Source organism: Trichosurus vulpecula, chromosome 2 (assembly GCF_011100635.1).
Source record: "Trichosurus vulpecula isolate mTriVul1 chromosome 2, mTriVul1.pri, whole genome shotgun sequence".
Taxonomy (NCBI): Eukaryota; Metazoa; Chordata; class Mammalia; order Diprotodontia; family Phalangeridae; genus Trichosurus; species Trichosurus vulpecula.
This window is the reverse complement of record NC_050574.1, coordinates 121,325,068-121,397,156: the sequence shown is the minus strand read 5'-3', so window position 1 is coordinate 121,397,156 and position 72,089 is coordinate 121,325,068. Positions and strand designations below refer to the sequence as shown.

Genomic DNA, 72,089 nt, shown 5'->3' with positions numbered 1-72,089 from the left:
TCCATATCCCAAGCAACTAAGTAAATGAGTTTTCAGGCTTGCCATCTGATAGTTATATATTCATGTACAAGATTAGGTTCTTGAAGTATCTCATTCTTTCAGGATGAGATGAAGACAAAATATATCCTCAAAAGAGAAGTTTTGGGTGAATTATAAGTTCCTAATTTGATGTTCTATTTATAGATCTGTTGTTAATAGGATTAGATTCACAAGTTCTGGGATATCGATGTATTTTATCTTGTTTTTACATCACAAACGTTTTAATCTTTTTTGAATTTTCATTATTTTTCCCAATTACATGTAAAAACAATTTTTAACATTCTCAAACTGATTCTGCATAAGTGGATGACTTTACACAATCTCCTCTTTGGTGGTAATCATATTCATGTTGCAGTAGCACAATCAGACCTATATCGCCCATCTACCATCATCTTAATCACTGCTGCTTATAATTTGGGAATCCCTTGGGAATCAGTTCGTTGCACCAAGGGAGACATTGTAAACACAAGTAACATACAGTCCCCAAGAGGACACACAAGAGAAATCCACAAATATTCTTCAGCCATGAGGGATTTGGGAACCCAGAGGTTAGCCATTCTCATGGGAACCAGGGTTCCTTCCCATCTTCCGGGAACCCATTCCAAGCTTTCTAAATCAATATGGGTATGAATGTAACTGAAATTATCAGGAACCTTGGTGCAGCAGTGCTCCTGACCTCTAAGAAGGGCATACCCCTCCCTTCTCCGCCAGGAGGAAGTCCAGAGCCTGCCTATTTTTAAGGCCACAGGACTGTGTCTAGACTTCAGTATGAAGGTCCTGCACTGTGCCTATGGTTTCATTAACAAATACATGGAAAAAATTTGTTCATGTTATTCAAGAGCACCAAATTGCATCTGGTCCCATACATGGGCAATAGAATGGAAAATGTTCAGTTTCATGGAAGCATTCGGTTTCACTCACTAAAGGGGCAAATGTAGCAGAAACTTGGGATGATTGAACCCTAAAAACTTAGAATTCCAAATTCTCTCCCTCTCCTCCCCCCTTCCCTGAGACAGTAAGCAATTTGATATAGGTTATATATGTTGCAAGTATGCAAAACATATTTACATATTAGTCATGTTGTAAAACATTTATGAATTATTCCTACTTTGGGAGAGGTCTCTTGTAACAAAGTAAAACAGTTACATAAAACTTATAATACAGTGACCTCATCTGCAAGTCCATGCAACAGTTTATATCTGTTTTATTTTTTTACCTTCCATGCCCCATCCTATTTTAAAAAAAAAGTGGTCATATGATTAGTAACTGTTTGAACTAGGACCAAATTTAATAGACTAGCTGTGGCATAGTGGATAGACGAGTTCAAAATCCTGCCTTAGACACTTTGACATGTGACACTGTCTCAGCCTTACCCTCTCCCTCTCTAAACCGGGGATAACATCACCTACATCACAGAGTGGTTGTGAAAATCAATGAGAAAATATATAAAATGCTTTGCAGACCTTAAAGCACTATGTAAATTTCTAGCAATGATTACTTATTCAGCGTCATTCTATGTGTCAGGCACTATGCTGGCTGTTGGGGATCCAAAGAGAAAAACTAAGTCATCGAAGACTTCAAAGACTACATGCTCCTAGTGGGGTGGGGGTGGAGGGGAGGAGGAAATACAAGATAAGTATATACAGGATATATAGACTAAGGAAATTTGAAAGTAGTGGGAGGGGGGCACCAAAAAGAGGCTAGCTTAGTAAAGCTTCCTGCAAAAGGTAGCACCAGATTTATGTTTTGGAGCCAAATCTTCTAAATTCAAGTCCAATGCTCCAACTATAAAAAATCTTACCTAAACCCCTATTACATACAAAACCTTATGCCTGGCATTGGGGACACAGAGCTGAAATGAGATTCAGACCAGGTCTTTGGGGAAATTACAATCTAGAATTAAACTGCTACGGATGACTCAAAAAAAAAATAGGAAGTGAGGTAATCTGACTGGGGGAAGGGGGCCAGGGTGAACTTGAGGGTTGTGGCGAAAATAGGAAAGGTTTGCAACAGATGAAGTGGATTCTGCTGGCCTGGCAGAATAGGGAGAGCTGGAGGAACTAAAATGAAGAACAGAGTGTGGATGCAGGAGAGCTAAAAGGTTGAGAGGTGGTGACTAGAGGGAGGAATTTTAGAGTTCAAGATTCTGGAGATCCAGGTTATAAAAATTATTGCCAAGATTAATTCCTCCGCGTCTCTCACCTCTATCCATTTCCACTCTTTGAGATACTTACTGCATCCCTACCACTTCCCCGGAATCTTCAGTATTTCCTTCCGGAATGATTTCTTCAATTCAGATTCAATAAACATTTCTAGGTGCATATGACGTACCAGACCCCGTGAGGGACACTGGTGACACAAAGCTATCCCTGCCTACAAGGAGCTTAAGTTCTATTGAGGACTGCAACATTTACATAGATGAACAATCTTAAAATAATCTGAGTCAGAACTCCTCAAATAGCCAAGCTGGGGATACCAGAAAGCTTCTCCTTACAAGCGTGGGCGTAGAAGCCTTTTGGGAAGCTAAGGATTGTAAAATGCAGAAAGGAGGATTTCGGGGATGCGTTTCAGGAATGTGAGTCTGGCAGTGCAAATACGCTCAAGGTAAGAGCAGAAATTCGGATATTAGGAAGCAGCTGGGCGGCAAATTAAAGTATACAAAGCAGGCAAGATCAAACCCTCAATTTGGCTTTTAAAGCCTTTGGTGATCTGCCCCCACCCCTAATTTTTACATCTTCCCTGGGGCACGAATTCTCAACTCCACCCATTTTTTACTTCAAATTTACAGTCTTCCTTACTCGACCCTAATGGATGAGAATCCTAGCCCTCATCTTCCTCAGCCCCGCCCCCAAGGTTAGCCACGTGACTCAGTCCCAGGTGGGCTGTTCCGCCACGCTTCCTCCACCTACCCTCACCCAAAAACCAGGAGTGGCAAAGCCGGTTCACACCGTCCATGTCCCTCCTGGCTGCCTCAGTCCCACCCCTTCCTGGAGAGTTTCGGTCCTGCCAGCTTCCATACGGGAGCAGACGCCCCTTCCTCCCCCCACCCCGTTAGCTCCCTCTCTCCGCACCGTGCAAGCTCCGGAACCCCCACTCTGCCTCCCTCCCTCTTCGTTCTTCTCCAAGGTGGCGCCCCAATTTCCCCTCTTCTATGATGCCCCCGCCCTTGGGTTTCTGTCTTCCCCACCCGTGGGAACGACTCTCTGCAAACCAACCTCTTAGTGGCCGCCACCTGGGACCTTTTTCACTGGCTCCTCTCCACTTATTTGTTAGGAAAGAGGGCTTAGCTTTTTTTTTTTTTTTTGGGCGGGGGATGAGATAAAGTTAAGGCGGAAGTTGGGGGGGGGGGGTGAGGTAGTGACAGTGATAACCAAAAAGAAAAGCCTTCTCATTGAAATATTTAAAAACACCCGAAAGAGTAGAAGGAAGTTCAGAAGGGGATACAGACAAGCAGGACCGTGTTGGAACAACCTTGTGAAATGGGATATATGCTTTTTAAAAAGACAAACTGCTAATGATAGAAATTTATGGCGTCATATACAATCCTCTTTTTTCCTTTTTTTGTATAGGAAACATTTGTATTGATGTTCGTCAGTTTCATAATTAAAGGAAATTAGAAAAACTTCAAGCTTCTGGCATGTAATTACTAAATCACTCTAGGCAAGTCATTTAACCTCTGTCCCTCAGCGCCCATTTGTAAAATGAAGTTGGACTCAGTGGCTTCTAAGGTCCAAATCTATGACCCCACTATCCTATGAACCAATATTTTTCATCTACCTGCAGGACATCTCCACTTGGATAGTCTGTTGGCAGCTGAAATCCAACATGTCCAGAAATGAATCTGGCATCTTCTCCCCTAAACCTCCTCCATATCTCTATATCTGTTGGTGGCTCAGTATCCTCCCAGTCTTTGCTTGCTCCCCACTACCTCTAGGATAAATTACAAGCTGCTTATCCTGGTATTCCAGGCCCAACAGTATGGAACCAACTCCTTTTTTTTGCAGCTCTGTCTCACACTCCTCCTCCTCAAATGCCTTATGGTGCACCTAAACCAGGCTGCTTCCTCCGTTATGGCATTGGCATCTAGTCAATACCCATGACATGCCAGTGATTCATCAAATAGTTATTGAGCAAAATGAAATGCCATGAGGGCACAATACCTGTACAAAAATGTACTTCAGTGACTTTACAATGTCTTGTCACACACAGGGAGTAGCCTCTTGGGGCATCGGAAAGCTTGAATAAATGATCCCCCCTACAACATATCTTACAAATGACTATCCAGCCTCCACTTGAAGACCTAGCAGTGGTGAGAAACCTGTAGCCCTGAGGCCACATGTGTCCCTCTAGGTACCAAACTTGGATCTAGTCAAAGGGCCGCACTTGAGGACCTAGAGGGCCACATGTGGCCGAAGGTTACACACACACACACACACACACACACACGGAGGATTTACTGCTTAACAAAGCAGACCATTCCAGTTTTGGAAGGAACCAAGGGTTGGGAAGTTTTTCCTCACTAAAGAGCTTAAAATCTGCCTCTTCAATTTCTACCCATTGGTCCTAAGTCTGCCCTCTGAGAGTGAGCAGTATTATGTCCAATGACTCTTCCATATGACAGCCCTTGGAAGACTTGGAAATAGTGAAAATGGTTCCTTTCATTCTCTTAAACTTCTACATATGAAAACACTACGTACCCTTCAAAGCCCAGCTTAGGTACCAACTCCTTCCAGAAGCCTTCCTTGATTATCTCCAGGCAGAAAGGAACAGAACTGTTCTTATTAAACATTCTACCCATTGGTATAGGTGGAGTTTTTTGAGTCTCCTTAATGAAATGTTAATGCTTTGACAAGGTTGACACTCTGCTGATTTACAGGGATGAAGCCCTCTAATTTTGAGGCTCTCTTTGACAAGGTATGATAGGACTAATTACAATGTTTCTATTACCCTGACTTCTTTTACTCCACCCAATGGGAATGCCCATGATCTTCCTTCTTCCTTAATCCTTAGGGATTAATTTTCCCTAAAAGGAGACAAAGATGTCTCTGGGACCAGATTGGGTGGCTTCCATTATGCAACTTCTTTGTCATCAAAAGGCATGAAAAGTCCCAGTCGTGAACAGGTCATGTCCCTTAAATTGGGTGGATTTCAGATGAATATGGTAGTTATCATGTCTTTCTCCATATGCTGCCCTGATAATCAGATACATTTCCATATGAAGATTAAGGAACAGCTAATCGAGATAGTCACAAGCACTTGTGAAGAGATCTCTCAGTTCTTTTTATTTTTTTCTTTAATTCTTCTGGAAATTCTTGTTGGGGATGTGTCTAATCTGCAATTTTTTTTTAGTCATTGCCTTCTGATTTTGTGTCTTGAGCTTCCCTGTCACCACAGTAGACTTTTATGGTCAGGTTCTTTTTTTTTTCTTTTTCCCCCTAGCCTACTTATTGACTCTATGTTGGATTTTATGTTGTGTTGAGCTCTGCTCACCTCTGGGGGGAATGTCTGGCCTGAGCTTATGTCTTTTAAATCCTTATGCTGTTTTCACAGCTTAATTTGGGGCCTTGTAAGTTTTTGGTGCTTCCAAAGTGGTAGAATCCAGGGAAAAGTCTGGGTAATGGGCAATAGAGCTCCCACGTGGTACCTGTTACTTCACCAAGTTCTAGCACAAGGGTCCCTTGGGATCTCTTTCTGTCCAAGTGGTCAGTTCACTTACTTTGTGGATACTGGGCTGCTCCCTGACACTGCCAACACAACTTGCTACCTCTTTTGCCTCTTATGGCACTGCTACTGCTTCTGCTGCTGCATTGTACTCCTGGCCAGCTCCCATACCAACGTCCACAGACCTCTCTGTCTTCCTAAAATGCCCTGATCTGGGAAAAAAAAAGGGACTCACTGTGACTTTTTCTTGGCTTTCCTGATTCAAATTCAGTTTGGCATTTTTTTAGGTTATAGTGTTTAGGTTGGAGTATTTTGGGAGATCTGGGCAAAAATGCTGACTCTCATGCCACCATCTTGACTCTATCCAAAGGGATCTCTCTGGATGGGAGTGAAGACTGAGAAGTCCTAAGCTAGGTATCAACACTGAGGCCTCTGACCCAGAGATTCCAATTCTTGCTGAGATCCTAGTCATGAGACCAGAGAAGAAGAAAAGACTTGGGGTAGAGATTTGGGAACTTTGACTGGTGATAAGAAAACTCTAAGCTTATCTTACCACTTCTTTTGGGAGGAGTAAGACTCCTTGCTCTGAGGTAGCAGACAATTAGGCAAACTATTAGAGAGCTTGGCTGGTTGCTGAAGTTCAAACAAAAACCCAAGGGAGGAGTCCCAGTAACAATAATTCCTGAGGACTATATTAGGAAGGCAGAATTTATGATTTCAAAGAGAATCTCATATGTGCCTAAAAGGTCCGGAACTGCAGGATATAAGGAATTCTCTAGGCAGAAGGCAGGAGAACTAAAGCATGTATTTACACTCCACAGTAACAAGCCCACAAACCAGCATCCCCATTTTGATATTTTCATCAAAAGCTTCCAGGCCCAATAAGTCCGCCTCACAAAGGTAACCAGGAGGCCACAGAGAAGCGAGATGGTATAAGGCAAAATCGTATACATGCTTCCCCTCTACGGTAAGAAGATTACCCACTAGCCTCCAGTCAGCTCTGCTACCGGCAGCTCAGCTTCGGCTGTAGGCGTCTCTGGCTCCAACCGGAAAAGGAAGAGAGATCTTCAAGCTGTCCTCTCCCCTCTAATAGAGTTTTTGACATCATCAAGCGCCGCCTGAACGACCAGGGCTGATTGGTTCTTGACTTGGCCCCTCCCCCTAGCATAGACCAGGTTACCTAACACACCTCCCCTCAGCCAGCCCCATGACTCATCACACAGGAAGTTCTCTGATTTCTGGCATGGTCGCTGGGCTTCCTGCCCCGGAAGAGCAAGCCCCAGTGTCCAGGGAAGCTCAATGAGGTAAGCTGAGTCATTCCAAGAAAACAAAGTCCATTCTGGTTACAAGGACATAGTCGATGGAGCCAAAGGTGAGCATTTCCAAAGACTACTACTGACCTCCTGCTGGCTTCTAAAATCCCATCTTTTTTTGGAAGCCTCTCCTAACTCCTCTTAATTCTAGTGCCCTCCCTCTGTTAATTATTTCTTATTTATCCTGTATATAGTTTGCTTTGTGTAGATTTGTTTGCTTGTTGTCTCCCTGAATTAGATTGTAAACTCCTTGAGGGCAGGGATTATCTTTTGCCTTTTTTTTGTATCCTCTTTTTATACCAGCACAGTGCCTGGCACATAGTAGTACTTAATAAATGTTTATTGATTGATTGATTGATAGCCCGGAGGAGTTCTCTTGAAAAATTTTTTCACAGTTACTAGTGCCAACTGTATTTCATCCCATTCACCTCACCCCTGTATTCTATTTGCTCTTCTTTCACCTTGTCTCTCCTTAAAAGTGTTCAGAGGAGTTCTCTGAGGACAAACTTTATAGAGTCAACTAAATTTATTAGAACCTCTAGGTGGGGGGAAATGTTCTTTATCTCTTTTTAGGTGACAGCACTGGGAAATTATTCACATTTGTCCTATTGAATTATTATTTTATGAAATGAGGGCAGGCATGCTTAGTTCTTTGGATACTCTCCAGAAAAAACCACAATAACAGTGGGAAACAGGATTGTAAACATGCATTAATAACCACAGAGGATGTGCCCAGAAAATACCAAGACAAGCAGTGAAAGAGGTACAGGGGCAGACAGAAGGGGGCAGGGGATGGTGAGAGGAGGCAGGCATTGTAGGGGAAGAGGATGGAGAGGGGGAAAGGCCGAGAGTATTACTCGTGTAACCATGGATTGGAGTCTGGAGCACTAAGCAGCATGGATCCAAGAGAAGAGTGCTGGGGGGAGGAGAGTGGGACAGGAGTTTGAGCCCTCATTTTTATAGATTCTGGGGGGGGGCAGACTAAATCTTATCTGTTCTACCTTGGGATTAGTTTGTTAACATATCCAAATCATTTCTGTCAGTAAAACTTTAAAGGTAACTAGTCCATATCATCTCAAAATTATCAACATCATTTGGTCATCTGCAAGTCTTTGCTGCAGAGGTCTGGAATGTGGGATTTACATTTCATAGGACCCAAGGGCTCTGACAACAGCACCTGGATGGCTTCTGCTGATTTATTACACATTATGTGGTGATGAATGTGAATTCAGGATGTGAATTTTGGTTAATATATGATACAATTTGTAAATTGTGCTCCTTTGATTTGGGGAATGATTTGTATGAGACCTCCAGTATCCCCTTTGCATTCCTATTTCCTGCTATTGCTCCTTCATACTGCCTACTTATAAACTTATTTACTATACTGACTAGAAGGGGACCAGAACATGGCACAATATTAACACATCTATAAAGATGAATCCTCACCCCCTCCTAACAACCCTTTGCAGCTAGCTCCTGATAGAGATCTGCAAGGGAAGCGGGGAGGGGTGAAGTTCTTAAAGGAAATGGGTTTGAAAAATTGGACTTATGTGGCAGCTCCCAAGGTCTGCCATGTGCTATGCCTATTCTATCTTAGGGGCAATTAGGCCATGATTTCTGGGTAGATCTCACCCAAATGGCTTCAGACTTTAACTATGGGTCTGTCCCTCTACATACAGATGTGTGTATAAAGGTGTGGGCTGAATAATTGCTGGACTTTGAGCAAGAGGTGGGACATTTGTCACTTGGGTCAATATTGCTGTCATTAGGAACAAACATTCTGAAAACAGGGAGAATTCAGATAGCAATGATGTCTTTTTCCAGAGGGAGCTTTGGGTGTGGCTTCACAGACACAGAGTTGATGAGAAAGCAATTGGTGGCCGGCCCATGGAGGTGCTAGTAAAAATGTACAGAGAATTCAGCACCAGGACGCTAGGGCTGTTCAGCCCTATCCAAGCATGAGGTATCCTCTAAAGCCCCTGCCCCATCTGAGTCATTTAGAGAAGGCTACAGAAGGCAGACCATGGAGGGAAGAAGTATTATGGGCTCAGAATGTGTGTGGGAGGGTCCTTTCAGCAACCTCTAGGCATGTTACAAAATGAAAATACTTAGAGTTACCTATACCAAGAAGGAAAAATGGTACCTGGAATTTACGATAGAATACAGGGAGCTGAATAAAGTCATCTTGCTCATCAGTATAGCTGATGATAACCTACTAGTTTGAATGGTATGGTATAGGGCTATCAACCTTGCCAATGTTTTTTTTTTTTCCCTGTGGCTGAAACTAGTCAGGAGCAGTTTGCTTTCACCTAAAAAAAAGTCCTCCAGAGCTACCTGAATACTCCATCCTGCTACATTAGGAAGGGCCTGAAAGAGGCCTCCCTTCCTGAGGGCATCAATGCCATGCATTGATGGCACAATGTCAACAGGTCCAGATGAAAGCAGAGGGACAGAGGCCTTGGATCAGATGGCCTACATGAGGACAAGGGGTGGGAAATCAACTCTAAGAAAATCCAAGGTCCATCCCACTCAGTCAAGTATTAGGGAATAGAGTAGATGGAGAAAACCCAGAGGATTTCAATCACAATCTGGAATAAGTTACTGACACTAGCTTCTCTATAATCTAAGAAGAAATCCTAGAAATTGGTTTCTTCAGGTTTTAAAGAATCCACGTTCTCTACCTGAGTATCCTTATGGCCACCATTTACAGAATCTTCTGTAAGTCTGCATCTTTCTTTTACTTTATTTTATTTTCATTTTTTATTTTTTTAAATTTTATTATTTATTTAATATTTTAGTTTTCAACATTGATTTTCGCAAGATTTTCAGTTACAAGTCTTCCTTTGAAGGCATTCTTCTCCTCATTGGCTTTTTGGAGCTCTGTTGCAATTTGGGCTGGTCTATTTTTAAGGTGTTATTTTCTTCAGTATTTCTTTGGGTCTCCTTTAGCAAGTTGTTGACTTGTTTTTTATGGTTTTCTTGCATCTCTTTCATTTCTCTTCCGAATTTTTCCTCTGCTTCTCTTACTTGCTTTTCCAAATCCTTTTTGAGCTCTTCCATGGCCTGAGACCAATTCATATTTTTCTTGGAGGCTTTTGATGTAGGATCTTTGACTTTGTTGACTTCTTCTGGCTGCATGTTTTGATCTTCTTTGTCACCAAAAACAGATTCTAGAGTCTGAGTCTGAGTCTGCATCCTTTTTCACTGCCTGGCCATGTTCCTAGCCAACTACTTGACCCCTGAGCTTTTTGTCAGGGTATGACTGCTTGTAGAGTAGCGAGTGCCTTGTCCCTAGCTTTAGGGGCCTTGAGCTGCTGTTTTCAGAGCTACTGCTTCTCCACTGTCACTGCAAGCTCTGCCACAGCAGCACTCCTCCTCCCCCAAGAACTGCCAACCAGGACTGCGACCCAGATCCAAGCAGGGCAAAGCAAGCCCTGCATTCTTGCTCTGGTCTGCCGCTTGATTCCTCCCACCATGTGAGCCAGGGACTCAGGAAGCAGCTGACGCTGGAGCTCTGGAAACAGGTGCAGGAGCTTCCTGTTGCTGCTGCCCCCACCATTGCACCACCTCTGCCACCCCCAGGGCTGGGGCCTGACACTTTCTAGCCTGATCTAGCAGTTTTCCCACTAACCTGCTCTGTGGTCTTTGGCGTTTGTGGGTTGAGAAGTCTGGTAACTGCCACAGCACAATGATTCAGGGCCCTAATGCCTGCTCCAGCTGACTCTCAGTCTGGTCTGTCCTGGTGCGGCCCATGCTGGGCTGTGCTCCGTTCGTAGCACTGTGCGATAGACCCTTCCCAGTGACCATCCAGGGCATCCTGGGCTGGGGACCTGCTTCCCTCTGCTATTTCGTGGGTTCTTTAGCTTTAGAACTTGTTCAGAGCCATTTTTTTCTGGTGTTTGGAGGGATTTGGGGGAGAGCTTAAGCGAGTCCCTGCTTTCCAGCCACCATCTTGGCTCTGCCTAAGTCTGCATCTTTCTAAAGAAGTCCAAAACAAGATACAGACTTGGAAGATATAAAAGCAGTCTATCCAGCAGCCTCTGCCTTAAGGGCTTTATGATCCTGCAAAGCCCTTGTTTTTGGAAATCTCTGTCCATAAAAGACAAGTGGAGGCTGAGTGGACCCTTTGGCAGGCACCAAGAAATGGTCAGAATAAGCTAGGGACCTAGCACATTAAGAATGGTTGGTTGATGGCTAACTGCCTTGGCCTTTGAAAAGAAGACACAAACACAGAGTAGACCACTAAAAAGACTGCAGTTTAGATTCATAAAAACTTAGTGCCCTGGGGGAACACCCCTCAGAAGGCTACAAGGCTTAATTCACTCACCTCCAGAACTTTCACCCTGGGGATTAGCTGTCTTGACTGGATAGTTGCAATCTTACCAAGCCCAGAACATCCAGATGGCTCCAGGCCCCAAAACATGTTTCACCTTGGCATCTCATCCAACTATCCACCTAGACTATCTCTCGTCTTCTCTATGTATTGTCTTCCTGATTAGAATGTAGACTCCCAAGAGGTTAGGACTATTTTACCTCTTATGTATATAGCCATAGAACATAGCAGTGTCTGGCACATAGTAAATACTTAGTAAATTATTTTCACATTCATTCATTCATAAATTCATTAAAGTTCTTGCAACTTTGCAGACTCTCAAAGAATCAAGAAGCCATACGATCCCAAAAGAGGAAGGAACCATGAGACCGTAGAAATCAAAGTTGTTGTAGGTCAGACTTAACTCATGTTGGCCCAAAAGTTCAATTTGAGAAGTGGAATGAAGTGAGATACATATAGAACATCTAGCGATTAAGCGAAGGAGGTTTAGTAAACCATAGCATGGAAAGGATATTCTAGGAAGATACAATATTCATTCATTTCAGTTAAACTTCCCTGCCTCCACATTTACCATGGTAGCTTGATAGTCAAGTATGTGTCAAGTCAGAAGAATTGCCATTCCACTTTTGCTTGGTATTATACTTTGACAATCTGGAATCAACCTCAATGGACCTAATCTTAGACCTCTAGGCCAATTAAGAATTGAGAAAGGTTTCATTATCTTTTAACACTAGCCTAGTTTACAAGGGAGAGATGTTTCTCCTGTGACATACTACCTCTTGGTGTCAAGGTCCTAAAGAGCAACAATGTCAAACTCAAATAGAAATGGGCCCCACTAATCTGTATATAAGGATCCTGAAGGGCCACATAGTTACTTGGTTTTAAAATTAATGTTATCTATATTTTTATTTCATTTTTTGTTCATTTTGTTAAATAATTCCCAACTACATTTTTTATCTGGTTTAGGCTGTACTCACACTTTAGGCTGCAACTGCTCCTGACTAGTTTCAGCCACAGGAAAAAAAGCATTGGGAAGGTTGATAGCCCTATACCATACCACTCATACTATGCCTGGGTTACCTGGTCTACAACATTAGTGAGGTTATGATCAGCTATTGTGAACTTCAGGTCATATGTTTGACATCTCTTTTGGAGGACTTTTTGCCACAAAAATGTCCTTATGGCTATTACTGCACAATCCTGACCTCAGGGATGCATGATGCCTGGTGTAAGTAGCACTAGAGGAGGAGCTTAATACAGATAAGAGAAAAACAAAAACAGAAAGACACCAAAAATGATAACAACCAATCCAATGGCCTCCTAAAGGAAGGACTGGATATAGCAAAGATTGACAACCAGAAATCTTAGTATCAGCCCTCCCTGTGTCATAAAGATGAAATACTAGGTTTTAATGATCTATTCGATATAGTGGTTGATATAATTCTTTTAAAAATAGATCTTTATTCATATTTTTTATTTTTATATCATCTACATTTCTCCCTTTATTACCTTTACTCCCATTTCCTAGAGAGTCATCCTTTATAACAAAGAAAAAAATGAAGTGAAAAAATCACTAGCAAAACCAATCAACACACTGAAAATAATCTTATGTTTTATATATAATACTCTACACCAGTACTGGGCCTATAAACGGTAGTGGAATTGCTAGACAAAAGGTTACACCCAATTTAATTATCCATTATCACTTTGGGGCATAGTTCTAAATTCCTTTCCAGAATGATGGCATCAATGCACAGTTTGACCAACAGTGCAACTAATTTTATTTATGCAAAAACTTTCAATTGATGTAATAAAATTTCTCCATTTTATCTCCTGTGATGTCCTCTTTCACCTTTATTTTGTCAAGAATACTTCCTCTTTCCATAGTTGTGAAATTTATTTTCTTTGCTGAATCTCGATGAGTCTCTAAGTTGTTTATGATGTGATCTTTTTATATCTGGGTCGGAAATTCTTAATCTTTTTTGTAACATGGACTCCTTTGGCAGTGTGGTGAAGCCCATGTACCCTTTCTCAGATGATTGTTTTTAAATGCATAAAATAAAACCATATATGTTGAAATAGAGTTACCAAAGTATTAAAAGAAAAAGATCAAGGACCTGTAAGGTTAATGAGGAATAAAATCTTCCCTGCCCATCAATAGGCCTCATGTGGATCCCATTAAGGGAAGCTTGCAGGAAGGCTTACACACCTTTTGTTAATTTCTTATTAGGCACTGAGCCTATTAGCTGAAAGAGTATGTATTCTGAGAGGTGAGCTTTTGCTTTAGGGGCTCACTTGTGAGAAAGATGTTGTGATTCCCTGGTCGAGACTCTGAGTGGCTGTATGTTCAGAGCTCCCTGACTCCTCAGAGGTAAAGGCTCTCCCCATTCAGTGGTGGATGTAAAGCTTTGATTCAGGTCTTATCTATTGGTCTTTATTTCTCTCCTCTGTATTTTTTTCTGTTTAATTAAAGAAGATTGTTGACCCCTGAAACAGCTGTCTTTCCTAGTAAAGCACATAAAAGAAGCTGCGCTAGCAGCCATCCTTGGTATGGCAGTGTGGTTGCTATTATAGCACCCCAGGTTGAGAACCCCTGATCTGGGTCATGTATTTATTTTTAGCTTATGGTGTGAGCTGCTGATCGAACATTTTAAACAGACATTTTAAATATTCTGTATATATATATACACACATACACACATATAGGGCCAACTCACCCTTGAATGATTAATGCTGGTATAGGTAGGGATTTGGTGAAAGGCTTAGGTCCTTGAAGAAGCAGACACATTTTCTTTTAAAAATTCATTTTATTTTGTTTTTAATTTATGGAATAAAACAAGCATTTCTATAACATAATACAATAAGAAAGATGATTGCACATGAAACTGCAAATCTGCTATGCACAATTTGCTATTCCTTTCAAACATGCAATAAAATTATCATGTAAATTTATTTTTTTCCTTTTTTTTTCTTCCTCCTTGACCTTAGAGATGGCTACCATTAGACACAAATACACACACATATGATTATTCTATGCGTCCATTTATCAGTTCTTTCTCTGGATGCAGATAACATCTTTCTTCATATGTCCTTTATTGTTAATTTGAGTAGGTTTCACATTCCCTTTTTCAGATCTACTGAGGCGCAGTGGAGGAGGAGGAAACAATGACTCCCATTCAGAAGTCACAATCACAAAGATGGTATGTTGAGATTGTTCTCCCAAACAAGCACAAGTTTCCAAAAATGGTACAGTCTTCCACGAGCAAAAATAGATTTAGAACAAAAATGCAAATGTATCCCTTGACCAGAGGTTCCCAATCTCTTTTGCTTGGCTTTTAGTAAACCTTCCTATACCCCTTATCTAGGATGAAAGGACCGTGCATGGGGCTTTTCCATATTCCTAGTTAAAAGATCACTGTCTCTGGAGTCAGAGGATCTAGGTTTGCATCTGACATTATTTGTATGAACCTGGCAAGTCATTTAACCTCACTGGGCCTCAATTTCCCGATTTGTAAAAGAGGGAACTGGACTAGATCTCTCCTCTGAACACTCTTCTAACCTTTAGAATTATGATCCTAGTAATCTTAGAATTTGCCAGGTATATGCACATAAGTAATAAAATAAGACAGTTAATTCACATCAGATAATATTTAACAAATATTCCCCATACTCCCTTAACATGGTTATTCTTGTCCCATTTTAGAAACCCTGGCCTAGGCCTAGAGGCAAACGAAGGGAGAGGAAATTTATACTATCCCTTAAAATGAGGTTCTCACCCTTTAAACCAGTGAGTTTCATGGAACAATGCTTAAAACAGGGGTTCTTAAACTTTTTTGTGTCATAGACCCCTTTGGTATAAAATATACTGGATTACAAATGAAACTAATTATATTGAAATAGTTATTTTTTTAATTAAAGTTACTGACCCCAGCTTAAGAACCCAAGCCTCAAACAGAAATGCACCGCCCCACCCCCCCAATTTGTTACACAGGAAAAAAAGTTCCAACTTGTAACTACCTGGGTTAGGCCTTAAAAATGAAGATTTCCATACTGATGTCACAGGTGGGCATCCTGATATATATTCATCTAGAATATATGTAAAGGTCAACTATTACCAAGACCCTCATTTTATAAGTGAGTTGAGGCCCAGAGAAATTAACTGACTTGGTGAAGATGACTCAAGTAGGATTTGAACCCAGTCTTCTGACTGCAGATGCACTGCTTTTCCCACTTAGCACACAGTGCTCCCTGTTCCTGTGTATGTCGCCAATTTGCTGTGTTACTTTGGACGCACCATTTCCCCTCAACCTCAGTTTCTGCTCTGCCAAACAACCTGGAAATTAACAGGAATGTCTCCTCATTCCTTTTATTTGATTTATGTGAGTATGAGATGGCAGCTTGGGAGGGATCCCAGGCCAAAGCAAAGATTGGCCAGCTCAGCCTGGGCAGAGCCCTAGTCAGGCTCCTTAGAATGAGCGCCTTGCTCCTAAGGTCTCCTCACTGGTCAGACAGCACAGAGGAGCACTTGGGACAGCTCCCAGCTCAGCGCCTTCTGCACAGCTGGAGCGGTTGCTGCAGACGTTGGCTGTGATTCTATGGATCTTGGGTTTCCTAGTCTTGAGTACGGAAGGCCTGTCGGGACTTTCTCTGTCTGTCTGTCTGTCTCCCTCTGTGTGTGTGTGTATGTGTGTGTCCGTGATTTCCTACCTTCCTAACCTTGGGTAGCCCACCCCTTTCTCTTCCAGGGTCACAAGGGAAAAGAAAGGACATGGAGAGGGGAGGAGGAGCAAAGGAGGAATCAGTATTGGAAATCAACATGAGGGTCCTTCTGCCTAGAGCCCCTTCGCCCTCCCTCCTTCCTAGTGCTAGTTGGGAAGTAAAGGAGAAGAGGAAAGCCTGGGGCAGTAGAAGGATCAAGGGATGTGTAGTCCTAGCGTTGTCACTTTCTATTTGTGTGATCTTGGACAAGGCACCTATCCCCTCCTGGCCTCAGTTTTGTCCTCAGTAAAATCAGGCAGCTGGACTAGATGATCCATAAGGTACCTTCTAACCCTGAAAGTTGAAGGGGTTCAGTGGAAGCCCTGAAAGTCAATTAAAGGTTGGAGCAAAGGTGTGAAGCCTGATCATGAAAGAGAGGAGAGGACAGTCTGGTACAGTGGAAGTCTGGGAGATCCTCCTCCCAGTTAATTTCTTCTTCCAGGTTCTGGTGGTGATGAAGGTGAGGAGGAGGGAAAGGAAAGAAGAGAAAGAAAGGAAAGTCCATTTAGTGCAGTACTCTGGGGATGTGTCCTTGACCCTTGTGGGGTTCAACATTTTTATCAGTGACTTGGATAGAGACAGAAGTGGCTTGCTTGTCCAATTTGATAGTGGCTTAAAACCAGAAGGGAGAACTAGGAAGCTGGCTGATAGGATCTAAAAAATCACGATAGGCTATAATAATGGACTGAATCCTATAAGAAAAAAAATCAGAAAAAGAAAGTATAAAATTCTCCACCTGATAGAAAGAATACAGGATAGGGGAAACAGAGCTAGACAGAATCTTGAAAAAGTTCTGAGGGCTTTCTTGAGACAACCAGGTCAATAGGAGTGAATCGTGTGACACGGTTAGAAAAACAGCTAATATAAATCTTCAGCTACATTGAGGGAGCCACAGTGCCTAGTGTTGGTGCTTGTCCCACTTTACCCTTCTCTGGTCAGACTACATTTGGAGTATATTAGGTTCACTTCTAGGCATCACGTTTTAGGAAAGACATTCATAAGCTGAAGCATTCAGAGGAGAATGGTCAAATTGGTAGAAATAATGCCCTAGAAGGATTGGTGAAGGAACAAGATATATTTATCCTGAAGAGAAGACTTAGGAGGCATGTAAAGGCAGTCTTCAAGTAAAGTATTTGAAGAGTTGTCAAAGAAAAGAGGAATTTGTTTTGTTCTGTTTGGCTCTGGAGAGCAAAAATAGGATCAGAAAGTGAGAGTGCCCAAAAGGCAGATTTAGAATTGCACCATAGTGAAACACTCAGCTCTGGGAAGGTTGTGGCTTCCCTGTCATTGGAGGTCTTCAGTTGGAGGCTGAATGACCACCTCTTGGCGATACTCTTTAGCTATAGGTTGGACTAGCTGACTTCATTTTCAGTATTGAGATTCTGCATTCTATGAGTTCCTTTACCCAGGCCATCTCTATTTGTTAAGAGTTAGTAGGGATCCAGAGAGCATCCAGTCCAACCCTTGCTCGAAGAGAAATCTCTTCTATAACTTTCCTGACAAGTGGTCATCCAGCCCATACTTGAATACCTCTAGTGAGGGGGAGCTCACTATCTTCCATGTCAGCTCTTTCCATCCAGAGATAGGTCAAATCCTGCCTTTGGTACCCAGTTATGAGACTATAATGAAGTCATTCTACCTCTCTAAATCTCAGTTTTCTTGTCTGTACAATCAGGATGTTGATATAAATGCCTAGAGCACTTGCCGTACAGGATTGTTGTGAGAATCAAATGAAACAAGGTGTGTAACTTTGTGAGCTTTAAAACATCATATAAATGTCAACTCTTATTTTTCTGGTGGCACTGTGACCTAGGGGATAGAAGGTTGGACTTAGGATAAAAATGACCTGATTTTGAGTCCTATTTCTTCCACTCATTTTGCAACCTTTGGCAAGTCATTTTTAACCTCTCTGAGCCTGTTTTCTCATCTGTAAAATGGCATAATAATCCTGTAGAGTTTAACTCATTAGGCTGTCATGAGCCTCAAATGAGATAATGTGCATGACCTCAATTCTTATTACTATTATATACAAGCTAGTTTTTTTTATCTTAAACTGAAATCGGCCTGTCACCAAGGACTCTGTGACCTCTTTTCCTTTTCTTTTCCGTATTTCATTCTTCCAGCCTTCTGCCTCCTGACATAGGAACTTAAGCTTCTTTTTATTCTTTGTTTTTTTTTCTTCTTTTCCTTCATTATTTCAAGGTTCACTTCATTCTCTCTGATAAGGATATCTTTTAAGGTGTTCCTCCAGCAACTTGATCCCTCTTTTCTAGGTGGGAGACCAGCCTAGAATTTGGGATACAATGTTATTCCTTGGCACTTGGAGGAGGAGGAATAAAGGGAGAAGGGAGAAAGGAGAAATGAATGAGGGAATGGAGGAGAAAAAAGAGAAGAAAGGGAGAAGGGGGAGAAAGGAGGAGGAAATGAAGGAGGAGCAAGAAAAAGGGATGAAGATGAAGAAAAAGGAAGCAATGGAGAAGGAAGAGAAAGAAAAGGAGAGGGAGGAAAAAGAAAGAGAAGAAGAGGAGGAAATGGAGGAAGAAGAGATGGAGAAGTAGGAAGAGGAAAGAAAGGGATAAGGAGAATAAAAAAGAAAAGACAAGAATAAGAAAGGGAGAAAGAAGGGAAGGAAGAAGTAGAGAAGGAAGAGGAGGAGAAGGGAGGGAAGAAGAGGAGGAAGTGGAGGAAGCAGGAGGAAAGGAGAGTACAGCATGTAAAAGAGAAGATGTGCCTGACACTAGCAGACATTTAAATACTTATTGATTGATTAATGGGCTCAAGTTTCCCCAGTTCAGTCTTCATCCCTCCCAGAGGCCCCAGAATTGTTGGAGAAAGGACAAAGAAGAGGGAAAAGAGGAGAAGGACATGAGAGTCCCATAATGGGGCTCTGCAGTGGGGAAAGAGGGGGCATCAGAGATCAGGCTGCTTGAGGTATGAGGAGAAAGGGCCTTGAAGGGACGATTAACAGAGGAGTACTTGCCAGTTTGGAGAGGAGTGTTGTAGAGGAGACAGAACAGGAGTTTGTGGGATTAAAAGGAAAGATTTTTCTGCTCAAAAATTTTCAGTGGCCCCCTATTACCTAATGAGGAAAGTTCAAATTCCTTTGCCTACCAGGTGCTCCACGCTCCAGTGTCACCTACCTTTCCAGTCCTGTCTTTTTTTTTTTTGAGGCAATAGAGGTTAAGTGATTTGCCCAAGATCACACAGCTAGTAAATGTCAAGTATCTGAGGTTGGATGTGAACTCAGGTCCTCCTGACTCCAGGGCCAGCACTCTATCCACTGTGCCACCTAGCTGCCCCCTCCTCTCAATCTGTGTTCTGGCAAATCTGGACAAATTCTCTGCCAGTCCTTCCCTTTGTTTCTCCTTCTTTATAGCATCCCCATTCCATTCCCTATGTCTGGAATGTTTTCTCCCTCTTTTTCTTTATTCATCTTTAAGAGCACAATTCAGATTTGACCTCCTTCATGAAATCTTCTATGATTTCCTTCTGATGAAACATCAACAATCTTCCTTCCTTCTAGGCTTTATATGTTTTTTCTTTTTTTTATTTCCCCCTTCCTCCCCCCACCTCCACTTGCCACCCCAAGGCTACAATTGAGGATGGATATATTTATATATAGGTATTGGTATATACATATATACACATACATATATAAACATACACTTTCCCTAAGAGATTCTACTCCTAATCTTGTTTTTATGTTTTGCATGTCTCTTTTTTCCCATCTCTCTTAACTCCTTTACTTTACTTCTGCCTGCTACCTTGCCTTCTGTTATGGCAAGCAAAGTGGGAATTTTTGTTTTGCTCTTTTTTCTTTTGGAGTTCTAGTTATCCTCAGCACTAAGGAAATCAAGTGCCTTTGACTGAGACTTGCTTTTGTTTGATTCAAGAGTCTTTGGCCTTCTTAAGTCACAAGAAAGCCTAGGTCACATGAGTTCAAGTCACATGGTTATGATGCCCTCTGTGGGCTGACTCTGAAGAAGTGTATATATACTCTGAGGTTAGCATTTTGCTTTGGGGGCTCACTCATTGGAAAAGTGTGAGATTTGGCCAGACGAGACTCTGGGTAGCTGTTAAGGAAGTCCCCTGGCTTTGAAAACCCAGATGTTGGTGCTTCTCTCTCTCTGGTAACTATGTATAATATTGCTATGAACAGACAGAAGCCCTGTCTACCGATTTGTGTTATTTGATGTTTATATAATTTCCACTTGTAATTTCTGTTTGTGTTTTCTCTAAAGTTTAAGGTGCTAACTTTTTTCCCCTGAACTAAGTGAATTTTATATATATATATATGTTTAATTAAAGTGAGATTGTAAACCCCTTAAAGTTGCTTTCCTTAGAAAAGCAGATCAAAGAACCTGTGCTAGTGGCCCTCCTGTGTGCTGGTGTTTTGGTCTTATACCTCCACAGCAGCTGCAAGCAGCATTGTTGTTACACCCTCCTATTACTTAACCTACCCCCACATCAGCAATCCCTCCCTTATCCTCCCATTCCCCTAAATCTAAACACCCTTCTATACCACCTTTTAACCTATTTCCTCACCCTCCCCTCTAAAGATCCCTCCTTTATCCTCTACCCCCTCCCTATCTCCTTAGAATTTTATTTCTTTTTAAATTTAGAAGACTTTTATACTCTTCTAAGTGTATATATATATATATATATATATATATATATATATATATATTTCCCCTCTTAAACCGATTTCTGATATAAGTAGGTTTCCAGAACAGTCCTCCTCCCCCATCTAATTCCTCTGTATTGATTCTTCCTCTTGCACCTCATTTGTATAATATAATATTCCCTAGCTGTTCTTGAATGGTTTTATTTTTTAAAGTCATATCATGCTCAGTTTTACCCCAATCTTTCTTATGAGCTACCTAATTTTTGGTAACAATCTTAGACATAGGTTTTACAGGTAAATATTCTATCTTTATTTAGTCCCTTGTAATTGGTCATTGATATGTACCTTATAGTTCTCTTGGCTCTTGTATATCAAATCTTCTATTGAGTTCAGGGTTTGTTTCTTTTTTTCACAGAGTCTGGAAAGTCTGACAGTTGATCAAATATCCATTTTTTTTTTCATTCAGAATTATGCTTAGCTTTGCTGGACATGAAATTTTTGGCTGGAGGCCGAGGTTCTTTTGCTCTTTGATATACACACATACATACATATATATACATACATACATACATATACATACATACATACACACATACATACATACATATATATGTTCCAAGACCTGCAATCTTTTAGTGTTGCCAATGCTAGGTCTTGTGTGATTCTAATTTTGGTACCATCTTATGTAAATTGTTTTTTCTTGTTGCTTGTGATATTTTGTCCTTGATCTGGGGGTTTCAGAATTTAACTATAATATTCCTGTGAGTTTTCCTTGTGAGATCTCTTTCAGGTGGTGATGGGTGGATTTTTTCTGTTTTTCCTTTCCTCATCTTCTAATGCTTCAGGACAATTTTCTTTAATTATTTCTTGCATTATTGTATCAAGATTTTTTTTTGATCAAAACTTTCAGGTAGTCCAATTATTCTTATGTTTTCTCTTCTTCATCTGTTCTCTAGATCCTTTGTTTTTTTCTTATATTTCATATTCTCTTCTATTTTTTCATTCTTTATATTTTGGTTTTTTTATTTCTTCATCTCTTATTGCTGGCTTTCCCTTGCCCAATTCTGATTTTCAAGGAGTCATTTTCTTCCTTAAGATTCTGGACCTCCTTTTCTAATTGGTTGACTTTTTTGTCATAATCTTCAGGTTTTTCTTGTATTATTCTAATTTTTCTTTTTAATTTTTCCTCAGTCTCCTTCATTTCATTTTTAAAGTCTTTTTAAATGTTCTTCAATGAGTTCCTTTTGGGCAGGTGACCATTTGACATTACTCTTTGAGGTAGATGAGGGTTTCTTTGCTTCAGTATCCTCCTCTGAAGATAAACTCCAGTCTTCTCTATTCCCATAGTAGCTGTCTATGGCTGGATTCTTTATCACCTCCAGTCCTGGGGTATGGGGGATGGTGCCTCTAGCCTCTGATCCTCTTCAATTCTTCCCCCTGACCTCCAGCCTCCTGTAAGTGCTCATAGCCAGTGGTATCCTCAACCCACAGCTTCTGCACTCACTGGGCATGCACTGGTTCTTTCTCATCCCCCCAGCTCTCCATAGCACAGCTGGGTCTGCTGTTCCTTGTCAGCAGAGGTTCCCTAGATCTTCCCCATGTCAGATGCCCAGCTCCTCTCACTTGTCCTGGGGGTAAAAGTTCCTGTGGCAAGGTGGAGGCAGCCTTCCAACCCAGCAAACCCCTAGGGCTTACCACTTGTTCTTTAAGCAGCTTTTGGCCATTTGTGAAAGCAGACCCTAGCTTGGAGGTGTTTGCTCTTTACCAGGAGGAAATCTAGTCTCAGAGTTTTTCCTCAGGTCTTCACTGATTGTCCCCTACTCACATATGTTTTTTGTTGAGGGAGAAAAAACCAGGGATTTAGGAATCCCAAAACTAAAGTTCCCAGGACTGGAGTTCCCGGTTGAGGGGGAGCATCCCTCAAGGACCCCAATACTGGAGAGGGTCAGGGCCATCCAGAATGAATTCACAATCTCAAGCATTCTTTAAGTCAAGGTGGCAAAGATTTATTATGCTTTACAGCAGGCAAGAGTTCTTAGGGAACCTGAAACCTTAGAGGGGTGCAGGGAGAGCTTTTATAAGAGATTTAGGAGTGAAACATGTCAATTAGGTGTTTTGTGGTGGAGTTAGGGAGTGGTTAAGGTGTGGTCAGTTCTTAAAGGAACATGTACTTTTTGTCTCTACTGTGCAGGTATTTACCCAAAGTTCACTGGGAAATAGCCCAAGGAGGAGGGCTACTTTGGGGTGTGGTTTTGACTGTGAAACATCACTAAGTTAACTAGTGGTCAGGGCTGATTGGGAATATCTAGGTGGCTTTCATCAAATGTCTTGTTAGACAAAGTAAATGTAAGAGAGCATACATTTGACTATATCTAGGATACATATCAGTAAGGTCAGTAAGTAGTAAATATGGTCATGACCCAGTTCACAGCCAATTATCAGTACACAGGGCTGCCTACTGTGAAAGGAGTAGAGATAAGTGTGTTGCTTGGGCATGCTGCCCTTGAACTAGAGAGACAGTATTTTGAGGCTAGGGAGAGATGTGATTTTAGAACTGGATGTGGTTTTGGAATTGGGGTTCAGGCACAGGCACCCCAGCACTCCATCATTCCCCCTTAAATAGATGGGACCCAGAATCATTTGGGGTAAGGGATAAAGGTCTCAGCTTCTGGAGCTGCTTCATGCTGAGAGAGGACATAGAGCTGTCCCTGCCTCCCAGGAGCCCTCGTTCAAGGTGTTAGGTCTGTAGCCAGTGTCAGGAACTTGGTCAATGCCAGGTCCAGGGGGTGATGAGACAGAAGGGGCCTTGGACAGAGGTTGGTATCCAACTTGAGCTGTCATCTGCAAATAGAGTGCACTGAGCCTAGAGGAGATAAATCTGACAAGGAGATTAAACAAAGAAGGACCAAAAAAGAGTAGGAGGAAAATGACCAGAAGTGGGGTGAGTATAGGCTAGTAGAAATTTGATTGAACTATCAACTTTCAAATCAGGCTACATAATTTTCCTTTCTTAATCCATTACTCAAACCATTTCACTTTCCGTTATATTTCTACCATAGACAAGGTAGCTCATAAGTTATTACTCTTCACTAACATAACTGTACTGCCTTAAACAAAAGAGGTTCCTGACTTGAACCTTACAACTGAATAGATATACATTGTTGTTTCACAATCTTGTTTATCTTTTCTGATTATATTTACTCTGGAAGAAAGAGATACTTCAGAAATCGAATCTTTTACATATAATAAGTTCAAACATTAATTTAACTGTTGCTTAGGCCATGGAATGACTACAAATTCAGGTCAAAACAGCAAGATCTATCCTGCTTTACAACTCACTACATTAATTTAGCAATTAATTATCTTGCAAATGAAAGTTTAATAGGCCTTCTAAAATCACAAAAAAGATTTTGTAAACATTTCTTCTAAAAGCGTTTTCCCTTTTAAGACAGTTTTAAGATTTATCCTGATGTTAAGAAATAATCTCTAAACTTTTCTGAAGAAAATTGGTTGAAAACTTTTAAAAAGACAGCTTTCTTTTTCATCTTAAAGCAAAAAATAAACCTCTAAAATTGAAATTCATTATAACGAAGTTGGTGTAAAATGTCCTTAAGTAACAAATTCCCAAAGTATTATAACAAATACAATTTCTAGTTATTGAAGAATTCCTAGATATCACTAAGTTTCTTAGTCAAAAAGGTGTTGTAATGGAATCTCACATTAGTAGCAGTAAGAGTCTGATCACAGGAAAAATGCTACTGTTTTTAGAATCTTTTTAAACCAAGAGAACATCTTGAGGTGAGTCTTAAGCAGTTTGCATAAATTTCTGTGCATGTTCTACTTCTAGATAAAAAATAATATTAGATTTTCCAGTAACACAACACAAAAGAGCTCATATCTTATACTGACTACTTGTTCCAATCACATAAATTTGCTATAGAAGGAAAAAAGCAGGGACATGAGACATACCAAATATGACAGGATAAAACATCCTTGGCTTTGCTTAAACTCAGATATAGTTACAGTTCTCCAATCATGCAATATCTGTTCCACCTCATAACTAAACTCAGAAGTAGTCAGGTGGGAAACATTCCTTTCAAAAGGAACACAGTGGGGAAACTGAGCCAAGAGGATCCCATCCTAGATTGAGGCTAAGATTGTCCCCTCAGCTTTTTCCCAAATGTAGACCTCCACCTGTTAACAGTACAGAATCACATTCCCTCTGAGGAGCTTGTGACATTTCTCTCAGATGCTGATTTAATGTAGACAACTATACCTAAATTCAAACTCAAAACAAAATTGGTTATAGTCCCAAGTGCCTTTTGCCTTAAACAGCAAGTTTCACCAATGACAGCTTAGAGCCAGATACAGTTGCTTTTACTCCCATGGAGTTGCAATAAGCATTAAAGATTTACCAGGTCTCACATACATAAGGAATTTCATTAAACAGCTTTCCCTCTCAAATTTAAACTTGTCCTGGTGTAAAAGCCAATCATTAGAATCCTTTCTATTTATTGTACATAAACTTGCGACTTCTCAGCAAGCTAAGTTCATTGTTTAGGACCTACATAAATCAAACAAGTTCTTTTCCTCGGGCTAATGAACTAGCCCATACAGATAGTTTCCAGGGGCCCTGGCAATTTGCAAAATGAGGAGAATTAACATGGACCCCAGGAAGGGGTTAATACTGGTGCCCTTGCCTGCTGACCTCCATTTGGATTTGGGAAAGGGGAGAGAGAGGGACTAAGGACTGGGGAGTGCTGGGAGGCTGTAGAGTCCAGCATCTGAATTAAAGCTCTGATCAGCCATTGAGGAAGGGGATTTGGTGGATAAGGAGGAGGGTCCCTGAGGAAGCTTTGCTTCCTAATAGGGGTTGCTAGGCTTTGGGGAACTTGGAGCAAAAGCTCTAGGTTCTGGTGGTGTGGGAGCAAGGACTTGGGGGCTTGAGAGGAGAGGTTCCTCTGCTTGCCTAGAGGTGTAGGCTTCAGGGTGCCCAGGGGTCCAGGGCTGTTGCCAGTGCTATTTTATCTCTTTCATGGAGGAAAATCTTGAGAGCTTGAAATTTTCTGACCTATTCCACCATCTTCCCAGAATCCTCTCCATTATGCCTTATATACCAAATTGTTCTGCACCTCCCTGGTGCATCTATGTACCTTATCACCTAATGTAGGGGTGTGTGTGTGTGTGTGTGTGTGTGTGTGTATGTGAGAGAGAGAGAGAGAGAGAGAGAGAGAGAGAGAGAGAGAGAGTGTGATATCTCCTATTGACTGAGCTCCATAGGACAAAAGGACCATGTCTCACTCAAAATTTGCATCTCCCCTAGAACAGTACTCTGCATACAGTAGGTGCTTAATAAATGTTTGTTCATTGGTTGGCTTATTATAGAACTCTCAAGAACAGCCAAATTTGTTGTGTGTCTCACCCCAACATCAAAATCATTCTGCTGTGAAATCGACTGAGGAAAGCGACAAAGGAAAGTACACTTGGGAAGGAGAGACCAAATGTATGGGAAAGAGATGAGAAATAACCAGTCTCAGTGAACCACAAAATAAATCTTTGATTTTACAATTTGAGGGCCAAGATTGAGTCTACAAAGTTTCATATATGCGTGTATATGTATAGCTATCTATCTATGTATGTTTATTATACACACATATCTAGCTACATGTAGATGTCATAGGAATACATACATCTAGATATATATGTTGTAAGTATGTCTATAACTATATACATGTACAATTTGACAGGTACATATACTATATGTAGATAAATCTATAGATATAGTTATATCTAGATAGTGATCTAGCTATAAATATATCTACATCTATATATTTCATTGTTGCTGTTCAGTCTTTTCAGTCATGTCTGACTCTTCATGACCCTATTTCGAGTTTTCTTAAGAAAGATACTGGAGTGGTTTGCCATTTCCTTCTCTAACATCTCTACATAGATATATGCATATGTTTTGTACATATACATATATACATGTACACATATGTATATATGTATATATGTATATATATCTATATCTTTAGAATGTAGAATGTCAGAGCTAGGAGGGACCTTAGAACATAGAATGTCAAAGGTGAGAAGGATTTTAGAACAGAGAATCTCAGAGCTAGAAGGGATCTTAGAACACAAAATGTCAGAGTTTGTGACCTTATTCTATTATACCCTACCATCCAATGTAGGGATCTCCCTGATGGGATCATCCAGTCTCTTCATAAAGCTCTCCACAAAGATCATTATCCAAAAAAGGCAGTCTGACCCATGGTTGGACGCATATTTGGAGCTGGGCACTCAACCCTGAGTCTCCATGCTGATTACATTGCGTGTCTTCTTCTCCCAGGCCCAGTCTGCACCGTCATCTTCATCAGCCTCTTCTTCACCTGCTTTTGGCTCCTTAGCATCCTCTACTCAGCCTGGTGAGCCAAGGAAAGGTGGGAGGCAGACCAAGATCATGAAGCAATGGCATGTGTGGAAAGTACCTGGCAGACTTCTTTCCTATCTCGGTAAGTGGCTGTAGAGTTAATGGAATATAAGATCTTCCCCGTCCATGAATAGGCATATGTGACCACGTGTCCCCTTTTTTCCTTGAAACAGGGACTGTGTTACCAGGCCTAAAGGTACACAGGTATTTCAACTATGGATGTCCTGCTGCTTTGAGCTCCAGCCCAGCTCACGGCTGTGATACATTCTGAGTCACATAGAGCTCACTGGGGGAGGAACTTGCCTAAGGCAAAGCTTACTTAGGGGAAGCTTGGAGTCTGGGTGCTGTCTTTCTCTTATTTTCCACTCTCATCCCATGACTGACCAGCCTGCCTTCTTTCCTAGTTCTATCTGGCTCACATGACATTCTTTATGTTATTCACCTTGTCCAGTTCTTGTCTGGTAATGTGGCATAACCTCCTCATTCCCAAGGTATTCCTTTCCACTGGCTTTTGGGTGAACCTCAGCTTCGGTGCTTTGGAGATAGAGGCAATCTGTGTAGTATCAACATAAAAACATGCTGTTACTAAAAAGATGGCCCTTGTTTGGGGGAGGAGCTTAGATTATAAAAAGAACCAAATAATTTCACAAATTAAATAAAATTCTCTCCTAGTGTTTAATTCTGAACCCATCTTATTATCTCTCTTTAATAATATGTGAAGAGCTCTATGGGTTGTCCATCCAAACTGCTGTGTGCCAGACACGGGGAATACAAATATAATAGTGAGACCTTCCCTGACTTCAAGACACTTACGTTTCCCTAGATACAAGATGTGAACAGATCAGTAAATACAGCATGTTTTCAAAATAAATATACCATACCACAATGGGGGTGGGGGTGGAGACTACTCATTGAGGGAATCAGGAAAGAATTCTTGAAGAAGGTGGCATTTGAGCTAAGTCTTGGAAGGAAAAGGGAATATTAGGAGACAGAACTGAGGTAGGAATACTCCCAGGCATGGGAGTAGCCTGTGCAAATTTACTAAGGAGATTGGAGAATAAACCTTTATATAGGGCCCATTATGTTCACTATGTTAAGTGCTTTTTACAAATATTATCTTCTCACAACAACCCTAGGAAGTAAGTGCTATTATCCATATATTACAGATGAAGAAACGGAGGCAAACAGAAGTTAAATGACTTGCCCAGGATCACACAGCTAAGTGTCTGAGGCTGGGTTTGAACCCTGGTCTTCACTCCAGGCCCAGCACTCTATCCACTGCACCAATAGCTACCCCTAAAATATAACAGCAGGAGATGGAATGTTTTGTATAAGTAAAAGCAAGAAGACTGGCTATGAAGAACTTTAAATGCCAAAGGATTTAGAGTTAGTTGGAAAGGGCTTTGGAGATCATCTGACCTAACACCACCCCCACCCCATTTTGCAGATGTGTAACTGAGGCTCCAAGAACTAAAATGACCCCCTGTGTTAAGCTACATAGCCCAGATTTGAAGGCAGATCTCTGATACTAAGTTCAGTGCCCTTTCTCTACTCCTACCCTGCCTCTGTCAGAAAAGCTGATGTACCCCAGGGTTCAATCCAGCCACCTCTGTCCAAATGATGATCTGGCCTGTTTCAATTTCTCCTAGCCTGGAGACTTTGAGGGAAGCTGGTGTGATACTAGGACACTTCTGAAGTTTGGGAACCATACTTAGATTCCCAGGAGGCCTAATTACAAATCCAGCAGGGCTCTCTCTTTTAGGGGAGGAACCAGGTCTCCCTTCTCAGACCAGGACAGGAACCATGTCTGGGGACCCCTACTTATTGAAGGATGTCCAAAAATAAAGATCTCCCTCTGAATTGATCCTGAAAGCCTTCGGGATACAAAGTTCTGGGACGTCCTCAGAGCAGCCAGTGAGTGTCCCAACAAAATCTTCATCCTGGGAGCAGTGAGGGCAGTACTACAGAATGCCCAGCAGAGGGCGGATAGATACTGCATTTAGCTTAACTGGGATTCCAGTCTCTGGGAGAGCCCTTTGGTATTGTAGGGGTGCATTTAGGTTGGTAGAAAATCTGGCAAAAAACTGGTTCTTTTACTTGATTCCTCTCATCAGTACAAGGTTCAAAGACAGCTCCAAAAGACTCATGATGGAAAAAGCTATGCACATCCAGAGAAAGAATTATGGAGTGTGAATGTAGATCGAGGCAAACTATTTGCTCCCTTCCCCCCCCCTTTTTTTGGGGTTCGTTTCTCCTTTCTCATGATTCATTCCATTGGTTATGATTCTTCTTTACAACTGAACTATTATGTAAATAAGTTCAATGAGAAGGTATCTGTAGAACATACATTGGATTACGTGCCATCTGTGGGGAGAAGGGGGAGGAGAGGGAGGGAGAGAATTTGGAACCCCAAAACTTGTGGAACTGAATGTTGTAAACTAAAAATAAAAAATAAATTTAAAAATAAGGGAAAAAAACTGGTTCTTTTGATTTTCTTCTGCTGACCTTCGGGGAGAATCAATGAGAAAGAGATGTGAGAGGGAGTAGGTGGGGGATGGCATTTCTCTCCATTTGCTTTCCATCTTGGTGCAAGGTCAAGAGCCCTGGGCTGATTCATCAGAACTGGATTCTAATCCCTGCTGTGTCACTGATTCTGTGTGACCTTTTACTGTTAAAAAAAAAAGCCCAGCTATGAATGATAGCTACTTGTGACAGTGGATAGAGTGCTGGACTTGGGAAATGAAAATTCAAATCCTGCCCCAGCTGTGTGATGCTGGGCAAATCACTCCATCTCTGCCTCAGTTTCCTCAACTGTAAAATGGGGATTATAATACCACCTACTTCCCAGGGTTGTTGGGAGGATCAAATATTTGAAAAGCACTTTGCAAACCTTAAAACACCCCACAAATGCTAGCTGCTGCTGTTGTTGCTATGACACAGTCCTTGAGTGTTCACAAAGCATTTTGTATAGGATCATAGATTTAAAGCTGGCAGGTACCTCAGAGATCCTCAGACTCTTTCATTCGATTTTCACATTTATCCCATGAGTTGTACATTCTAGAGGCGAGGAAACTGAGAGACTGAGAAGATGGCGTTGCCCTCTACAGTAATAGAGGAGATGGGAGGCGGGGAGGGCTCAGGGAGAAAGAGAAATGAGTCAGAGAAAGGACATTCTACAAACAGGGGTGGGATAGGAACAGGTCCTGAGCTTTCCTAAGGGATCTTTAGGGATATGTCTGAACTTGTTTCCTTAAAGAATATATTATTTCATTCCTGTCTGTGGTTTCTAGTGAGTATAGAATAATCCTGTGTTATTTGAATTTCCTTTCCTTTATATTTGAAGACCTTTCCTCTGGCTCTTTGCAGAATTTATTGTTTAACATTTATTGTTAAATTTAACCACTATGTACTTTAGAGCTTAAACTATAGAGTTTGGGGTAGAGTTTTTTGGTTTATTTTGTGCAAGCAATCTGTATATATTTTTAAAATTAGGGCCTTGTTTTCTGTATTCAAATGTTTTGGGCAGTCGAATTGCTCTCTTGGAATCCCCCTGAGTTCTATGTTACATCAGGGATTGTTTCTATATCCAAAAACTAAGAAAAGGCTAGATCCAGCCAAGATTGAAATATCAAAGAGTGTCCTGGCATCTGACCATGAAGGGTTCAGAGTAACCAATGACACTGATTTTGGGTGCTCTCAGAGAGTGGGACCCAAGTAATAAGTCTAGGATCACCTAGCTTAAAAATCAGGCAAAGAAAGTGCTTGCAACTTTATGAGCAAATAATGGTGCAGGATGCTGTTAGGTGAAACAAGGATAGGTATATTAAGTACATCATGGGAATGAAACAATGTGGGGATTGAACATATAGCTATAAATATAAATACAATAAATACAAATTTAATCCTATTTATAATACCGAGGTTTTAATTCTCTTAACTGAAAAATTTGCATTTTCCAAGGATGTTGTGGATATTGTTTTATTCCTTGGCATTTTGTTCATGACTGATAATAAATTTATGAAAGTTAAACAGGCTTTTTTGTATTTTTAATTTTATTGTACTTTTGTAGAATTTGAATGTCTGAATGGAATTGTTGTAGTGTTGAAAGTATCATATTCTGTACCCTTTTGTTGTTGTTCAATCATTCAGTTGTGTCCAACTCTTTGTGACCTCACAGACCACACTGTCCATGGGATTTTCTTGGCAAAGATACTGGAGTAGATGCTGCCATTTTCTTCTCCAGTATCTCCCTTAGAGTTCCATAGGGAACACACCAGGCAGAAGGATCCCCCATTCTAATCTCTCTTTCTCTCTTTCTCTGTCTCTCTCTCTCTGTCTCTCTCTCTGTCTCTCTCTCTCTGTCTCTATCTCTGTCTCTATCTCTGTCTCTCTATCTCTGTCTCTCTATCTCTGTCTCTCTCTTTCTCTGTCTGTCTGTCTCTCTGTCTCTCCCTCTGTCTCTGTCTGTCTCTGTCTTTCTCTGTCTGTCTCTCTCTGTCTCTCTCTGTCTTCCTCTGTCTGTCTCTCTGTCTCTCTGTCTGTGTCTCCCTATCTATCTCTCTCTGCCTCTCTGTCTACGTACACCTACACCCACATCTCACACTAGGCTAGGAAGAGTCATTGCTGCTTTTTGCAGTGGTACGGGTGACAGATAGGGATGGAGTACATTGCAGAGCATCTTGAGCAGGGAGGTAGTTCCTGAAAAGGTCCCAGAAACAAGCTCAAGTCAGTTTTTGAACCCTCCCACAGTGTGGGGACTGGTAAAAGAGGGGTATTGAGTAAGTTCTTTAAGTAATTATTCTATCTCTGCCACATAATTCTTCTTTGGGGGTTTCAAGAGTTAGTGTGGCCTAACAAAAATATCTATTCCACCATTTTGTTTGTAACGTGACCTGGCATCTCCGAGCCTGAGGCCTGTCTTAAGAGATGACCTTGTTACACAGGCTGACTTAGAATTATAGACTCTTTAAGACTAATATTTTTTAGTGGGACTAACATGGTAATTAGAGATAAGGAACCTGGTTTCAAATCCTGACTCTGCCATTTACTAATTGTGGGATCTTGGACAAGTTACTTTCCCTCTTGGTCCTTAACTTTATCTGTTAAATAGGTGAGATCCCACACAGTTGTTCTTTCTGTGATGCTGGAAGGGAAAGACTGGAGGTAGCCCAAACTCCCTCTTTGCCCCTAACTATGATGCCTGCAACTGTCTCTCCTCATCTCCAATTCCTGGTTTCCCCAGCACCCTTCAAGTCTCAGCTAAACTCTCACTTTTCCTCCTTAATCTTAGTGCCTTCTCTCTAAGATTCTCTCCAATTAATCCTGTAATATATTGTTCATTCATAGACGTTGTCTCCCCTTTATGAGACAACATTGGATCCTTCTGCCATCCCTATCTGTCACCCATACCACTGCAAAAAGCAGCAATGACTCTTCCTAGCCTAGTGTGTGGTATGGGTATGGGTACGTATGGGAGAGAGAGGGAGAAGGGGAGAGGGAGAGGGAGAGGGAGAGAGGAGGAGGAGGAGGAGGGGAGAGAGAGAGAGAGAGAGAGAGAGAGAGAGAGAGAGAGAGAGAGAGAGAAATTAAAGTGGAGGATCCTTCCGTCATAGGTATTGTCTCTCATCGTAAGCTCCTTAAGAGCAAGGACTGTTCTTTGCCTTTCTTTGTATCCCTAGCAATTAGCACAGTACTTGGTACATAATAGATTATTAATAAATGCTTGTTGACTTGACTTAACATGACTTGATTCTACCGCCTTTATAGTAGCCTGAAATTAGAGATCTATTCCTTTGAGCTAAAGTATTGAAAGCCCTTTTTAAAATGCAGATTTGTCTGGGAAGTGATAGACAAGAAGGCTATGTGCCTATCATCCTTTCCCCTGTGACAGTTAGCTAAGAACAAGGCCCTGATGGTGCAATGGTTTAAGGTTTGGGAGATGGAAAAAGGAAAGCTTCCACTTGACATGGGAAGCCAGGACTGGGTCAACCCAGGAAAGGCAGACTCAGGGAAGACTATGACTTCCCTAGTCTCATTTTCTCTTTTGGGGCATTGTATGAGTCAGACTTTGATCCCTCCTGTGCTCTAGGATGGTGTGGGCTGGTCCTGCTTGATCCTGGATATAGTGGCTAAGATTAGACTGCATTTTCTCTTGGAATTCCCAAATTTCTGGCTCAGTCTCTTGGTGGCTTTGACCATAGCTCTTTCCTGTCTTCTTCTGACAAGGTTTCAAAGCTGACTCCCTCTCTTTCTCTGAGCCAAGCAGGCCAGACTTTGTTGGTAGCAGGTCTCCTGTAGGGCCACAGGTGTTTTGCTGTTCTGCTTCCTTCTGCTCCAGGTATGGACTCCCTGAGCTGTCTGGTTGCTCTGTTGCCTGGGCTTGGACACTGTGGTGTCTGGGCAGTGGTCTGGCCCTATGTCTTGCTGTGTCTTCTATAGGGCTGCCTGTGCCCTGTACTTTCTGGGTGACATACTTGCCTGGCCACTTCACTGCCTGGGTACTAAAATGCCTGAGCATTGGTCTAGTCCTTCCTCCCGCTGTTCTAACCAGGCACTGCCTGGGCACTCCACTCCTCCTACCTATCTAACCACTCCTTCTCAGCCTCCTTTGCTGAATCCTCATGCCCTCTCACTGTAGGTATCCCACAAGGTTCTGTCTTGGGCCCTCTTCTCTTCTCCCTCTTTACCACTTCACTTGGTGATCTCATCAGCTCCCATGTCTGTGCTGATGATTCTCAAATCTACCTATCCTGCCCCAGCCTCTCTGCTGACCTCCAGTCTCACATCTCTAACCGTCTTTCAGGTACCTCAAACTGGATGTCCAGTAGACATCTTAAACTCAACATGTCCAAAACTGAACTCATTATCTTTCCCTCTAAATCCTCCCCCTGTCTCCTCTATTACTGCAGAGGGTAATGCCATCCTCCCAGTCCTTCAAGGCTCAAAACCTAGGAGTCATGCTGGATTCCTCACTATCTCTCACATATTGAATCTGTTACCAAGGCATGTTGATTTCACCTTTGCAATATATATCAAATACCCCTTTCCCTCCTCTGACACTGCCACCACTCTGGGGCAGGCCCTCCTCACCTCATGTCTGGACTATTGTAATAGCTGCTGCTGTGTCTGTCTGTCTCAAGTCCCTCCCCTCTCCAATCCATCCTCCATACAGCCACCAAAGTGATTTTCCTAAAAGGAAGGTCTGACCGTGTCTCTCCCTCTCCCTCTCCCTCTCCCTCTTTGTCTCTCCCTCTCCCTTTCCCTCTCCCTCTCTGTCTCTCACTCTCCCTCTCACTCTCTCTCTCTCTCTCTCTCTCTCTCTCTCACACACACACACACACACACACACACACACACACAAACTCTCTCTCTCTCTCTCTCCGCCAATGGCTCCCTATTACTTCTAGTATCAAATACGAGATCCTCTGGCATTCAAAGCCCTTCATAACCCAGTTTCCCCTCCACACTTTTCCAGTCTTACACCTACACCTCAGTCCTCACCACACACTCTTCGAACCAATGACACTGATCTCCTGGCCGTTTCATGAATAAGACACTCCATCTCTCTGCTCCAGGCATCTTTTCTGGCTGTTCCCCATGCCTGGAATGCTCTCTCTCCTCATCTTTACCTTCTGGCTTCCCTGGCTTCCTCCAACTTCTAAATAAAATCCCATCTTCTATAGAAAGCCTTTCCCAATCACTCTTAATTCTAGTGCCTTCCTTCTGTTAAGAATTTCCTATTTATCCTGTATATAGATTGTCTGTACATATTTGTTTGTGCATTGTCTCCCCCATAAATTGTAAGCTCTTCAAGGGCAGGGGCTCTTTTGAGAGTATTTAAAAATTGTTTTCATTCATTCAATAAACATTTATTAACTGCCTACTATGTGCTAGGCACTGTGCTAAGTACTGGGGATATAAAAAGAGGTTTCTTGCCCTCAAGGAGCTTACATTCTAACAGGGTGGGTTCAGGGAGACAATATGCAAATATCACCAGCACTTAGCACAGAGCTTGGCACATAGTAGACAGTTAAGCACTTAACAAATGTTTATTGACTGACTACACAGCATCTCTCTCCTGCTGTGCTTTAGGCAGGTCTGTCTGGGCACTGAGCTGCCTGAGTGGTCTCTTCTGGCCCTTTGTTTTGTTGTGGCTCAGGAGGGACCATCTGCGTGCAAGTTGTCTGGGCACTGGTCTCACCCTGTCTTCTGCACTGGGTGCCGGTCTGTCCTTCTCTTCTGGTCTCATCTCCTGCTTTGGGTCTGCTCTGCTGCTTACCTCCATCCCTGCCCACCATCTAATCCCTCTTCCACCTGACATCCCTTCAAAATGCTTGAAGATAGGGTAACTCTTAAGGTCTCTTAAGGTCTCTTTTCCTGAGCACAAATGCTTGTATTACTATTATGTATAGCATTTTATACTTTACAAAGAACTCTCAACATTATCTCAGTTGATCCTCTCAACAAGGAAGCAAGGATATTACACCCTTTTCATAGCTGAAAAATGAAAGCCCTTGCCTTGCTCAAGGCTCCACAGTACATCAGTAGTAAGGCCAAAACAAGACAGACCACTGGGCCAAACCAGCAGAGTTGGCTTCAGGTCCCCCTCTGCTGTTATTAGTTATGTGACCTTGAGTAAGGCCTGTCCCCTCTCTGAGGCTTAGCTGTGTCCTCTGCAAATGAGCATGAATGGATTAGGTGAACTTCCAGCTCTGATTCTACGAAACCTTAGTCTACTGACTTCTGTCAAATGCTATCGTCTCTCAAAGAAACGAGGGCGAGTGATAAAAATAGCAGCTACTTCAATCATCTAAGCCAACTGGTTTCATTCCTTAACCTTAGCTCCCCTGTGTCCCTCCCCTAACTCAGGGGGCAGACAAAATCAGCAGGATTTAGCTCCTGGTCAGTGGAAGACAGCTCGTTAATCTGGTCTTGTTCATAGCTTTCCTGCGGCACTGGGCTGGCCATTTGTCAGAGATGTTGACATTCAGCTTGGCTTATTCATGCTTCTCTCCTGCCCTCAGCTTCCTCCCACCTTCCTCAGTGCCTCAAATGGGACTACGGTAGGGGAACAGAGAATCCCCTGAGCTCACAGGTGACGCTGGAGGACAGAACACCAGCCTGGACACCCTGCAATTCAACATTTAGTTCAATGAATGTTTATTAAAGACTCAACTGTGTTTAGAGCACTGTGCTAGGCTAGGGGAGATAGAGTTTAGCAAGTTAGCTAGTGGTTTATTGATTTGGGTAATCTTTAAAAAAAAAACAGATCTTCATCATATTTCTGTTTTCAATTTTATCTATTTCTCTTCTAATTTTTAAGAATTCTTCCAAAGTACCTGTTTTGAAGTCACTTAGTTATCTTTCCTCATTTAAAAACTCCATGCTAAATTCATTGAGGCATTCCCCCTTATTTTGTTAATATGTGGTTTCACAGCTATACATTTTCTTCTGAGCACTGCTTTGGCTATATTGCATTCATTTTGGTAGGTTGGAGTGATATTGATTGAAAGTGACCCTCGTAGACCCCACAGCCAAGTACCAAGGTAGATTTATGCAAGCAAGCATATGTACAGTGTTACACGAGAAGTGCATTAGGGAAGTGATAATAACAATGATTGACATTTTTAACACTTTAAGATTTGCAAAGGGTTTTGCATATGTTATCTCATTGGCTCTTCACAAAAATTCTGTAAGATAGATGCTATTATGCCCACTTTTCAGATGAGGAAACTGAGGCACAAAGCAGTTTAACTGGTAGTGTAACACAGCAAATAAGTTTATGAGGTAGAATTTGAACTCTGATTCCTGATTCCAAATCTAGCCCTTTGTCCACCATGCTATCTAGTTCCCTCAGGTAAAAATCAAGTGCTCTGGTGAAGTTGGGGGTGGGGAGGGGGGTGTAAATTGCCAGGTAGGGTAAAAGTAGAGGGGGCAGCAAGAGTAGGAACCAGAAGACTTCTGGAGGAGATGGCATTTGAGTTGTCTAAAAGGATTGGTTGGGATTTTAGGAGATTTCTCATAGACTCAAAGAACCTTGGACTCTGAATCAATTTCAGAGGCATCTAGTTTAATATGTATTAGAGTGGGAGTCTGCTCCATAACAACCCTTCTGTTCCACCTCAGAAGCTGAAAGTGGTCATCTAGCCCCTACTTGAAGATAACCGGTGATGGAAATTCACTCACCTTGAGGCAGCCCTTTTCACATTTGAACAGCTCTAATTGTTAGGAAGTTTTCTTTATATGGTTCAAAAATTGACTTCTCTTCAACTTCCATTTGTTCTTCCCAGTTCTTCCTTCTGGGTAGAAGTAAACAAGTCTAATCCATCTTCACATAGCAACCCTTCTTGGGAATGGGGATGTGGGCTGTAAGAGAGCTTTGTGGAACTTGTCAAACCTGGAAACCATTGTATTATGATAAATGATATCATCAAAAGGAATTTGGAGAACATTGCTGGGATTATAAACTTGCGGGCAAGAAAACTGTAGGGACATGGGAGGCATTTTCATTATTGTTGCTGATTGAAATCAGGGACCTTGAAGAGACATGTTGATTTGAATAATGAACAGCTGGCTGGTTGTACTTATAAATTGTGGGAAGAACTATTAGGAGAATAAATAGCATAAACGAGAGAGTGGTAAACTTACTCAAGAAATAGACTTCCTGAATACTGGAACAGACCAAACAAATCGATAATTCCATGAGACAGCAAGTAATGTTAGTACAAACTCAAAAGATTAAAAAAAATAATGCAAGATACCTGATTTTAAAAACAACTGACCTGGAAACAGGTCAAGGACAGATAATTTAAGTATCATTAGACTCCCTGAAAACCATGATTTAAAATTCTAGAATTATATTTCAAGAAATCATAAATGAAAACTGCCTAGATATATTAGAACCAGAGGGCAAAGTAGAGAGAAAAAGAACCCATCAACCCTGTCCTGAAAAGAACTCCAAAAGGAAAAGTCGTAGCAATGTCTTAACCAAAATTCAAAGTTCTTATGTCAAAGAAAAAAATGGATAATTGCAGTTACCCAGAAATAAGTAGTATAAATATGAAGAAATAAGCAGTTCAACTATAGTCAGGGTTGAACAAAACCTGGCATTTATACTATAAACTAGAGGAGATCTTGGAATATAATATTCCAAAAAGTAAAAGACTTGGGCTTGCAACCAGAAATAATTGACCCTGCAAAACTGAATATAATCCTACAGGGGGAAAATCGATCTTTAATGAAATAGAGAATGTTCAAGCATTTCTGACAAGAAAACAAAGGCCTAGGCTGAGTAGGAATTGTTGAAATCTAAACAAGAGTCCAGAAAAGCCGGGAAAGCCTTGAAAGTTACCTTGCAAGTTCCAAAGGTCCTTCAGTTGTCAGATGGAGTTATATGAGGGTCCATAGGAGAAACCTCAAGGAAGTTTCCTCATTAGAGTAAGTGAACACTAACAGGAGGGTGAGCCCTAGTCTTGGTCTGGATTGGCAGAAGTCATAGAACAGAATGGTTTCTATGGTACAAAACTGAGGTGAATTCTGATTGCTTGTCTTGTTCTTTTAACATTCATTTTGTGTATGGGAAATAAATATCTGTCCCATAACTATAAATATATAAATCTAAGCCACTGGCATTGTTACAAATCCAATGTACTCTGGTGTTGATAACTGCCTCTTCAATGATGTTTTCCAAGTTCAGATTTTCATATGCCAGGTTTTCTTAAAGTAGAGTTAACTAGCTGTGCTGGGGAATTCTGCAAAGTAAGGTTTATGAAGCCACCAGAGTGGGGAAGGTACTAATTGTCCAAATAGTTTGTGTCTCCTCAGCTCATCAAGACAGCGGAATTGGACCCAACCTGGAACTATATTGCTAGTTTCATGGTGTTCTGGCTGCTGGAGCCTTCACCAACTTCTGTACTGAAGGCACCAGTTTTCCTTCTGTGTTTCCTGGGATCCTTCCCCTCTGATGATACTGACTTTTTGGTTATGGCTTCCTTTCTTCAGATATATTACCATGAGGGTAGGTATGTATCTTTCTCTACCCTGCCTCCCCATCTTCACCTGCCCATGTAGGATTTAAGGTGGGAGAAACAGTTAATAAAAGAAAACAGCAAATAGGTCTTATTTCTCTACCAAAGAGAAAGGGGTCTGATAGGTAACAAGAGGGATTGTAGTTAGAGAGAAGAGAGTTGATCATATAAGAGCTGGTAGTGCTTGAAATTTTCTCCTGGAGTCAGAAACACCAAGCAGTGGATCTTAGGATGGAATTAAGTGACTCAGGTTCAAATACTTTGTGTGCCGCTTACTGTCTTAGGCAAGTCACCTAACTTCTCTGGCCTCAGTCTCCTCATCTATAAAATCAGTGACCTCTGAAATCACTTCCAGCTTTAAATCTGGGAAACTCAGAGACGTCAAAGTTTGAATAACCTTTAGATCATAGAACTTAAAAAGAAGCACTTTAGAGACCATCTATTTTACCCTCTAAGTTTATAGATGAGGAAACTGAAACCAGTAGAGGGAATTTGATTCTGCTAATGTCCAACAGATATTTGAGTAGCAGAACTAGGATTCAAACCCAGGTCTTCTGAATTCAAATTTAGTAATTGTTTCACTACACCAAACTTTTTGAAGGTAATACAGAGGGGAGAAGAGACACAATGTCCACCCTTGGGAAACTTTTACTTTCATGAAGGAATGATAGTCTCTTCTCTCCATCTATGTTGTGTAGCATTTAATTTCTCTCCCTTCCCCATACCCATTTCACCTGAACAATTTAGAAAGAAAAAGAAAACCCTCATAACAAGTATGCATACATAGTCTAGCTAGATCCATTCTCTCGTTGGGTAATGTTCAAAAATGTATCTCATTCTGCATTTTAAGTCCATCACCTCTCTGACAGAAAGTGGTTGTCATGTTTTATCTTCAGTTCTCCAAATGTGATCATTGCATTGATCAGAGTTCTAAAGTCTTTCAAAGTTGTTTTTTAATAACATTGGCATTATATAATATATACATATATATTATATGTAAATATCTATATCTATATCTATCCATCCATCCATCCATCTATCTATTAAATCTCCTGCTTCTATCCACTTCACTCTGCACCAGTTTCTAGAGATCTTTCACAGTTTCCTCTGAGACTGGCCATGTCATCATTTATTTTGACACAATAACTTTCCTTTATATACCATTATATACCATAATTTATTTAGTCATTCCCAAATACATATGCACCCCCACAATAACCTCAGGGTTATTTTTTTTGCTACTATAAATATTTTTATAAAAATGGGTCCTTTTCTTCTTTCTTTGTTTGCTTTGGAGTATAGACCTAGTAGGTGTATTGCTGGGTGACTTTTTGTTAGTGGTCTGTTCTTCTGAATTCAGTCCAAATCACATGAGCTTTTTTGAGTGTCACATCAGACTTCTAATTCATGTTGAGCTTGTAGACTTTTAAAACTCCAAGATATTTTGCAGAACAACTGTCTGTCCATTCTTTTCCCATCTTGGGGTTGACTTTCTGTACTCAAATGCAAGACTTTACATTTATCTCCATTGAATTTTGTCTTGCTTGAGTCAACCTAATACTCTAGTTTGTCAAGATCCTTTTAGGTCCTGACTCTGTCATCCACTATGTTAGCTCTCTGACAACTTTGTGTTATCTTCAAATTCAATGAGCCATATCTTCATCCAAGCCATTGATACAAATATTTGATGGCACAAGACTAAGAAAGATCCTCCCCTGGAGACATCCTGCCACATTAACCCTGAACCATTAACAATTACTCTTTAAGTCTGTCCATCAACCTAGTTCTGAATACATCTGATTGTATTATTGACTAATCCATTGCTCTCCATTTTCTCCATAGGAATAGTAAGAGACACTTTAGCAAAAGCTTTGCTGAAATCTAGATATATTATCTCCACAGCATTCTGCATATCTGCTAGTATTCCTGTCAAAAAAGGACATGAGGATATCTTGGCATGAAGCCATGCTAAGTCTTTGTAATCACTGCTTCCCTTTCTAAATGTTACCAACCATCTTTTTCATGATCTGGTTTAGAATTTTGCCAGAAATCAAAGTCATATTCATGGCTGATAGTTGGGAGATTTGGATTTCTTTTTTTTTTTAAATTTGTGGCATTTGTCCTTCTTTTATTTCATGCCACTTCTCCCATTCTCCATGTTCTTTCAGATATCACTAAAAGCAGCTCAGCCATTACATCTGCCAGTTCTTTTAGTACTACGGGTTGTAGTACATCCATCTGAGCTTGTTGACCTGAATTCATCAAGAGGAGCGAGGTGTCCTCTTATTGTCTCCTCATGTGTCTTGGGTATCAGCTCCCTGATAGTCATTTTTGCTATGTCACTTCCAGTATAAAGGTCATCCTCCTCGGTGGAGAAAACAGAAACCAAGTAAGAATTTGGCAGCTCTGTCTTCTCTTTATTATCAGTAATCATCATCCAACCCACCAACAAGTGAGGTTCTCTTCCTTCTTATATCTTCCTTTTTCTGCCAACATCACTGGAAAATCCATTTTTTGTTTTTCTTGGCTTTCTTTGCCCACCTTAGCTCATTCAGAGCTTTAATATTCCTCACACTATTGTTACAGGACCATGCTTCTTTGTAACATTCATCTTCTGTTTCCTTCTATTGCTTGCTTCCATCTTCTGCATTTTTTTTAAATCAAAGTTGGTTGTTGAGTTCCCCATGCATCTTCTTCAGACAAATTCCCTTCCTCTTCAATGGGAGCTTTCCTTTGTGGCTTCAGAATTTAATTCTCGAGCATTTACCTTCCTTTCCCCCCTCCAAAGCACTTTATGCCATTGGAATCCTAACTACCTTTCCTCTGAACTCTGAAAACTGCTTTTTCAAATTCTAAGATGTATGTCAGACCATGTACATGTTTCCTCTCCTTCAACAAATGCTAGAATGGAACTGTTATTTTGTCCCAAAGTTTCCATCATTTCCATTCCTGTAATTACTTCCTTCTTGTTAGTGAGAATCAGATCCAGAATAGGATTTTCCCTTATAAGTTCCTCCACCTTTTTAGTTAAATTTTTACTCATTTTAAACTCAAATGTAAAAAGACCAAAAAAAAAGAACATTTCCATGTACAGAACACAGCATAAAAAAGAAGAGAATTTCCATTTCACACTCTTTATTTTTTCTGAAAAACTGTGTAATAAAAACTACACATTATTTTCAAAGCTACCCTACTTTTCTGTGGTTCCTTTTAATTGTTGTTTTGTTTTCTGCTGTGTACTTTTTATGTTTTTTCTCTTTCCCTGCCCATCCCCTGCCTGGAGAAAGCTACCATTAAACACACACACATATATGTATATGTGTATATACACATACACATACATACATATATACACATACACATATATATATACATACATATTTGTTATATATTATTTTACATATGTATGTGTGTATATATGTGTGTGTGTGCGAGCGCCTGTGTGTATGTGTGTAAAATCAATAGTGTACATGTTTCTATTTATCAGTTCTTTCTCTGGATGTGGATAGCATCTTCCTTCTTAGGTCCTTTATAGTTGATTTGAAATTAATTGATCTTTAAATGTTCTATTGAATTCACTTGTAAATCCATCTGATCCTGATACTTTTTTCTTAGGAAGCTCATTTATAGCCTATTCAAAGTCTATTTGGATATTCTGTTTCCTCTTATGTTAGTCAAGGCAGTTTATATTTTTCTAAATATTCTTCCATTTAACTGAAATTGTTAAATTTATTGGTACACAATTGGGCAAAACAACTCCTTGTAATTACTTTAATTTCATTTTCATTGTTGGTATATTCACCCTTTTCATTTTCAGGCAAGCTAAACCCATTCATATTTGGGCATTTCCTGTCTTCTTCCCTACATCTCTACTAGCGCTGGTATCATCAGACAAGGAGTGTCTTATGAGCCAGAAGGAAGGAGGATTGTGGGAGGGGCCAAGGAGACCCTGGATGCCCATCCTGGAGACTATACACTGCTACCGAAGAACCAGAAAGGATTTGTCAAACTCTCCTTGATTCATGGCTAAGGGCCATCTTGGCAAGGTCCATTCTTGGGTTTTCAGCTACTCTCAAGCCAAAATCAATTATATTTTGATATTGATATGCTCAGTCCTAGGCCAACATAGATTATATTTTGATGAGGAGAAAGATTAATTTCACTGAATCACAGAAATTTAGAGTTGGAAGAGATGTCAGCCACCATCTGATACAACCTAGACCTACAAGAAATCCTCACTATAACATGCCTTACAAGTGGTCATTCGGCCCCTACTGGAAGACTTTTTGGGAGTGCAACCTACTAGGGCCACCTATTCTACTTCTTGATGGCTCTGATTGTTAAGAAGTTTTACCTAGCAAGGCTAAATTCCCCTAAATTTGCCTCTGTGCAACTTCAAGCCAATCATTGTTCTTGTTTCTCCCCTCTGGAGACAAAGAGAACAAGTCTTCCATGGGATAGCCCTCAGATACTTAGGGAATATTGGTGACATTCAGTCTCTTGCTGAGACACTATATTTTGATGGTGATATGTCTGAGCCAGTACCAATACAGATTCTATTTACTTGGGGGAGATTGTTGGTGACTTAGTCTAGGAGTTCACAGGAGGTCTTAGAGGACAGAAGTGATTGATTTCTCTTGTTGACTTGCTTTTCCCTGTAGCAGCAAATGCTTTCTGAATGAGTGATTTTGAGGCAAGCCTAAAGGCACATCAAAGGAAATGAAAGGTAAAACTTAAATATCCTAAGAAAGCTTATTGAAAGACATTTTGAGTCCCAAACAACCATGCATGGTGACACTAAGGATACAACTACTGATTCTGTCAGTGCTTTCTTACCTGATCAACGGAATTTCCTGATCCTATACCTCCTGGTGACTCAGCCCTCAGGAAATATAATATGTGGGCCCAGTTCATAGTACGGCCATAGGAAAACAATTTCCCACTTTTCTCCCATTATGCAGGAAGAATCCCATCTCTGGCATGGGTAGGTGATGCTTCAGTTTTCTCACTTCTGAGAAATTCTAGGGCAACAACTGATTTGTAGAGAAGTTGTCATTTATCTCCACTTCCAAATCTCTGATCTGTGATCTTAAAGCATTATAATTGGCTGAGGATTCCAAAAAGTATTTGCTGACTAGAAAATTGGTCCAAATCTAATAAAATAAATTTGATAGGGATAAATGTGAAATCTTACATTTGGCTTCAGAAAATAAGGATTATAAGAAAAAATGGAGAAAATCTGGATAGACAGAAGTTCATCTGAAAGAGATCTGGTGGCCTCAGTCAATCGCAAGCTTGGTATGAGTCAACAATGTGATATGACAGCCCAGAAGTGAAAGGTAGTGTGACATTTTGAGAGGTACAGTGTACAGGACTGGGAAGGTGATGAGCCTAACAAACTCTGCCACCATCCAATAACGGCTAAAACACGGTGCGATGAATTTGAAGAGGGATAGTATGTCCATAGAAAGACAATCAGGATGGAGAAGGATCTTGAGTTCATGGCATATGCAGAACCATATTAGAAAATGAGGTTTAGCCTGGAGAAGAGACAGTTATGTGATGCAATGGATAGAGCACTGGGCCTAGAGTCTGGAGAGACCTGAGTTCAAATTCAATTTCAGATACTTCCTAGTTGTGTGACTCTGGGCAAATCACTTAACCTCTGTTTGCCTGAGATTCCCCTCGGCTGTAAAATGGGGATTATAATAACAGCCACTACTTCCTACAGTTGTTGTGAAGATCAAGTGAGATAATATTTATCTAGCCCTTAGCATATCTATTTATATATTTATAGAATTTTTTAATAGAATTTTTAGAATTTTATAGACTTTATAGAGATGCTTATTTTATAAAATTTATAGAAATGCTTATTCCCTTCTCCTCCCTCACCCTCCAGGAGAGATGAGATATTACGCAATGTTTAAGGGTTTTCACGGAGAAGAAGGATTGTTTGGTCTTTTTGGTTGGCTCCAGAGCAGAGCTAGGAATGCATGTTTAGAAGTTGCAAGGAAACAATATTAAACCTGAAGCTATTTGAGTTAATAGAGTGAACCCAAAATAGAATCAGCCATCTCAGGAAGCTGTGGGTTCCCCCTCGCTGAAAGTCTTCAAGAAAAGGCTCCAAGGCCATTGACCAAGTGTGTTGCTGAGTATATGGTACGGGTTAGATTAGATGGCTCTTGCTGAGGGCCCGTTCCAACTCTGAGATTGTATGATACAGTGTCAATGACAGGATTCCTAAGAAATCATGGAATCACAGCAGGATGTTCCTGAGTAGTTTAAAAGAGAAATAAAAATTGTGAAAGCAAGACTTATAGCCTGCACAGCAGAAATAATTGGCAGAGTAGGAAAACTTGAATCCACCATGGTAAATCTCAGCAAAAAAAACAAAAAAAGAGAAAAACTGATGCAACTTAAGGACAGTGTCATTGACAGCAAAGGTTCTATTTTGGTGAGAAGAGATTCAGCCTATCACCAACACATTATCTCAGTCAATAAACATTTGCTAAGTGCCTACTATGTGCCAGGCACCATGCTATGCACTGGTGATACATAGAATGGCAAGAGATACTCCCTTCCCTCAAGGAGCTCATAGTCTAATGGAGGAGGCAGCATGCCAACAAACGTGCACAAACAAGATCTAGACAGGATAAATAGGAAATAATCAACATGACGAAGGCAGTAGCATTAAGGAGGATCAGGAAAGATTTCCTGTAAAAGATGGGACTCAAAATAAGCCAGGAGGCAGAGATGAGGAGAGAGCATTCTTGGCATGGGGGACAGTCATGGAAAATGCCCAGAGCTGAGACATGGAGTATCTTGTTTAAGAGACGGCAAGGAGACCAGTGTCACTGGATCCAATAGTATGTGGGAATTGGGTAGTGGTGGGAAGTTAAGGAAACTAGAAAGGTAGGGGCCAAGCAATGAAGGGCTTTGAACCCGAAAGAAATGAAATGCAAAAGTTTCCATTTCAGTTCAACAGATGTTTATTAATGCCTACCACGTTATACACAGGCCCTATGCTTAACTCGGAAGACACAAAACGAGAAAATAACCCAATCCCCTCCCATCAAGGAGATTTCAATCTAATAGGATCAGATAGGACACATTATAGCCACATATAATGGCAGAAAGACTAAGCTACATCACCCTGCCTCCCTGCCCTCAGTAGAGGCTGGATGACCACTTCTCAGAGAAACCCCTAGAAATACCCCCCCCTCCAATCCTGCCCCTTCTTTTCCCACCTCCCTCCCTTGAAGATAATTCTAGAACAAAGAGGATGATGGAGGATTTGTTTGTTTTACAAAATCTGTATCTTCCTCAAGGCTCAGTGCAAGTGCTACCTCCATCAGGACATCTAGCCTGATGCTCCCAGTTACTAAAACCTCCCTGTCCAAAATTCTATTGTTTTAGATTTATATAAACTCTATGTAACAACAAATTGGCTCCAGCTCCAGGGGGTTAGGCATGCCCTCTCCCACAAGGGGCTCCCTAACTCTAGATTCAAGTGCCAGATTTAGTCCTGGGCTGGGAGGGATGAGGGAGGGTCTGGCCTCTAAAGAGAGGAGTTATGTTCTTTCTTGTTGGCTCTTTGTACCACCATCCTAGTGGTCCTTGAGAAAAATCACCTAAAGCTTGAGTTCAGCACAAGTCTGGCGTCTCCTCAAAAGGAATCTGGAAGATGCTCAGTGTAAAATGTAGATCAAAAGTGTAAATTGTAGATCCAGTAGAGGTCAGTTATTTATTTCCTCCAGACAAAAGAAATTCTTAAAACACAAGACTCCCAAGTACACACTGAGAAAAACTTAACACATGGTATAGTGATCCTGTTATACTCTCCTGGGAAGCACATGCTTCAAATATTAAAAAATGAAACAAATAGTGGGGCCGCTGAGTAGCCATCTCACATTCACCTCAGCTTTGCACTGTCCAAACAACTCCATCAAGGGTCGTATATTCTGGAAAGCCAGGCCGTAACTTGGGTTCATCCTCTTGTTAGTGGTAATCTTCTTTTACAAGTATTGTGGTAATTTCAAAAGTACCTCCTGCAAGGCAGTCAGTAACAACTGTGGGACCCAGGAGCCTCTGACCTTTTAAACTCCCAGAGTTGAAATGCCTATACCAGAATTGCTATTTGATCATGTAGGCTTAGGGAAAGAAACACAAACAGATCTGCTCTCGGGCTCACCTAGATAGCACATGTGCTTAATGCCAGGTAAAAGCAGCTACCATTGTCCACCTGCCCTCCCCCACAGGAAGTCTCAGAGAAAAAGTTTCATTGCACATGAAACGGGGAATTTCTCCTAAGGACAGAGGAAGAAGAAAGGGTTTTCTTGGATTTGTACTCAGCCTCCTTTAGTGCAGAACCCTCTCATGAGGTGCAGGGAGGCACATGAAGCTGTGTACGTCTTTAGAAAAGGGTCTGAACTTCTCTTGTCATCGTGGGGACCAAGGGATTGCTGTATCATCTCGTAGTCCTTCAGCACTGAGAACATGTCCCCTGATGTGACCAGGGAGAACTCAACTGAGCCCCATGAGGCTCCGTGGGCTGTGTTCTACCCCTAACCCTTGTAGCTCCTTGTGGGCAGGGGCTGCTTCTTTGTTGACTTGGGCAAAAAGTCATGTCAGCCAGATGGCTCAGTGAAAGAGCGTTGGTTATGGAGTAAGGAAGACCTGAATTCAAATTCTGCCTTGTATGCTTGGTAGATGTGTGGTCCTGAGCAAGTCACTTAACGGCTGTTTGCCTCAGTTTCCTCAGCTGTAAAATGGGGATAATGATAGCACCTACCTCCCAGGGTTGTTGTGAAGATCAAGTGAGATGACAGATCTAAAGCACCCCATAAGTGCTGGTTAATATTATTTTTATTATTACTTTCTATCCCCAGTGCACAGCACAGGACCTCGAAGGCAGCAGGCCCTTAGACAGGGGGTGTGGTGGACTGATTGCTGTTCAGGTGTGATTAGGACTGGCGGCCTCTAAAGCATTGCACGATGCTTCGGATACCTGAGGGGATCTCGAGGGATTGCCCCGTGAGGATGGTGTCAGGGATCGTGGCCTCAGCTGTCCCCGTGCCACCGTTAGAGGCCGTGAGATGGTGTAGTGAATAAAGTGCCAAGCCTTGATGCAGGAAGAGCTGAGTTCAAATGTGACCTCAGAGACTTAACAGCAGTGTGACCCTGGGCAGGTCACTCAACCTCTCTCTGACTCAGCTTTCCTAACTGTAATAAAATAAGGGTAGTAACAGCCCCTCCCCCCACCCAGGGTTGTAGTGGGGATCAAAGCACTTAGCTCGGTGCTTGGCTAGGCACATAGCAGGTGTTTAATAAATGCTTGTTTCCTTGCTTCCATGATCATTGACCAAAGTGTCAGATAAAAGGGCCTAGGTGCTGAACCCAAGAGCCCTGTCCTACCTCTACCTGAGCACCCCAGGCATGAGCATTTTCTCACTTCTTCCCCATCTCCTCTCTGTCTCTTTAGGGCAGCTCTGGTGCCAATATTCTCCTTTGGGGAGAATGAAATCTTTGGCCAATTAGGCAATCCCCAGGGATCTTGGCTATGCTCAATTCAGGATGGACTGCAGAAGGTCAATGGGCTTCTCCCTCCCACACTTCCATGGCCAAGGGATCTTCCAGTACAGGTCTGGCCTGCTCCCCTATCACCCAATCTGTCACCACTGTGGGTAAGTTCCCAGGATGCTAGAGGAGGTGGGATTGACATGAGATGAGCCCCTGTTGGCCTGATCCTCAAGCTTCGTCCCTGCCTAGGTGTCCCAGCATGGCCCCTGATTATACACAAACTGTTCTGATGACTCCCTTTCTGGGAAACCCCAGAACCAAGAAGGATCTGCAATCATAATGTAGCACCCATTCTGGGATCAGTTTCCAAATCTCCACTCAAATGATCAGATTGGGTCCTCAGAGGGCAGTTGACTATTTCTATCTTCAGCGTTTTAGGGACAGCCCTAAGGAGCTGGGTGTGGATTCTAGTATTATTGTCTTGAGCCTCCTCTCCCTTTGATTATCAATTAGCCAGCTGGAGTTATTCCCTATCAGAAACTGTTATTTAGTAAGTTGGTATAGTAACAACACTTGATACAAAAGTCTTCCCACCCCCAAGCCTGTGACACACTCTCTGTGCACACACAAGGTCTCTGGGGAGAGTGGGCTCAAAATGAGAGAACACATATAGCCAAAAGGTAATCATGACTCCTGTTTATTAGAAGTCCTTTTCTTTTGTGGAAGCTTCAGGAAGTTCTTCTTTGGTCTATCTCTCTTTGGATGGATCTCTCAGAAGTTTGTTGCCTTGGGAGTCCTGAAGCTGCCCGTGCTCATTGTGTTTAGCGTATCTCCATCAGGTCTCTCAGCTCCCAATGCAGAGGCTGTCTTTGGGAGACACTGGGCAAAGCTTTCCTCTGGTCAAGGGGAGCAGGGGGAAAGAGACTTCCTCCTCCCTGACAATTTTAAAACAAATAAATCTTAAACATACAATAAAAAGGTAACAATTAGATGTTCAATGATCAAATTATTTGCAGTCACTGTTAAAGCAATAACCATGTATAGATGTATTAATGTATAGATATGATGTAGAGTTGTTTTTCAGCACAAAATTCTTTAAAGTGAGGTCATCAATGACATTGTTATACTTCATTTTTTTCATTTGTTATAGAGATGTGATTTTTAATTATTGTTAATTGCATTATCTTTATCACTAAAACTATCTGCAAAGAGAGGAGGGGGAGGGGGAGGGGGAGGGGGAGGGGGAGGGAATGGCCTTTCTAAGGCAGAGAAAGAATTGCTCTTCAGAGATATTGGGGGAAGGAGTTTGAGGGCAGTCAGGTCTTGGTCCCTGAGGCCCCAGGTCCATTTACACTTGACCCCTCATCAACAAATGGGGTTCATCAGGGGCTTAGACAGGGGAAACATTCGAAAGACCATTGAAGGGGTCTCTGGGGAAGGAAAGAATCAGACAGCTGGGACTTGGAGTCAGGAAGACTTAGATTCTAATCCTGCTTCAGATATGTAGCAGCTGTACGATTCAAGCTTATGGTTCTATAATATAATGGCCTCCATTTCATCACACCTTCAAAGGGATTGCTTCACTGACTGAAGCTGCTGGGTTGAATGGGGACAGAGATGACTTCTCTCCTCTGGACCTTCTCCCCATTACCATTGCCCACTCTGCTTCTAGGTGTCCAGTGCCCCTGACCCTGAGAGTCCAAGGACTAAGCACTCATGATGCTTAGGGATGCTGCAAGGTCTTGGATGCCTCCCATTTGGCAGACAAAGAAACTGAGAGACAGTTTATTATGACCTAGGGGTCCCATGTGATTGTTGGTCCCAGTGTCAAGTTAGGTTCCAAAGTTTTCCCACTTCCATTTCTATAGGACTTTAGGGTTTACCAATGCTATCTTTAAAACAATCTTGTAGGGTGGGAGAAGTACAGAAGACTTCTCACCTTCTACCCCTGCTTTCTGTCTCCCAGTGGGGAAGCCAGGTGGGGTGGAACAAAATACCAACCCTACCCAAAAGGAAATGGACCGTCTGCAGCAGCATTATGTGACAGAACTGTGCAGCCTCTTTGAAGCCCACAAGACCAAATACGATGTCCCCCCAGAGCAGCACCTGAAGTTCTGATGAGTCTGCCACTTCCTATATTCCCTTCTCCTGTCCTTACCCCTGCCTTTGGATGACATCACAAAACAAAAACGGTATGGCAAAGTGGATAGGGCAATGAATTTTCCTAGGTTCAAATCCCACCTGAGATGCTTCCTAGCTGTGTGACTAGGAAAATCACTTAGCTCTCTGTACCCCAATTCCTCATCTGTTAACCAAGGGGCTTGGACCCAAAAGATTCTGTTGTACCTAAAGACTGTTCTAGTTCTAAATCTGTAATCCTACATTCCAATGATCATTAACTATCAACTTTTGTGCTTGAGGCAATCAGCAAGAATGGGTACAAAGTTTCACTAACTTTGTACACATTAAAATCAACTTTATAATTCACTATGTGGAAAGTTATCAATCAGTAATTAAGAAAAATTCAGTTGTTCTTTGGGGGGAACTGAGAGAGCCTGGATTAGTTACTAGAGAAGCTGTAAGAGGTCATGAATTAAATTTTTGTTCCCATTGAATTTCAATACCCTGGGACAAAACCTCAATTGCTTGCTCTGCAAAGTAAGTTGCAGAACCCCAAATAATTTTGTCTTGGTTCTTCCATTGCCCCAGTTACTTTACCCTTGGACCTGGCAACACAGGAATATACTTCTTCCTTCCTCCCTGGCAGAGATGGTATGAAAGGGAAACTGAGACCTGGACCGGGATTTGGGGAATGAGGAGGGAGCTTACAGAATGTGGCCACCGTGAGTTCCAGGTCTTAGAGAAGGTCCCAAAGCCCATCCTTGGCCAGGCTATCCATCTTCATTCCTTTTTGTTCTCTAGTCTTAGCATGAACTTTTTCAGTCCCCACACTATCCCCATGAGAGTTCAAGAAGCCACTCTCCCACTTTCCTTACCTTCTTTGGGACCAATAAACTGCAGACTCCATGGATTTACAGCTTGTGTGACCATGGCCAGCTCCCTTCCCTTCTCTCACCCTGTTTCTCCATCTATAAAATGAAAGTGTTAGGGTTTATTTTATTTAATAAATCTATTTTTTTATTTATAAATATTTATTTTTAACATTTAAAAAATTTTAGTTCCAAATTCTCTCCCTCTTGCCCATCCCCCATCCACTGAGAAGGCAAGCAATATGGTATTAAGTTGTTTCAACAATCCGGCTAGCAGCTTCTGTGGGGGTATAAGATCCACCCACAGCCAGCACCCAGAAAGCTGCCAACAGCACAGGTTCTTTTGATCTGCTTAACTAAGGAAAGCAAAGTGAAGGGGTTTGATGAGCTTATTTTAATTCAGCACACAAATATCATTCATTTAGTTCAGGGGAAAAAGTCAGCACACTGAACTTCAGAGCAAAATACAAACAAATTACAAACATCAACAGACAGACCCAATACAATTCATAGTTACCAACATCTAGGTTCAGCCCAGGAGCTCAGAACAAGGGCTGGCCCAGAGTCACATGCGCCACCACTGCTGCAGCAAGGAGCTCCAAGGAAGAGACAGCCAACCCCTGGTTTTTATATCTTTTTCATCGTCAGGGGTGAGTCACACATGCGACTCACCCATGTGACCTAGAATCGTCACAAAGAGGCGGACTTAAACCCACGTGGTCTAAAAGCCTCTGCTCTCCCAGACATGTAAACTAGGCCCTCCCCGGAGTTAGCCCCACCTTGGGCCCTGCCTTAGTTGCCAATCCACACCCACATAGGTTTTACACCTAATAGGGGTTTGGGCCTGGGGCTTAGCACTTAGTAAGGCTCAATGAAATACACTAAATTACTCAAATGGAACAAAAGCCAAACTATTCAAGGGCACTTGTTGAACTAAGTGCTAAGGAGCCCATTTTGCCTACCAACACATAAGTATACATGTGAAATCCTGCAAAACACATTTGCATATTAGCCATATCATGCTCCCAAAAGCAAGAAAAATAAAGTGAGAAAACTGTACTTCAGTTTGCATCAGAGTTCATCATTTCTTTCTCAGGAGGTGGACAACATTTCTCATCATGAGTCCTTTGGAATTTTCTTGGATCACTGTATTGATCGGTGTAGCTAAGCCATTCACACTTGATCATGGCATAATATTGCTGATAATATGTACAATGATCTCCTGGTTCAACTCACCTAACTTCAGATCAATTCATGTAAGTTTTCCCAGGTTTTTCTGAAACCATCCCTCTCATCATTTCTTATAGCACAATAATAATCCATCACAACCATATACCACAGCTTGTTCAGCTATTTTTCCGTCCATGAACGTCCCCTCAGTTTCTAATTCCTTACCATTTCTAAATTTCTGTCTAACTATCAAGTCTATAAACCTATGACTTTATCTCAGGCCCCTCTGCCTTTTCTTCCATCTGGCCCTACAGGTCTGACATTAATCTGTTGCCTATTCTAGGGAACCAGCTGAGTAGATTGAATTTTATCCTGTAGGCAGTGGGCAACCAATGATGTTTTTAAAAATGTTTTTCCAAGATAACTCTGGAAGTGGATGTAGATTAGATCCAAGGAGGAGAACCATTAAGAGGTTATTTCAATGGTCAGAATATGGATTAATAAGGACTTGGACTAGGATGGTAACTGTAGAGATGAAGAAAAAGGCATGGATTAAGGAGGCATTTCCAGAAAGGAATTAAGAGGACCTGAAGACTCGTTAGAAATGTCGAGGGAGAGAAGGAAGAACTAGATTTTAAGCTTTGATGACTGGAAGGATGGCAGTATCATCAACAGAAATAGGTAAGTTAAGGGAAAGAACAGGCTTAGGAGTCGGAGAACTTGGTAAATTCTGTTTTGAAAATGTTGGCTTTGAGATGCCAGTGGAACATTGAGTTGGAAATACCCAGAAGGGATATAAAAAATGCAATACTCTAACTCAGGGAAAAGGTGAGGGCTGGAGGTATGGATTTCGGAGTCAGCGGGGACTGGGAGTAAATAAGATTGCTACGGGAGAATAGACACAGAGAGAAGAAGGTTCAAGATATATTCTTGAGGGAAATCCACACTTGGTTGATAGGAGGATGAATGGAATCGGCAAAGGAGACTTCCATTTCTGTAGGACTTTAGGGTTTACTAATGCTATCTTTAAAACAATCTTGTAAGGTCATTAATGTTTACATGTTTTAATAAATGTTTGTATATTTAATGTTTAATTACATTTACATATTTTAATATGTTCATTTTCATATTCAAGGTAAGGAAAATAAGGCTCAGAAAGGATAAGTGACTTCTCTATGGGCTATTAGCGAGTAGGGATCAAAACCAGGACCCAAGTCAGATCATGAACTCTAACTAGCATTCTTTCCATAATACCAGGCTCATTTTATTACGGGTTGTGAACCATGGTGTCAGAGCACCTCTCCTGGAAAGGGACTCAGATACAATTTGGGGGATGCTCCCCAAAAAGAATCTTTGGCTTGTGCCCCACCCAGGGTTTCCTATGAAACCATCAGAATTTGGCTCATGTCTCTCCCTAAAGGGTCCCAGAGCTCCCCTGCAAGCACTCAAACCTCCTTGAATATAGCACAGGTTCTGTTTTTAACCTGACAGAAAAAGCAGAACAGGCTCATATCTCAGTCTTCACAGTTGACAAAATTCTCCTTCTCTTTCCAGAGGCCATCAAGTAACCCTCCCTTCTTGTGGGTCCTTCCTTCTCTCAGAGTTTATATGTGACATCATACCAGCAAAGGAATACATCCAGGTTGCTCCTTGTTGAACATCATTGCCTACTATGCTAGGTTTTGTTCCCCTTTGGGGCCACACAGAAAGTGCAGCCTATGGGCTTCTCTCATGCTCTGCCTCATTTCCCACCTTGTCTTCTTGAAGTTCTAAATCACTTTCCAACCATGTCATCCCTGCACTCATAGTGACTCAGTGGCTCACTATCACATCTAGGATCAAATACAAAATCCTCTAGCTTTCAAAGCCTTCCATAACTAACTATTCTAATCCTCCCTGCCCCTGCAACTACCTTTCCAGTCTTCTTACATCTTATATCCCAACATATACTCGGGCATTGATCCAATGACACCAGCTTCCTTGCTATTCCACAAACACGACACTCCATCTTGTTTCTGGGCATTTTCTCTGGCTGTCCCCCATACCCCATGCTCTCCTTCCTAATTTCTACTTCCTGGCTTCTCTAACTTCTTTTAAGTCTCAACTAAAATCCCACCTTTTAGAGAACTCCTTTTAATTCCAGTGCTTCCTTTCTCTTAATTATTCCCTCTTCATCCTGTATGTAGCTTGTTTGTACACATTCGTCGCTTGTTGTCTCTCTCATTAGATTGTGAGCTCCGGAAAGGAGGTATTCCCTCTTGCCTCTTTTTGTATCCCCAGGGGGTTGATGAGCTACAAATTGGTCACCAGTTTGGCATTACAAAAAATTGAAAGATTTGCCTGGGTATGAGCAGATCTTATGATGCAGATAGAATTTCTGGGAGGAAAGCCCTGGGCTGTGGAGCAGATAGATTTATAAACCAAATGGGAATGAGAGGGTGCCATGGAGTGACAGACCTACAGGCAGCAGGAACACAAAGGTTCCCTTGTCTCATGGCTGATGGAAGGCTTTGCACTGGCGATGTGGTCTCTGCATCCCTAGGACCTTATGAAAGGCACCCAGTGAGGGGAATCTATTACTACTGTGTGAGCAACGCCAGCCCTCACTTGAGCATTGTCTCTGTGGAGAAAAGGGGAGACAAAGGGAGGTTTTGGCACTTAACAGAACAGAAGCAGAGCCAGAGCCAGGCCTATCAATGGGTATCTTTGCCCTATGTTTGACCTCTGTATCTTTACAAGCTAAGTTAACATTCTTTTAATACCCTGACTTGTGTTGCTCGTGTCAAATCTGGCATTTACACCACTCCAATTCTTGAGGTTAGGATGACTGCCAAGAGTCCCAGATAAGTTGGCATCATTGACAGGAGAATGAAAATGACTCCTCAATTCAAGCAAGGAGAAAGTACATACCAGATTAGACCTGGCAAAGCCCCACACAGGAGAGAAGCCTCAGACATACTACCCAATTTTAAAATTTCTTTCCCAGATGGATACTTTGGGCAGATAAAATCCAGATTAAGTTGATTTAAGAAGGAAGTGGTAGTGGTTTCAGGTAACATCAAGCCTGACTACATGGAAGACATAAAGCCATTGATTACAGAACCCTGGGAAGGAGAGGCGATTGTGGAAGACATCAAACATTACTTTCTCTAAGGTCCAAAAGGAGGGGTGGAATTCTCTGGACCTGTATAACAAGAGCCCAGGGAAGATGGATTTTCCGGGGCTTAATTGTAGCAGTAGCAATGTTAGCTAATAAGCTTCACAGTCTCTTCAATTTTAGGTAGAATGCTGTGCCCAGAAACTAACCCAAATTTGAACTAAACAGAAGGTCTGGGTCCTTCATTGCTAAACATAATTGGGCTCATGGGTTGGTTGCCCACAATCCTAATTAAGTTCAATGAAAAATACCTGAGTTTGAGCACGCTCTGTGATGCAAATAGAATTTCAAGAAAGAAGTCCCTAAACTGTAGAAGAGACAGGATTCCAAGTCACGTGGGAGCTAGGGTGTGCTGCAGAACAGGAGCACCAATCATGTAAGCAGCAGGAGGAAGGAAGTAAATAAAGCCCCTATATGTGCTAATGGCTTTATACACATGCTCTCATTTGATCCTCATAACAACTTTGCAAGTTAGCTGCCTCTATTTAACAGTTGAGGCAAACAATGGTTAAGTGACTTGTCTAGGGTCATCAAATTAGTAAATGTTTGAGGGCAGATTTGAACTCAGACTTTCCTGACTCCAGACTCATGCTCTATCCGCTGCTTTACCTTGCTACCTCCCAACATGGTTTCCAGCTCTCACGGCCCTCTTAGCAAACCTGATTGGTCACTGTTCTCTGTCAGTGATTCCCCTGTCACTCCCACAGCTTCATTTGACTCCCTTTGTACCAAGGGAGCCCCTGTGGGCAAGTCCAGGGAACCTCATCAGCAAATTTGTACAAACTGTGTCACAGATGGCAGCTATTTGGAGGCTTCGAATTCCTGTGTGCCTACCCCACTCTGTTTTCTTGGAATAGCTTACACAGCCAGGTGTTATGCAGCACTCAGGTCCCGGCTTCGTTCCTCAGACCTTGACATTTTACCTCCATGGTATTGCTTAGACTCTTTTGGGCTAATTCTTGGTGCTGTTACTAATTGCTCACTTGGCACTGACTCATTATGTGCTAATTATATAAAGAGCTTCTGCCTATATTTATTGGCGGGTGGCCCCAGCCTCTCCTTGGGTCCCAAAGGGAGTCTACACGTAAGCTCTAACAACATCTATGATGCTGAATTTCCCAGAGGTTAGGAGTCTCGGGATCCTGGGTGGAGATAGGGAGGAGCAGGGTGACTAGACAGACAGAAATGTTGCCACATGCACCCTCTGCTCGTTCAGCAGCAAGGTTGGCTTTGTCCCTGGCTCAGCCCAGTACCCTTCAGACAACCTACGATCATGCTTGTTATTAGTGACCCAATGGACATATGGTTGACACTGTGGTCAGACGACCCCACCCTTGCCCCACCCCGAAGCTATTTTTGTTGCTCTTGGACATTTTCCACAGTTCAGTTCCCCTCCAGGGATGACTTGTGTGGCTTGTGTCAAGTCCAGCAGATGGCACTCGTCACCCATCTGTTTCTCTTACTCTGGCAGTTCAGTGGTGGTCATTCCCTTTCCCAGTAGACCAGCTATCTGACCTGGCCCAGATGGGACAAGTCTGCTTGTGTGTCTAATACCGCTTCTTCATGACAACAGTTTAGATCAGGGGTGGGGAACCTGCGGCTTTGAGGCATAGCCTTGAGGCCGCAGGTTCCCCACCCCTGGTTTAGACAAATCCCTTCCCTCTTCTCCCAACTCCTATGAAATCCTTCCTTTCTTTCAAAGCCCAACTCAGAAGCCGCCTTCTTGGAGACTTCCCTTTCTCCCTCCCTGCTCTTGATGGAACAGATCTCTCTTGCCTCAACTCTTTCACAGAAATTTACCTGGGCCTCGCTGGTGCAATTATTCCCCCATCTCTTGTATCATTGTTATTTATATATTTAATAACAGCTAGCATTTACAGAATTTATTTAAAGTTTGCGAGGCACCTTATGTATATTATTTCTATTGATTCTCATAACAACCCTGTGATGTAGGTACTATTATTATCACTCCTGTTTTACAGGTGAGGAAACTGAGGGTGAGAGGTTAAGTCACTTGACCAAGATCACACTTCTGATAAGTGTCAGAGGCAGGATTAGAACTCAGGCCTTCCTGACTCCAAGTCTGGCATTCCATCAGTGATACCACTGACCTGCTCTACTTGGATCCATCAGACCGTACACTGACGGAGAGCAGGCTCTACGCCACATCTCTCTCTGTCTCCCCGTTGTGGAACGAGAGTCTGGTGGAGCTTTGTCAGGTACTTAATAAAGATGCACTGAACTGAGATAATGCTGTGGTGCAGTGTAAAGAGTGCTCCATCTCAGGTCAGATGATGAAGGTTTGAATACCAGCTTGGTTTTTTTCTGACCAGTGGAATTCAGTTTCCTTTTCTGTTAAAGGAAAAAGTTATATTAAAGGATCCCTTCTGACTGTAAATTCTATGAGCCTAAGAACTACCTTCAAAGCTGGATTAAAAATTCCCTCCTTACAGGAAGCCTGCCCTGATTACCACCCCCACCACCATGTTTCTACCTGATCAATCTTCTCAGGTTCTTCCTGGGAATTTTAGTTATTCTTGCTCTTTATTTATACTTGCTTCATATATTTCCATACATGGGTCTTTTATTGAACTATCCTAGACCCATGGGCATAGGCCTCTCGGGAGCCAAAACCTAGCATTCATTCAGAAGATGCTTACTGAGTATCTGCTATGGATCAGGCAATGCTTAGGGACTGGAGATCTGACGTTGCAAATGAGTCAGTAAGAAATTATACATAAAGTACACAGACTGGCCCTAATTTCAGGAGAGGGGGAGTGGAAGTCCTAATTACTTGACTTAGAAGCCCTGGGTCCAAGGCCCAGCTCTACTGATTTAGCAGAAAAAAACACTCTAAGGAAATCCAAAGAGATCTAGTTCAGGGGTCACTAAACTCTTTCTGTAAACGGCCAGATACTAAATATTTTAGGCTTTATGGGCCAAGAGGCAAAATCAAGGATATTATGTAGGCGCTCATAGAATAATAGAAAACAGATTTCCACAAAATTTTCATTGATGAAATTAAAAACGAGGTCATAATAATTGAGTATATATTTTCAGTAATAATGTAATAATGAAAAGAATGGAATTCTTTTTTGAGGGAATACCATTTCACTTAATTGACATTCAAAGTTAGTGTTCCCTTTTAAAATGTTCATCAGCTAGTCTGTAATGAGATTTTACATATTTCATCTGTGAAAATGCCTTTGAAAATACTGATATCATTTTAATCGAGCATATTCATCGCTTGGAACACATTTAGTAGAATTCCATGAGATTCTTTTCTTGGTATTTACCTTTTAGAAGTGTTTACATTGTATGTTACTCATTTCCAATGGAAAGTTAAGTGGAAAGTCCTCATTGGCACAGTTACGTGGATTTTGAAATATAGACATTTATTTTATACTAGCATCAAAGTCCAAAAATTACGGTTGGAACTGTAATTTGGGCTCAGGAAATAGATCCATGACAAATTTATGTACAAATGGAGATCTTGCTTCTTGTTTTAATTTTTGACAGCCTAAGAAGTGTATAAAGCAGCTCGATATTACTTATGATTTGAACATTAATTGTCATCTAGTTGACTTTATCACAGTATACATTTTGCATATAAATGCTGTTTTGTCTTGCAATTTTAGGATGAATTCATTAAGAAACATTACTAAGTCTTCAGCAAAAGCTAATTTCCAAAATCATTCAATGTTGGATCATAGTAGTTGGGAGGGGTTCTTCTCATTCAGAAAAATTTCAGTCTTAGGCCGGAGGTTAAAAAATTGTAAAAACAACACCAAAAAAACACTCCTTTTCCCCCTCCTCTTTTCTCATTTTGACACGAGTACAACCTGGTAATAAAGTGATAACAAAATGTCATGGTAGTTGAAATGTCATAACCCCAACACTATGATTCTTGGTATTACTTGGTACTACTGTGAAGCTACAAGAGTGGCCCTATGTTCTCTGTCACAACCACTCACCACTTTTGTGCTTTCTAGCACAAAAGCAGCCATAGTCAGTATGTAAATGAGTAAGTGTGACTATCTTCCAATAAAACTTTATTTGTGGACACATGATTTTGAATTTCATAAAATTTTTACATGCCATGAATTCTTCTTTTGATTTGCCCCTGATCATTTAAAAATATAAAAACTATTCTTAGTCAGTGAGTTGTTTGGCTTTCTGGCCATAGTTTGCCAACTGCTGATCCAGTTCAGTCCTTCATTTTACAGACAAAGAAACTGAGGTTCTCAAAAAAGCCAAGTGACTTTCCCAAGGCCACACATCAAATTAATGATAGCCTGGCCCTTGGACTCCAAATTCTATGTTGGGCTATCTAAAAATAACCTTAGAGCATGGGGACATGGAATTCCAAGGCTGGAGGAAAACTTAGAACATAGAATGCCAGAGACAGAAAGACCTTAGAGCATAGACTACAAGAGCTAGAAAAGACCTTAGGACTCAGAATGTCAGATCTGGGAGGAACTTTAGAACACAGAATGTTAGGTTTGGAAGAGACCCTAGAACACAGAATATTAGAGTGGGGAGGGGCCTAAGAACACAGAATATCAAGACTGGAAAATTAGATTGCATACAGTGGAGATTTGAATTATTAGATAGTCTTCAGTCTACCCTCCCAACCTATATGGAGAGTGCCCTCTATATCCTCTCCAATACATTTATCTGGCCTCTGCTTAAAGAATGTCAGTGACAGGGAGCTCGTTACCAAATGCTTGAGCACTGTTGGGCAATTCTGCCTATTTGGCCATTTTTCATTATGTTGAATTGAGCTCTTTGGCCTGAGTCTCCCTGCTGACTGCATTGCATGTCTCATTCTCCTAGGCCAACTGTACACAGACATCTTCACTGGTCTCTTCTTCAGCTACTTTTGGCTCCTCAGCATGGTATACTCAGCCTGGTAGTACCTGAACAGAGACCTTCCAAGGAAATGCAGGAGGCAGACCTAGACTCTGAAGCAATGGCAGACTACTTTCCTATCTTGCTAAGTTGGCTCAATGGGGAATTGAGAGTGGATGAATTATTGCCACGAGAGTCTCCAAGGCATGGTGGAAAGAGCCTGCAAATTAAATCAGGAGACACACATAGAAGCTGGATGGGACTTTTGGACAGAACATCAAACCCACCTTCCCACCCAATAGAGGTGTCCCCTCCACCTGAGATGATAGGGGGGTGGAGGAGTCATAGGATCAGATGCTCGGACCTGAAAAGGACCTAGGGGCGATCTAGTTCTACCTCCTCATTTTATATGTGAGGAAATAGAGGACAAAGGAAGGGAAGTGATTTACCAAGACATCTCAGGTCATAAGTGGCAGAGCTGGGATTTGAACCTTGATTTTTGGTTTGTTTTGCGCTAAATCCAACATTCTTTCCACTGTACCATGCTGTTTCATCTAGTAGTGAACTTCTCAGGAAGTCCAGTGTCCATATGCAATCCAACCCATTGCTAGACGGTTCTTGCCATCCTGGAGGCCTGGATTTGAGGCTCACCTTCAGTGCTTCCTAATTGTATGATATAGGGTAAGTCACTCGGAGCCTTGGCTTCTGTGTCAGTAAGGCAATAAACACAACATTAATGATAATTGTGAATATGCCTATGTAGTTCTGTATCACAAAGTATGAGAGACTCTCCACAAAGAAGGTAGAAGAAGTATAACATTTATTCAGACACCAGAGAACCATTTCCCACAAGCCGTTTGTCCAATCTATCAGAGCAGTAAAACATTCAATATACAATATCACAGCCTGGAGCCTGGCCACCCCAAAACCTCTCTGACCCCTTGCTAGGGTCTTCCCCAAAACAAAGTCACAGTAGAGCTAAGTCAGCCTGTTCAGTTCTAACCATCACAACGGCAGCCATTAGCAGCCATAACTGCTTTCTCTCTCTCTCTCTCTCTCTCTCTGCATTTCCTGTGACATAACTTCCCTTTCCTGTCAGAAAGCTCCTCCCACCACACATGTCTTAGGCTTCCTGTGACACAAGCAGGTCACATGGCCTATTAATGGGTGGGAAAGATGTTCAAATCTAAATTGCTATTACAGCTTCCTCCTTTACAAAATGGAGAAAGTAATACTTGGCTGAGACAACATCATCTACAACAATAATAGAAGGAGAAGAAGCAGAAGGAGGAGAAGGTGAAGAAAGTGAAGAAGAAGGATAAGATAAAGAAGAAGCAGGAGAAAGAGAAGAAGAAGAGAAAGAAGAAGAAGAAGTGGAAAAAGGAGGAGAAGAAGGAGAAGATGAAGAAGAAGTGGAAAAAGGAGGAGAAGAAGGAGGAGGTGGAGGAGAAGGTGAAGAAGAAGAAGAAGAAGAAGGACAAGATAAAGAAGAAGCAGGAAAAGAAGAAGAAGAAGAAGTGGAAAAAGGAGGAGAAGAAGAAGGAGAAGGAGGAGGAAGAGGATAAGGTGAAGAAAGTGAAGAAGGAGAGGAAGAAAAAAGAAGAAGAAGAAACAAAGAAAGAAGAAGAAATAGTATTTATCTAGCACTTTCAGGTTTGCAGAGAACTTTACAAATATCTCATTTGATCCTTATAAAAACACTGGGAGGTAGATGCTATTATTATCGTTCCCATTTTATAGATGATGAAACTGGGTCATGAAAAGGTTAAGTGACTTGCCCAGGGTCACACACCTAGTAAATGTAGTCAAGTCTTCCTGACTCCAGGCCCAGAGTTATTGGGACTATGGCACCACTTAGCTACTTCACAAGGTGGTGAGAATAGTGCTTTGTAAATCATAAAATGTTCTGTGCGTGTGAAGCTAGTATTGTATTGGGAGGGGTTGTGGAATAAAAGACCTGGAATGTAGTTCCAACTTTGCTACTGGCTTGCTTGTGACCTTGGATAAGTTACAACCCTTGTCTGGGGCTGATTGTTATCTTATTTAAAAATAGAGGATTAGGAAAAGATTCTGCACAGACAAAATAAATGCACCTAGGATAAGAAGAGAAGCAGTTGAATGGTAAAAAAAAAAAAATTCTTTTCTCTGATAAGGTTTGGTATCCAAGGCACATAAATATTTAACACATATAATGTTATATGTAAGATTGTCGTTCTTCAATTTTAAAAAAAATAGTCAACGGGTATGAATAAATAATTCTTAAGAGAAAAATTGCAAAGTATTTACAACCACATAAAAATTCTACAAATCACTAACAATGGAGAAATGTAAAGCAAAAACAACCTGAGGTTTCACCTCACACCTTGCAAATTGGCCAAAATAACAAAAAATGGCAATAGTCAATGTTGAAGGAGACGTGGAACAGTAGGCACACTAATACATTATTGGTGGAGCTATGAAATGCTTCACTGCAACCATTCTGGAAAACAATTTGGAATTAGGAAAATAAAATAACTAAAATGACTATACTCTTTTATCTAGAGATTTATTACTGGGGTCATGCCTCAAGGATGATATTAATAAAAACAAAATTCCTGTATATACCAAAATGTTTACAGCAGTACTTTGTCTGATAGCGAAGAACTAGAAACAAGGTAGATGCCCACACACTGGGGAATGGTTAAACAAACTGTTGTATATGAAGACAATGGAATATCACTGTGCTGTAAGAAATGATGTCTGTGTGATGAACGTAGAGAAACGTGAAAAGATCTGCATGAACTGAAGCAGAGTGAAGTAAGCAGTGTGAAGAACACATATACCTAGTACTAAAACAATGTAAGGGGAAAGAATGATTACATACACACACACACACACACATTCACACACAAAATCAAAAGTGAATGTAGCAAAAGTTTAAGGCCAAAGCATGATTCAAATGGCAAGATAATGAGGATACGCTTGATCCACCCCTTTGTGGAAGTTGGAGGTCTACAGATATTACACATTGTGCAAGTTTTTGTACTTTTTCAATGTATTGATCAGTTATGCTGATTTTCCTTTATTTATCTTTTAAAAATACTACTTATTATGTTGGATGGCTCCCTGGGAGGGAGAGGAAATCTCAGAAAAAATATGATGATGTAAAAAAACAAAAGATATCAATAAAAACTTATTTTTAAAAATTAGAGGATTGGACTATATGTTCTCTATGTGTTCCTCCCTCCCCATGCCAGTTCTAATACTCCATAATTTGATATCCTGCGAGAGATTAAGCCCTGGGCATTAGGACCCAAGTGAGCTTCTTGGGGTACCAGCATCCTGTTTTGTAGCACATCTAGAGGAACTTTGCCTTCAGCACCCACAGCTTTCTCCTCTTATACTTTCTAAAATTCCCTGATCCTTGACATTCACCCTGAGACCCCTAAGTCCTGTGGAATTTCCTTGCACCTGAGCCTTCCTGTTTCCCCTGATTCAGATACCTGCAGCTTCCGGTCCCTAATTATCACCACCGTTCCATACTATTGGCACCATCTCTTGGTACCTAGTTTTTTGTTTGTTTGTTTGCTTGCCTTGTTTTGTTTGTTTTGAGACTGGGTCTATCTCACCTGGGCTGGAAGTGCAGAGGCCATTCACTGTGTGGTTTCACTGCTGATGGGCCTGGAAGGCTAATCGCTCCACTTCTGACCTGGACTGGTTTGACCCTACATAGGCAGCCCTGACTCTACTCTCTGCCCCTTTATCATTTTTGTGCCAGACTTGCTGTGGAAACCCACTAGAGCTTTTGCCCTACTGAGTCTCAACACTTCTGAGCTCAAGAGAGCCACCAGCCTCAGCCTCTCCATCAGCCAGGATTTCAGGGGTGTATCACTTATACCTGAAAACTGGTGCCCAATTCTAGAACGCACTGGCTTCTCTGTTTTCCTTTGAAATAGAAATTTGATTTGGAGTGGGTGGAAGAAACATTTCTGTCACTTCCAAATGGCTCTACCACCTTCCACCCCCCAATTGGACTTCTCTTGTCATAAAGAAGTATAGTTAAGCAGAAAAAACCAACAAAGGTTTGACAACATAGACCTCACTGAGCACATATAGTCCACCAAACTCTGGCAAACGGACATAGACATGTTTCACAGGTAGTCCTGTGGAGTTGATTGGTCACTACACTGGTCAGAGTGCTAATGTCTAAGAGTCATAGATATAGAGACAGAAGAGACCTTAGAGGCCATTAAGTCTGACTCCCTCATTTTACAAATGAGGAAACTGAGAACCATAGTGGTTAAGTAACTTACCCATGGTCACGCTAATTGTCTGGGGCAAGATTTGAACTCGGGTCTCCCTAACTCCCATGGGTAGCCAAGAAAACTAAAGCAATTCCATTTTGTCTACAGATCCTCTATCTTGCATCTGCCTCTGTTCCTTTTGCCGCAGACCTTCCTTACTGCTTAAACAGCCAGAACATTTCTATCCCTTAGGATGGGGTTACAAAAGATGCCTAATCTGAAGAGACTTTTGTGCTCCTAGTCCAGGTGCTGTCCAATCAAGGGACACCACATGCTTTATCCCTACCCTGCAAGCTCCCTGTAACAAGGCCAGTCCAATCCTGAGGTGCCCCATACCCAATTTACCTCCTGCCTAAATTGAAACCTATATAAATTTTGTCCTTTTGTTCTTGAGGGAGTCTCCATTGGTGTGGGCAGGGCTCCCTTGCTGCTGAACTCAATAAACACTAGTTGGTTCCTAAATTTCTGGTTTGGGTTTAGGTTTGGTTTTGGTTCTGGTTTGTCCCAGAACCGAAACTTTTCCCCACACTCCAAATCTAACTCTCTGTCCACTGTACCGTCAAGCTTCCTCTTTCAGAATTCTTTCGTATTATTGTAGTCACTGTATTACTTGGTTGTTGTCTCCACTTCCTGACAGCCTCCTCACCAGCTGCCTTATCTGGACCAGAAACTATGCCTCTGGAGGACTTAAGCCTTTCACCCCTGGAATGCCTGCCCTGAAGCCCTAGCCTGGGTGGTGGTTGCCTCACATCATCAATACACTTGGGCCCAGCGCCAGCCACGCCCTGTCACATGCCCATCACTGCCCTATCATCTTGCTCCATTAAGCACAGCCTCCAGCATACTGCTCCTTGAACCCTATTCAACCAGTATCAGTTCAGCTGGTGCTCATATGTTAATCTACTCCCCTATGAGTCCATTCACTATCCCTGTAACCTTCCAAAGTTAAATACTTCTTTCTGCTGGGCCACAACTCCCCTATAGGCACCCTGTTACAATGTCAGCTTTTTGAGGTCGGGGAATCCCTTCACATCTATGATCTACAGACCTACTGACCTCTCTATTGAGCCACCCTATGATTTCTACACACTGGACTTACTGTGAGTCTATATTGTCTAATTACTTGGGCAGATCCTCAATCTCATCAAAGAGGGCACTGCCTCCAGAGAACAGCCCTTCCACACCTTCCACACCTATGTGACCCTTGTGTATGGTTTCTCATAAATTTCCATGGAGGATCAACCCAACTCACTCAAGGCCTTCCTCTCATTCATTTTGTATCTTTTTTTTATGTCGACCTTGGAGCCAGGATCCCAGGAGGGTTATTACTGTCAGCCTAGCAGCAAAGCCTTAAGAAGCTAGGGTGCCAGACAGAAGCCCAGGAAAAGCTTTGAACATGCAATTTGGTGAGACTGGTGTTATATAGGAACTAAGTTAAAATGTGAACCTGATACTCTTCCCCTCCCCAGAGACTGAGAAAGTATAGGAGAAGATTATGGTCTCCAAGGATTGCAGGGTGAGATGTTTGTATGTTTATTCTTGATATACCTTTGAAGTAAACATTCCTTTTTAAAAGCAAGTTTGTTAAGTGACAAATGTAACTGGGGTTTCCAAAATTTAGGGAGCACCATCGGTGGGGGCCTGAGTCAATGGCAGAGACTAGAAACCCTCCAACCCCCTTAAGGGTGCTGGAAAACCGTGCTGTAAGGGTCAACGCAACTCACTTTGCCTTTAAGCAGAGGCCAGGGTGATCACTGTTTATTTACATAGTGTTGCACATCTGTCTGTATGTCCTAACCAGTGGTGTACTGGTAAATGTTTAACAACCGGCTTGGGGTGGAGGGTGTGGTGCGTACGCGTGACATAATTTTAAATTTAATTTGCATTACTTTTTTAAAATTACTTTCTTAAGTGTAGAATCCAGACAATCAACAAAGCAATAAATCAAGCTCTAATGTATGTTTGCCAATTTCTGAATCTTTCTGGATTCTACACTTAAGAAAGTAATGGAGAAAAAGTAATGCAGATCAAATTTAAAAGTGTGTCAGGCATATATTCCCTCCTGCCAAAAAACAGAAAAACTGGTTGACTTGCCCAGGGTCACACAGCTAGTAAGTGTCTGATGCTAAGTTAGATGCCTGACTCCAGGCCTCGTGCTCCAATCACTGTGCTGCCTAGTTGCCCCATGATAGGTAGTCAGAAATAAAGATTAATCATCTTCTGAGCTGATCCTGTGAGTGACTGCAATTGAAGTGGAAAGAAAGTTGTATTTTAACCACTTGAATCCCACTTCTGCCACATTATAGCTGTATAACTTTGTACTAGTGACTAAATCTCTCTAGACTTTCATTTCTTCACCTGAAAAATGAAGGGGTTGGGCTAGACGGCAGATCTCTAAGGTTTCTTTCAACACAAAAGCTATGATCCTTTATCCCTGTGATAGTATTCAGAAAAAAAAATAAGCTTGTACATGAAGTTATGGGAATGGGCAGGGAGCAGATCAGAAGAGACAATCTTAGAGCCATTAATTAAATTACTCTGTGCCCAGTCCAGAGAGCAGGGAGGGAAGTACTAGAGACTGGCCAGTAGAGGGGTTACATGCTACATTTAACTTTCCCCTGGCCCTGACTCCTCTAAGAAAGCCTTCCTGGGTTTGGTGTCATTGAACGGAAGACAAAAATCTGCGGTTTCCCTCAGGGATCTCCAACTGAAAGGGTCTTGACCTTGGCTCTTTATCTTGTCTGCTACTGGTCTTTGAGAACAACCAATAACAAGAGGAAAAGCAGAGGAAAATGATGCTTCTTTCCACATATGCTTCACAGGCCCATAGATTTCCAATTTGTTAGGTTCCTCAGATGTTATCTAGTGCACTGCCTTCATTTTACAGATAAGGAAAATCGAGGGCCCTGAAAGTTAAATGATTTGCCTAAAGTCATAGGGGTATTAAAGAGTAAAGCTGGGATTTGAACTCAGGTCCTCTGATTCCAATCCAGTACACGCTCCATTATACAGTCGGCTTCTAAAGGAGCATATGATCATAGAGCTGGAATTGAAATTAGCCCCAATGACTGTCCAGTCTAACCTGTGACTTGTCCAAGGTCACAGAGGTTGTCTCAAAGGTAGAATCTGAAACCAGCTCTTCTGACTTCTGAACCAATCTTCTCGTCACTGTCCCAGAGATAGTCTAGTAACAGTGAAAAGAGCATCTGGGTCCTCATCCCTGGGGCAGATTAAAGTTTCGTTGTGTCCTATTCTTCATGACCCCCATTTGGGGTTTTCTTGGCAGAGATACTGGAGCAGTTTGCCATTTCCTTCTCCAGCTCATTTTATAGATGAGGAAACTGAGGCAAACCAGGTTAAATGACTTGCCCAGTCACACACCTAGTAAGTATCTGAGGCTAGATTTGAACTCAGCAGGATCAGTCTTCCTTGACTCCAGGGCTAGCACTGTATTCCACTGAGCCACCTAGCTGCCCCAGGTTAAAGTTTACAAAGCACTTTACACACAAGATCTCACAAGCACCCCAAAAGAGAGGTACTGCTACTCTTCTCATTTTACATATGAGGAATCTGAGGCTCAGAGAGTGGAGGTATCAGAGGCAGGATCAAAGATTTAGAGCTGGAAGGGGCCCTCCGAGGCCATTGAGCTCAAACCCTTTATTTTACAGATAAGAAAACAGACCCACGAAGCTTAAATGACTCGTCCAAGGTCATACACATAGTGTCTATCAGAGGTGGGATCCTTTGCCTTCACAGCTAGTATTATTTCTACTCTGTCCCACTGCTTGCCTCCCCAAGGTTACGAGCTAGGATGCTTGTAATCACCTTGCCCCAGCTTCGGCTTCCTCATCTGACCCAGATGCTGGCCGCTGTCCTTCCCAGCTCTGACATTGTCCAATCCTACACATACTATTAGGGATGACAAACAAACTTTCCTCCTGGGCTTACCCCCTGCTACTTGGATCCTCCTTCTCAGAATTCAGCACAGAGAATTCTGTTTGCCAGTTACATTTGTCTGTTTTCAGCTGTGCAGTGGACAGAGTGCTGGGCCTGGAGTCAGGAAAACCTTCGTTAAAATCTGGCCTAAGACACTTACCAGCTGTTGCTAGCCGACCCATTTAACTGCTGCCTTATTCGGTTTCCTCAACTATAAAATTCAGATAATAAAAGCACCTCCCTCCCAGGGTTGTTGTGAGGATTGAATGAGATCATGTTTGTAAAACACTTTGCAAACCTAGAAGCTCTGTATAAATACTATCTTTTGCATGGAGCTGGAGATGGCTGGGTGGGGGGGCCGCAGGGAGAGTCTAAAGGGGGAGTACACGCGGGCCTTGACCTCCAGGAGCTCACAGGCTGCCTGGGCAAACAAGACTCACACATGTGGAACAAATCACATGTTCGGATTCAATGTTACAAACTTTTATTAAGTGTTTACTGTGTGCAGAGCCCTGCGGTAAGGCCCAAGGAAAACAAAAAGTTTTGATAAAACAAAGTCCCTGTTGTCACTGTGTAGTAGGAGGGAGTGGGAAATATAAACGCCTACAATGCACAAAACAGATAGCTTCCACAGATAGTAAGCGAGGCATAAATAACATCAGGGCAAGTCAGAATGATTAAGTGTATAGGAGAGATTTTTCTGTGGTTTCTTCCAAGTGGAACAATGTGTTATAAAGTGTTACATTGCGCATTTCAAAATAGTTTCTGGTCTGGGCTCGGCTGGAGGTGGGTGTGTCAGGGGGTGGAGTAGGGTTCAGCCAAGGTTTGGACCAGGGCTCTGAGATGGGAACAGCGAACAGAGACTTCCATCTGGAGCCAGGGTTAGTCCTCAGGAGCCAAAGATAGATTTATTTTGCTTGGTCAAAGCAGGACAGAAGTTGGGGGGAAGGGCCAAGGGAGGACAGATTAAGTTCAGTTTTAGAGGGGAAGCTGCTAAGAAGTTGATTTGGGCTCAATGTGAGGACAAACTTCCTGCCGATCAAAGCTGTCCTACCCAGAAATGATCCACCCGCCTCCAGAGATACATTACTGCAAACCTTCCTTCAGATATGGGATTATTGGAGATAGTCTAGGTATGGTTGGAATTAATGACTGTCAAGGTCTCACCCAACTCTGAAAGTTTATGCCCTGAAATATGATTCACTGTGATATCATGAAAAGAGTACTAGCTTTTTAATTAGAAAGGCAAGGCTCAAAGGCCTGCTCCAGTGATCACAGGATGGATGACCAAAAACAAGTCATTTAACTGCTTTATGCCTCAGTTTACTTATATGTCAAATTAAGATAACAATACTTAGACTAGTTACTTTCTAGAATTGTTGTTAGGAAAAGTACTTTTCAAATTTTAATGGTTTATTATATAGTACTTCTAGAAATATATTAAACTTTGGGGAGAAGAGACTATATCACTTATGAACAGTAAATAATCAAATATCATGATAGGACAGAGGAAAATATTTGAGAGTAGATGGTGATTTCCCAAGTGAACTTCATATCATATCTTATGGGTTGCCACCTACTTCACTGAAGTCTAAGCTGTGGAAAATACAGGTACCTACTTGTCCCCATTTTGTGAGCTCTCTAGGGAATCCCTCCACTTAATTTCACAATCTCTTGGGCAAACAAGGACTTCAAAGTCCAGAAGCCTCAACCCAAAGAGGCTGGCTTAGATCGGGGAGGTTATCTTGGGCTACAAAAAAGACCCCCCAGGGTAGGATCCTACTCTGGCCCCCAGGGTTTGCCTTGAAATGACCCTTCCCTCTTCCCTTGCCACCAGGCCAATACTTTGGCTCTGGGGAGGATCCTAGGGGTGTGGTGGTTTTGTGTAATGGAAAGAGCATTGGATTTGAGGTCAGAACTATGGTTCTATCACTGGTAGGTCTCAATTTCTTCATCTGTCAAAGGAGAAGGCAAACAAGGTGATTTCTAAGGCCCCCTTCTAACTCTAAAAATCCTATCCCCCTACTCTTTTCGGGGTCATGGATGACCTAGATGCATAAGACCATCCTCCCAAGGCAACAAAGCCCCTGAGCTTCCCCTCAAGTACCTTTAGCAATCTCTCTGAACCTTTTCCTGTCCTTGGCTTCAAGTCCCTTTCCATGAATGGATTCTCTGTCTTCGTGGACACTGAGAATTATAAAATCTTAAAGATAGCTTGATAAAATAGGAAAAAAATTAGGCAATCTCTCACTCAAGATCTGTTGTTCGGTCATTTTTCAGTCATGTCTGATTCTTTGTGACTCTATTTGGAGTTTTTTTGGCAGAGATACTGAAGGTTTGCCATTTCCTCCTCTAGCTCATTTTACAGATGAGGAAACTGAGGAAAACAGAGTAAAGTGACTTGCTCAGCATCACACAGCTAATAAATGTCTGAGACTGGATTTGAACTCAGAAAGATGAGACTTCAGGCCTGGGACTTTATTTACTGCACCATCTAGCTGTCTCAGGAAACCTGAGTTCAAATTCATTCTCAGATACTTAATAGCTCTGCAATTTTGTTTCTCATTGGTAGAATCAGTGTCAGAATACAGGGAAGAACAATGCAAAGGCTTCCTAGTTTGTATTTTGTCTATCAGATTTCCATCATAACTGATAGTTCTAGTGAGAATCACTTGTTAAATGTTCAGTGTGAGCATTTACAACTCTGAAACAGGCAAATACTACAAATAAGGTCTTGGTTTGTTTTTTCTTTATTGTCTCAGCCTTAGAAAGTGATGGAGAAAATGTTAATGATGTATATTCTCTTTAAAAATATGTCTTGTGTCCTTTTTTGGGGGTGGGGAGAGCTACTTGTTAAACGTTTGCCACCATACCTCTGGCTGTAACTTTAAGAAAAAGAAGGAATATATCTACTAAGGTGGTAAATGGCTTACTCTTGAAAACATTTTATAAACCTTAAAGCAGTGTAGAAATATGAACTTTAAAAAAATATTATTAAG

The 72,089-nt window shown here is 41.7% G+C and overlaps 1 pseudogene; it reads left to right on the top strand.

Annotated features, from left to right (window-relative positions):
• Positions 1-23,498: 23,498 nt before the first annotated feature.
• On the top strand, positions 23,499-50,821 carry LOC118836729 (annotated as a pseudogene).
• The last annotated feature ends 21,268 nt before the right edge of the window (positions 50,822-72,089 follow it).